Source organism: Heteronotia binoei, chromosome 1 (genome assembly GCF_032191835.1).
Source record: "Heteronotia binoei isolate CCM8104 ecotype False Entrance Well chromosome 1, APGP_CSIRO_Hbin_v1, whole genome shotgun sequence".
Classification (NCBI taxonomy): Eukaryota; Metazoa; Chordata; class Lepidosauria; order Squamata; family Gekkonidae; genus Heteronotia; species Heteronotia binoei.
The window spans coordinates 235594669-235666757 of NC_083223.1; positions in this window are offsets into that span (position 1 = coordinate 235594669).

Below are 72089 nucleotides of genomic sequence, written 5' to 3' on the forward strand. Positions count from 1 at the left end.
CCTGTTCTCCCCACCATTTAAATACCCTGGTGGGGTGTTCATTTTTTGTGACAGTCTACGTTGTTTGATGCCCATTCTGGCCTGTTCCAGCCCATTCTGGCTTTTACCCTGTCTCATTTAAATGGGGGGGAGAGGAAGATGACCCACATTTGCCGTCTCCGCGCCAGGCGGAGAGACAGCAAAGAGAGTTGCCGTGCTCCTCCCCATTTAAACACCATGGTGGGGTGTTTAAATGGGGGGGAGGAAGATGACCCACCTTTGCTGTCTTCCCACCAGGCAGAGAGACAGCAAAGAGAGTTGCCGTGCTCCCCCCCCCCATTTAAACAGCATGGCAGGGTGTTTAAATGGGGGTGGGGAGGAAGATCACCCACCTTTGCTGTCTCCCCACCAGGCGGAGAGACAGCAAAGAGAACTCCTGGGCTTCCCCTCCCTGGCTAGGTGTTTAAATTGGGGCAGATCGCCCACCTTTTCTGGCACCTTTAGAAAAAAAAAAGCCAAGCACGATATCCCACGGTACTGCGCTTGCGCGAGTGCAGAATGCCATCTCAAAAAATGAGGTCCGGTTGAGACCTCTGATCAACCAACGACAGGACCGACGCTGCTTAGAACTGAAGGATGGAGGTATGTCTGATCAGGAAATTCGTTGTAAAAAAGCTGCAGGGTATAATAGCAACGGGTTAGGGATGGATTTAATGGTGAGTGTGACCGCAGCCTTGGTCACTTCTAAGGGTGTGCATTCGGTATAAACTGAGACAAATAAATACCCCCCAAAATACCTTATCGGTATTTTTTTTTGGGGGGGGGGGTATTTTCTAAGCTAAATGCAGATTAGAGAACCTGATTTAGCTATGAATATAGATGATACCAAGAAAAGTCAAAATTATTCCCCTTTTATATGGCTTTATTCTGCTGCTGGAGAGGTATAAACTTTAAAGAGGTACAAAGTTACCTTTCACTTCTTTCCTCTAGGGCTCTTTCTCAACTTTTGTGCTGGTTTCCAGGGCAACAGGAGAGAGGGGGAAGAGGTGTCTCAACAGCCCAATGGCAAAAGCACCTTAGGGGGAGCTGCAGTGCCTTAGAGCCAGTCTACAATGCACTTGCAAATGGCATTGCATTATAGGGTTGCAGCTTTGCAGGGTTGCTGCTTCCTTCGAATGTGAAGTCCAGCTAACTATCTTGCTTTCCCCACCCATTTTTCAGGGAATTGGAGGGATGGGGAAAGGAGCAGTGGGAGTTTGGCAAATAGGATTTCAGGTTAGGGAGAACACTGCTCTTTAGCCAATCACAGAAGTTTGTTCTTTTTTGAAATTTGTTTTGTGCATGGGCAGAGAGCATAAAAGCAAGTGTCTTGCTGAGCTAGACTCCATTGCCAAGAGAGGTTTGGAGAGCATGTGCTGGCTTTGGCTTCAGCTGCTGCCAGAGAGACTCTGCTGTGGACTCTGGATCAGAGCCTGCCTGTCTGCCTGCCTGGAGAAGACTGAAGACAGCAACAGGTTTTACTGAATTTTTTTTAAAAGTTTTATTTATGTCCTTGCAGAAATGCCCCCCTCCCATAGTATTTACTTTAAAATATTTTCAGGTTTGACCTTAGTCCTCTTGGGGGTTTTGGTGGTTCCAGTCACAGCGGCACTTGTTCTGCTGGGCACATTGTACTGGTTCTGATGCTGGCCTTGCAAAAATGCCCCCCTCCACTTCACTTTCTACTGCATAGATTCTCTGGAACATTCTGCTAGGCACGTATTTCCTTGCTATTTCCCCCCTTTCAGAAACAATGGAGGATGGGGGCACCTTATTTGGGTGCCCATAGAATTGGACCCCCTGGCCCAATCATTTTGAAACTTGGGGGTACTTTTGAGGAGAGGCTCCAGCAGGTACATGGAAAATTTGGTGCCTCTACCTCAACCCCCCTCTGTCAGACCACTGAATATATCCAGGCTAGATTGCTACTGACTTTAATCGTTCTCGTTAGAATGGATCCAAATAAATTTGGATTTCCTGAATATTTCCTGAATCCAAATACCATGCCAGTATTAGGATTAAGGAATATTGGGAAATAACATTATTTTTCAGGTCAAATATACCTGATTTTTTTTTTTTTTTGCACACCCCTAGTGACCTCTGGACACATCCACTGACAGGGTAGCTGAGCCCCCTTTAAGAAAAAGCCCTCACTCACACAGAGCTATTGGGGCTGGGGCACAAATACTGTTCTAACCACTCACTGCCACCATTTATTCATATCCTATAATATAAATATAGACGGTGGAATTAAATTGTGTGCGTATCTGTTTTTCCTTTAGATAAGCAGATCATAGGGTTAAGCTTGGTATAGTTCTCTTTGGCTAGGTTTCTAATTTGGACTCTGATCTGGAGAACTGGGTTTGTTTCCCCACTCTTCCACATGAAGCCAGCTGGGTGACCTTGGGTCAGTCACAGTTCTCTCATAGCTCTCACAGTCTCACCTACCTCACAGGGTCTCTGTTGTGGCGGGGGGGAGGGAAAGGAGATTGTAAACTGCTCTGAGGCTACGAATGAAGAATAAGGTATAAATACAACTCCTCTTCTTCTAACAAGAAAACTTTCATTTATGATACAAACAAAACACTGAGGAGGTGGTGGTGGTGGAGGAGGAGGTTGGATTTATACCCCACCCTTCACTACCTGAAGAAGTCTCAGAGTGGCTTACAATCCCCTTTCCCTTTCCCTCACCACAACAGACACCCAGTGAGATAGGTGTAGCTGAGAGAGCTCTGACAGAAACTGCTCTTGAGAAGAACAGCTCAGTGAGAACTTGTGACTGATCCAAAGTCACATCAGCAGGTGCATGTGGGGGAATGTGGAATCAAACCCAGTTCTTCCAGATAAGAATCTGCGCACTTAACCACTACACCAAATTGGATCTGTATATATAAACAAACTGTATATACACAAACTGTATATAACAAAGTTTCATTTCCACTGAACTTTTGAACTGAGATCCTCTTCCTGCAACTTGAGATCCTTTGGTTAATCTATTTTCAACCTACTCCAAGCAGCTCTTCTGCTCTGTCAGACAAAACTTTCTTCAACACAGCTCCTAAACTGTCACCTTCTTGGCTGCTAACTCCTAACAGTCATTTTCCAACAGCCCTAATTCAAGTCAACCTCTCTCAACATTTCGTCAGCTCTCATCTGTTGCTCTTAGAAAAAGGCAGAACCAAGCCTGTCCATCACATGTGCATTTAAGGTGCCTGGTTCTAAGGTATCATCTCCATTTCATCCTAGACCTTCTTGCCATGACTAGCAGAGATGATGGGCTTAGAAAGGTGTAGCTTTGCTTCAGATTGCACTGTGTCAGATAAACTGCAAGGATGCAAAACTTGCCCACACCTTCCTGAAAGAAATAAATCTGTAGAAAGGAATGGAACCTCCATCCTCATTGCTTTCAAGGACCAGATCTGTCATCTTTATGCATCTGTGACAATTTTACTTTGCTTTATACTATACAATTATGTCTGCTCTGAATGTATCCTAATTATCAGAAAGATAGCGATGCTGTCTCTCAGACAGAGATCAGAAAGGACAAGAAGATAATACTGAAGATTTTCACAGTTGGGTTAAGATAAACTCTGTGGTTTTAGACTGTTCATTAATATTCAGCCTTGAACCAACATAGGGCTATTTTCATATTTATTAACTACATGGGCTCCAGTCTTAATTTTCTTCCCTTTCCCCTGAACTCATAATGTGAAGTGTTTTTATATAGCAGACGCTTGGCAGCAGGATAGGGTGACATATTTGAAAGTCTTTGCTTCCCACTGGAAAAGGAAATAAGCAAACCATGTCCTTCTTCCTTCCTTTGAAGCAAGCAGGTCATATCTTCTGCTAATGCTCTCACAGTGGTATGCCTCTATTCCAAAGTCCATCCACATACCCCAAGAAATCACATGATATTTATAGCTTGTGTAACTCCATGCCATGCCTGAGAGAATGGCTGGAGTAAAATCAACCCAGTTTATTTAACTGATAATCACAAATTATTAAATTTAATCATAAAAGATTATTCCTGAACTGTTGTGTCATTCTGGGTGTGGTTAGGGTTGCCAAGTCCAATTAAAGAAAAATCTGGGGACTTTGGGGGCGGAGCCAGGAGACTTTGGGGGTGGGGCCAGGAGACATTGGGGGTGGAGCCAGGAACAAGGATGTGACAAGCATAATTGAACTCCAAGGGAGTTCTGGCCATCACATTTAAAGGGACAGCTCACCTTTTTAAATGCCTTTCTTCCATAGGAAATAATTAAGGATAGGGGCACTGTCTTTTGGGGCTCATATAATTGGACCCTCTGGTCCAATCATTTTGAAACTTGGGGGGGGGGGTATTTTGGGGAGAGGCACTAGATGCTATACTAAAAATCTGGTGCCTCTACCTCAAAAAATTGCCCCCCCCAAAGCCCCCAATACCCACGGATCAATTCCCTATTATTCCCTATGGGAATTGTTCTCCATAGGGAATAATAGAGTGCCTAGTAGACATTTCCCTCCCCCCCCACACACTTTCTAAAGGGGGGGGAGGGCCTCCATACCAGGGAATCCCCCCTCCCTCTCTCACACACACAAGTACTTACCGGGTCTTTTTCCCTCTGCCTGCTGTGAAAACTAAAGCAAAGAAAGGGAGGGGCCGTTCTCCGAAGCGAAGCCCTTCCTGTTTCCTCCTTCCTGCCCAGCGTTAAAGGAGCAGGCATTTTACAAACTGCTCAGGAGCTAACAGCATGAAGCCTACAGGTATGTTCTCCCCCCCTCCACCCCCCACCCCCCGCTTCCCAATTTTTGGAGAGCGGGAGATGAAGCTGGGAACCCAGAAGTCTCCCGCCAGAGCGGGAGGTTTGGGAAGCCTAGGTGTGGTTCAGAACACACAATCCACAGAGAGGGAGGCCGAGGTTTCATATGCCATCTTATGCCTGAGACAGACATTATGGGGGACCCACTTAGAAACACATGTTCATTGATTCATATCTAGAGTTGGAGGGGCAGATGGCATGATTTTTTAAAATAACTTTTTAAACAAACCCAGAGCATATGGGCTAAGGAAACCATTGAGCCACTGGACAGCTTTTTCCAGCTTTTTTTTAACCCTCAGTCTCTGACATATTGCTGTGAACTACACTGATGTGTCAGTTACCAATTTTAAGCTTTAGTGGTATGTCAATTACCTTTATAAAAAGCCTGAAAAAGTAATTTAGGGGAAATAGCAGCCCCTGGGAGGTATGTGAAGCAAAGTGCAGAGAAAGCTGTCATGCGCACACTGCATTCCACAAAAAAACTATGTTCCACAATGTTTCATTGCCATGTTGTAATAACCTAAACTAGGGTACAGGGCAGGGCCTACATTCCACACACCCTGACTTTTAAAAAAAGAAAACAGACCCCCATGTTCTGGTTTAGAAGTGAATGAGTAAGCGCCTAAACAAATAAAAAGACCTTGATCCTGTCAGTGTATGTGCAGGCGACAGACCACTGCTGACAGCAAAGGATCTAATTGACATTAGATGATCTGGCTGACAGGGGCATCTGGAAGACAGCCAGATTGCATCAGCCAGAGTGATGTGACCATGACTCAGCACTAAACCTGATTGGTCACTTACCTAGAGGACATGTATAAATGTACAGTAGTACTCTGCTACTTGTTGGAGGTTGGATGGCGAATTGTGTGCGGAGCATTTTGCTAGTCTGTATTATGGTTGTAAATAAATGTATATAGCTAGTCTAATCGCAGCTGTGTACAAGACTGGATTCCTTTGCATCTTCAGGAACCTCTCTCACTAAGTGCGGAAGACCAACATATCCACGCTGTCAGATCTCATTTGACCCTTAGCACTGTGGGAACTATTAGTGGTATTATTTAAACTGAGATAACCTCTTCCTTCTACCAGTTGTCATTTTCTGAATCTTCCCCCTCCCCCTTCATGACTTGACCATCTCGTATAATTTTTGTTGATTAGGGAAGCTCCTAGCACACCCTAGTTCAAGCTAAATAGTAGTATCAATGATAAGGAACTAAAACTTCTTCATAGTGTTAAGCTTCTGCTGAGGCCAGTTCTCAGCTTTTCTCAATACTCTAAGCTGTTGCAAGGATTTCAGAATTTGTCCCCAAACAGTGTATTACATGAAGCTGCTTACTCCCATCAGTGTGCTCAGTAAATCACTGGCGGGGGGGGAGACCCTGGACTTAAAACAGAATATCTATGAGTAAAGAAAGGAGAATTGGTTAAGTACTTTGGGGGTTAATACTGGTGTCCTGAACGGTAAATTTTATGGCCAAATGCAAGTGATCCACGGTCTCATTTATTATTGCAAAAATGATTGGAACTGGAGCTCATGACACTATTACCCGTTAGGGCAGATTTATTGAAAATTAGCAATTCCATTTATAACTATGAGATTTCAGGGATTATTCTATTGTGGAGTAGGAAATGGACAGATTTACAACCTTAGCGACTGTAGTTGTACCAACTAATAGAGCAAGGGAGAAAATTTAGAGGTTTGTACTCCCAAAGGAGTTAACCTTTGGGTAAAGACACATTTTTCAAGTGGCTCATGAGAAATTATTGGGCCCATAAATCGTCACTGCCAGAGCTTGAAAAATAGCCACAGTGCAGCAGATTTTATTTTTGGTTTTTGTTTTTTGTTGTTGAAGAGGAAGGAAAAAACAAACAAAAAAAGAGTTAAAAGAAATCATTCTGCTTTTTCTTAACTTGAATTCCAATCAAACATGTTTTGCAATTGTAGTAAGCAGGGCTTTAACCTAGGGAAGGCAGAGTTAAGATTCTTTCCTCCAGTTTGTACCTGAGAAAACATCTTAGCCATATTCATCCCTGTCACTCTCTTGGCTAGTTTGGATGACATTCTGAGTCCACCTTGGATACAGACCTTCTGTATGCAAGGAGATTTACAGTGGTCGTGCTAAGGAGGGCTACTCAGAATCCTATTTCTAATCTGGAAAACAGCATGGTAGGGGGAGGCATAAACCCCTCATGCTTGCACACTGTGCTCTCAATCCAAATCATGTGCTGTGTCCCTGGGAATTAGGTTTCCTGCAGGGAACTTGCAAACTGGTAAAGGAAGAAGTGGGCCAGAACCTGCTAGATGGCTAGTGGCAGCTGAATAAGAAGTAGCTGAGTATATTTCTCCTCTGCTCACAGGTACACATAGCTCAGACATGCTGAGAAGCACAAGACCTTGAGAATCAACAGAAAGGCTCTTGTCCTGTGAGCTGGGTGGAAGATGTGTCAAGAGAAACAGCCCTACCCCCTCTCCTTTTTTTTGTTTCCAGGTGTTTTTTTTAATTGTATTATAGGCCATGTTGGGAGGAAAGCAGCATGCATATAAATGAACAAATTAATAAGCAAGTCAGCACATCTGACTGACACTCCTCCTAGGGTTGCCAGTCTCCCAGTGGAGCCTGGAGATCTCCCAAAATGACAACTGATCTCCAGGTTACAGAGGTCAGTTCCCCTGGAGAAAACTGTTGATTTGGAGGGTAAACTTTATGGCATTATATCCTGCTGAGGTCTCTCCCCAAACCGTGCCTTCCCCAGGCTCTATGATCCAATCTCCAGGAATTTCCCAACCCACAGTTGGCAACCCTAGGAACCACGCCCAACCCAAGAATTGTACATCATGCACTTAGACCCTTAAGAAGCACTCTAAGAAATGTTCAGTCAGGCCTTGGATTCAGCAGGAGCTCTCAGGAGCACAGCTCTTGAACCTTTCTGAGGGTTCCCTCTTCTCCCCACCTTGTCCATTGAATAGTAGCTGCAGCTGCATAACAATCCCTGGAGGAGCTCCACCATCTATTTTTCTACAAAGCGACCCCTGCTTTCAGCATCGTAGCCATGTTGGTCAGCAGTAGAAGAGTTAGATTTGAGCCCAGCAGCACCTTAGAGACCAACAAAATTTGGGGAGTATAAGATTTCAAAAGTTAAAGCTCCCAACTAGCTGACAAAGGGAGTTTTGACTCTCAAAAGATAAAGTGCTACTAAGGTGTTCCTGAGGTAGGAGGCTACTGGACTCAAATTTAGCCCAGTTTAAGATATGGAGATCCCAAATCATGTAGGACTACAGAACACATCTCAGCTTTGTAGATCCATTAGTTAGTCTCTGCTGGAGAGGGCCATTGTATGCTGTTAAACTAGGAATTCTATTAACTTGGGCCACTGCAAAGTATGTGGTTTAAGAAATGATTGCAAGATTATAGAAGGCAGGCCAGGGTTCTTGTGTAAATCAAACATCTGCATAAAAAAGGTTTGAAAGGCAAATGCACTTAATCTAGGAAGGTGAAATCTTAAGCTAAGAGTCAACTGAAAGTTAATGGGGCCACGGCCAAAGATCACAGACAAATATCTATTGCACTTAGTGAATATTTTATGCCTGTCACTTTTACGTTAACTAAATTTGAATAGGGAGGTAATTTAATTCAGAAAGCCAATTTTCCTGCAGTATTTCAGAACTCAGGACAAAGTGCACTTTTGTTTTCTATCAAGATTAAAATCTGTAAAATAATAAATCAGAATCACTGCAGTATTGCCTAAAAGGCAGACCCATATCAGAGTACACATGCTCATGCACAGTGGTGGACTCACGTCATGCCTCTGTGGAGCCAGAAAAGGGCTAGGTTTTGTGAAGGAATTGATAAGGGCATGCACAGAAATGTTTCGGTGGCATGAATTCAAATGTGTTTTGCTGTTTACAATTGTTTAATATGGCAACTGAACACTCTATCCTGTTTAACAAAGCAATTCTCAATAATTAGGAAAATCAATAAAGATAAATTATAGCTTTTACTATGAAATGGAACAAATAGATAAACTACTCTACAAAGCTCCCAAAAGAACAATTTCAACACAAGTCAGAATCCAAAATACATCAACAAAAACAGTGTGAAATATGGTCAACGCTTTGTCAAAAACTCCCCTAAGTATCCTCCGCTTTAGAAGGAAAACTGGGGAACCATCCGATACAGTGACACTGATAGATCTATCAGTATTCAATTCCCCTTTCCCTCTGCAGCATAAGGCACAAATGCCAATAACTCTAACAGTCCCCTAAATGCTGCAGGATCATTATTAAAGGGAACACAGCATCCCTGGTCATTAATTATAATCTTGTGCACATATGTGGTGTGATTGCAGGAAATAATCAGGTTTGTCTGCCAAATTGGCAACCCTTAGAAACTAATTTGTTATGACATGCTGTCGAAGATATTTAAACAACAAATCCTGAACCCCGTCACATTGTTAAAATATCAGATCACATCGTTAAAAAATAGTTAACATTTCCACAAGGGGTAGTATGATTTATCCTTGAAGATTCCCCCCCTACCACCAAGTACACTTACTTGCTTCTCATCTTAAAATCACAAGATGTCTCACCACAGAGGGTATTTAAAAAAAAAAATCAGAAGGAGAAGAGCAGCTCAGTACTCTGCCTGGCTGTCTAATTTTATACAATCCCAATGGCCATGCCACTTGGACTAAAAGCTGGAGGATAATTCACCAAGTGGCAGCACTGCCAAGAAACATTTAGGGGTTACAATAGATAACAAACTGCACAGAGACTTTGAAGCCACCATTTTAATTTGCCTTTCTATAGAACTCTTAGCCATGGTTCATTCAGGCAGAAGAATGATGTGGTCAAGTGCTGAGGTTGTAGAATGGATTATACTACTGCAAATGGACAATCCAGTTTTTAAAGATTTCCCTTTGTTTTAAACCCACTGAAAAAATGGGAAAACAGCATAGCTAGCAAACATTTCTCCTTGCTGTGCTAGTTTTCTATTTGAACTGAGCATTTCATTTGAAGGAACTTTCAGGAGGGGTATCCCTCATTACCACTCCCTGCTCATGTGTGCACCAGTTTAAATGGTATGATGTGTACACATGTGCACACAGGATGCTGCAGCTCCATCTGAAGAAGGGGGTCCTGTTCCTTCCTTTCATCCCATTGATTATGAGTCAGAGTACTGGAAGAAAGAGAAACAGAAAAAAAGCAAGCATGAAGTAGTGATTAGAATGCCATAGTAGGATCAGGGAGACCCAGGTCTGAATCTCCTCTCTGCTGTGGAAGCTCATTTTCAGCCTGACCAGCTTACATGCTTGTTGTGAGAATCAAAACAGGAGAGGAGAGGAGGATGTTGTAATCCACTCTAGATCTTCATGGGGAAGTAAAACAGGGCATAAATAAATAAATATAGGAGGCATGCATGGGCCATCAGATATTTGGCATGACCAGCTGAAGGGCAGTTAGAGTAAGGGAGATGCACATTTGTGACACTATATGTATGGCATGTGGCCACAGTATGCACAGCCTGAGTAAGATACCAAATTACAGCTATACTTCTATCTCAACGTTTATGAAGATAGCTTGATATAAAATAATTCATAGGTGAAACACTTCTGGTTAAACGGGACCTCACCCCAACCCATCTACTGAACTTCACTGGATATCCAATGAATAATCCAGTCTCCAAATGAGGCTCCAAGTGGATTGGGCCCATCTGTTGCACCAAAAATGTTGCCATTGTGCCACTTTGCCATAACTTGCCACCAGGGCTTTTTTTGTAGCAGGAACTCCTTTGTATATTAGGCCACACACCCCTGATGTAGCCAATTATCCTGGAACTTACAGTAGGCCCTGTACTAAGATCCCTGTAAGCTCTTGGAGGATCGGCTAGATCAGAGATGTGTGGCTTAATATGCAAAGGAGTTCCTACTACAAAAAGAAGCCCTGATTGCTATGGAACATATGAACATATGAAGCTGCCTTATACTGAATCAGACCTTTGGTCCATCAAAGTCAGTATTGTCTTCTCAGACTGGCAGCGGCTCTTCAGGGTCTCAAGCTGAGGCTTTTCACACCAATTTGCTTGGACCCTTTTTTGGAGATGCCAGGGATTGAACCTGGGACCTTCTGCTTCCCAAGCAGATGCTCTACCACTGAGCCACCGTCCCTCCCCTGGAAGAGCAGTGATGACTCAAGGCTTTGTCACAGGATCCCCCTAGGTCAAGATACTCCCAGATGAATGTATAGTGATGTCCTGGGAAGACAGGAATCATGGGGAATGCTGCTGGAATCTCTGAACATTGCCCTGAGAATGTCCAGCAACATTCAGACCCCAAATGAAAAGGAACCATTTTGGCTTATCCTCCTTCATGACCCAACATGAGCCTTTCCTTGCTACCTGTGGCCCATCTCAGTAGATTAGGGAAAGTGGGCAGGCCAAAGGTATCCATATATCACCAAGTATGGTGACCTTCTGCAATACATGGCCTTCAATTATCTCTCACCATCTTTCTTTTATACACCCATGTCACATCAAAAGATCCCCAGTAACTAGACACCTTACATCAAGAGATCCCCAGTAATTGAACTGAGACTTGTGAAAGAGAGCTCTTACACCAGAGGAATCACCCAACACATCCAACCAATGATGAACCCCAGAGACCTCTACCACAACTAACTTTCTGACATACACAGTCAGAAACCGACATAAGCAGTCCACCAACCACAGCACAAAAAGGCTCCAATCCATGAAAGGTAAGTATTTTACAATGCAGTCCTAAAGAAAGCACACCCTTCTAAGCCCATTGATTTGAATGGATTTATAAAAAGGTGAACTGTTCTTTGGATTGAAAATATACCAAGGAGTAAGTACCATTAAATATACCGAGGCCAGACTTCTGAGGAAACATGTCCAGGTTTGAAAGCAGTGAGGCTTAACTTCATGATGACTAATTTGGAGAGGAACAACGTATGAGTCCAATGGCACCTTTAAGACTAATGAAGTTTTATTAACTGTATGAGCTTTCATATACACACACACTTCCTCAGAGATGATGAAATGGACTTTGCCAGTTCATACATATAGTGAGAGGCTGAGCAGTAAATTAGCATGGAACATAATGAAGATATTTATCTGATTCAGAATAACAAGATTGGTTTATATGATTACCACTTAACATCATGAAGATGTTTTAACAGTTGTGAAAACCAAACAGAGATAACAAGTTACGTCCACATGGTCACCATTTGTTATCTCTGGTCACTTGTTATCTCTGTTTGGTCTTCACATCTGTTAAAACCTCTTCATGATGTTTCAAGAGGTTTTAGTCATTTCTAACACCAGCTGCTTTGGACTAAGATTTTTTTTTGTCAAGGTCCCATGAAGCTAAAGGGCTGGCTTACTCTTTGGTTGGCTGCAAACTCTAGTTCAGAAAATTCCTGGAGATCTGGGGATGGCGCCTGGGGACAGCTGAGCTGTTGGAGGGGATGCCATGTCCTCAAGGGCAACTGATCTCTGTAGTTGAGATCAGTTTTAATTCCATGCTCCACTCAAAGGTTGGCAGCCCTCCTTTGGCTGCATTAGTAAGTGCTGCTTTCTTTCTTCTGCAGGTTACTGACATTGTTTCGGTGTAAGCCCACCAAAATAATACATTTGTAGTATTCAATAAATATGTTTTTTAGGCTTGCCAACTCTAAGATGAGAGTTTCCTGGAGATTTGGGGGGGGAGTGCCTGGGGAGAGTGAAGTTTGGGGAGGGAAGGGACCTAGGTGAGGATATAATGGTATAGATTCCACCATCTAAAGCAGCCATTTGGCATAGATTCTACCCTTTAAAACAGCCAGCACGGTGCAAAAACCAGTGTAGTGTAATGGTTAGGAGTGGTGGGCTCTAATCTGGAGAACCAGGTGTGATTCCCCCACTCCTCCACATGAAGCCTGCTGGGGTGACCTTGGGCCAGTCACAGTTCTCTCAGAATTCTCTCAGGCCCACCTACCTCACAAGGTGCCTGTTGTGGGGAGAGGAAGAGAAGGTGATTGCAAAGTACTTTGAGATGCCATTAAACAGAGAAAAGTGGGGTATAGAAACCAACTCTTATTTTTCTTCATTTTCACCAGGGGAACTATCTCTCTAGTCCAAAGATTGGTTGTCATTCAGATCACCAGGCCCCACCGAGATGTTGGCAACTTTACCAGGTGCTGATCCAGTTCATGCTGTGTTTTTATTCTTACAATTGTACCAAAGAAGCAGAAATTATTTTGTAGCTTCAATCCATAATTGTTTGGAATTCTTTGCTTAAGGGAGGCGGGGGGGGGGAGGAATTACTAAGAATAAAAAAAGTGAATCATGCCACTGCTAGCTCAGAACCTGATAATAGCAATTGAGTTGTCTCTTAGGCAATGGATTTATACGTAACTGTAATTCCCTAAATGTAGTTTCAATAATATGGAACTGTACTTTTGCAAGAAATAAACATATGGAGAAAGTGAAGAAAATTGCAGCGTAAATGGCTCAGCTTAAAGCAAATGTTTTCAGTCAAGTAAAGTCTCTTCAGGTAAATAGTCATTTAATTGTAAGAATTCAAGGCCAGCAACTGTTCTGTAGAAATGCTCACGTTCCTGTGGTCTCTCAGGGAATGCTCACTTTTTCTGACAGTCAAGTAGCTCTTTATTTACTGTTTTCAGCTACTTGCAGATAAATCACACAAAGAATGTTACTGAAACCATTGAAATAATTTTGAAGCATTACATTTAAAAAAAGAAAAGAAATAAACTGCAAAATTAAAACTATACAAACACTAAAGGCGGCCAAACCTTCCTGAGAAATTTCACAAGTCTTATGGAAACTTTTTGGCATCACACTTAATTCCTCTCATGTTTAGCCCAAGAAGAAATCTCCAAATCTGTTTTAAATATCACTGTGGCTGAATTCCAAGGCAAACATAGGGATGTGTGGACATCACCCGCTGCCCCACAAATCAGTAGTGTTAGCAAACACGCTTTTGTGGCTTCTCCTTCTACCAGAAGAAAACTTAGGACTTTAATGAGTTGGGCCCAGTTTCAAGATTTTTTTTTTTTTTTTTAGCAGGAACACACAGGAATGCAGTTCCGGCTGGCTTAGTGTCAGGGGTGTGTGGCTTAATATGCAAATGAGTTCCTGCTAGGCTTTTTCTACAAAAAAGCACTGCGTGAAACAATGGTGAAACCAGGAGTGTGGCCTAATATGCAAATGAGTTCCTGTTGGTCTTTTTCTACCAAAAAAGCCCTGCTCAGTTCTATACAACAACTGTGGGGAATATCTTGTAAAAAAAAATAGATGAAAGCCTAAACAGGCTAAGAATGCTGCCACAGGGGGAAGAAGGCTTCTGTCTCCCTCCCAAGCCATTTCTCATGATGGAACAGCATTAGGGGATAATTATTTCTCTCTTTTTACTGCTCCACATGGACTATTCTGTGCACATGGTTTTAGTTTGCACATGGATCACTGGATTTCAGAAAAAAGAATGTAGACTTGCAGAATGGAAAAGAAGGCCAGCCTGTTTCTTTTGGATTGGCAATCGTCCCTGAGTGGCAGCTGTTATTTGTGGCTCTAAAATTTGTAGAAATGATAAACAAAATAATTTGGAAACACTATAGTTGTTGAAGTGAACTATGGCTGTGCTTGTTTGACAGGTCAATACAGAATGCAAACTCCTGCAGAGAGTACAGCTGCTAAGTCTGTTATTGCAAATCAAAATGTTAAATAAAATATACATCTAGGACAATTAGATGAGGGTTAACGATAGAAGGTGCTGACTTTGTGTTTTTCATTTTTGACCATGATAGTTTTCAGAGCACAGGTCACCATACCCCTGCAATGCTTCCAAATGGGAATTCAGAAAGAATATGATAGCGGCCTATGCTCATTGTGAAGCATCTGAGCTTTACCGTGAACAAAACAGCAATGCAGATAGCATCAACTTTACACACTAACTAGTCCTGTACTAAATGGATCTTGTGAACTAGCCATTGTATAAGGAACTCAGAGACTGAGCGAGAAATATCATTACTAAAGGCTGTGATTCGGCCGGCTATCTGGGAGCAAATGTGTGCAGGTCTCATACCTCTTTTCAGACACAGAAAGGAATTAAGGGTTAATTTACAGAAACAGAGATGCTTGTTCTACCACTGAGTGACAGGCTGCTTGCTGAGGAGACTGTCAGTCAGGTTTCTGCCTTGACTGAGTTGAGGCTGATTTCAGCCTTAGCTGAGAGCAATTTTACACAGACAGAGAAATGGGGGAAAAGTTGGCAAGAAAGTTTGGGAAGTTAAGTGAAGACTCCCATTCAGGCCAAAGGAAGGGGATAGATCTTCTAGTGAGAGGAGAATTTCCCTACCAAGTCAAACAGGGAGTTAGCTCTGATGAGTGAAGAGATCCCTGGTCTGATGTGATTAGAAACTGACTTTAAAGACCTTAAGAGTCAGTTAAAAACTCAAGATGAGTACTGGAGTTTCAAGATAAAGGGGTTTGGGTACTGGAAAGAGTGTACCAGCCTTCTGAAAACCAAAAGAGTCAGAGAATACTGGAGTGTTTGGGAAAATACTGCAACCAAAGCCTCTCAACATAAACATTTAAGGACTGTGAATAGCTTAAGAAATTTTAATTAGCCTGAAACATAAGAATTAAAGTCTGTGCATGTACTGATTTTACCTCAGAGTCATCTATATTATCTCAGAAATTTTCAACCCCTCATTTCACCTGACCGTTCCCCTCTATTAGGGTTGCCAGGTCAGACTCCGAATATATCTGGAGGCTTTGGAGTGGGGCCAGAAGAGTTAGGGGGTGGAAGCAAGGTTGTGTCTCCAATAAACAACTACACCACTCATATATGGTATATATAACTATACCACACATATATATTCACAAATTCTTAAGTATACCATTATACAGTGTTACAAGAACTATATCCAAATTACAACCAGTGGAAATGGAACACAAAAGTCAGAGTGTGCGATCCGATGAAGTCCAATAGGTAAAGGTTCATTAGATGAGAGCCAGTCTCAATTAAATGGATAGCTCCTGCTCCAACAATGTGCAGTTCTGTTCCTTTCCATATATTGCCAATTGCAACATACACAGCATAGCTGCTTATGCGTAGAACTGGTTTTCCACTATGTTTCACATCAAGGCTTTATCAAAGCTTTACATTCAAGAAAAATATTCTTTCAAAATGGACACTTAAATTGTTGCGATCTTCCACAAGGTTACAAACTTCCAATGGCTGCGTGAACAAAAATTCCACAGTATTGTCAACATCCCCATGAAGTTGGAGCAGGAGCTATCCATTTTATTGAGAGTGGCTCTCATTTAATGAACATTTACCTATTGGACTTCATCGGATCGCACACTCTGACTTTCGTATTCCATTTCCACTGGTTGTAATTTGGATATAGTTCTTGTAACATTGTGTAATGGTATATTTAAGAATTTGTGACACATATATATGAGTGGTATAGTTATTCACTGGAGACTCTGTCACACAGAAGCGTTTGCCTGTTATTTTTTCCCCAGCTAGATGCTGGCAACCCTAGACTCAGGCACAGTTGGTAGACTATCACTTCCTTGGTGCTGCCTTCACTTCCCCTTAGGGAACTACAAAAGGCAACCAAGTCCCAAAAAGGCACTGGAGTTGCATCTAAATTGATTTATGGTGTAATTGAGAGCCAGTATGGTATAGTGGTTAGAGTGCTGGAAGAACACCTGGGAGACCCAGGTTTGATTGTGCATTCTGTGTGCGCTTGTGCAGATCAGTCTCCCTGACCCAAACATACCTCACAGTGTTGTTGTGAGGATAAAAACAAAAGGAGGGAGGAAGGAAAGGAAGGAAGGAGGATGTCACAAGCCACTTTGTTTCTGAAAAAAGGATGTAAATATCTAAATAATACAATGTCAGATGCTGAAACTCAAATACTTTGGCCATCAAATGAGAAGGGAGCACTCACTGGAGAAAATCCTGATGCTGGGAAAGATAGAAGGCAAAAGAAGGGGAGGGCAAAAGATGAGATGGCTGGACAGCATTACTGATGTAACAAACACGGATTTGAGCAGACTTCGGAGGATGGTGGAAGACAGGAGGGCCTGGCGTGACTTTGTCCATGGGGTCACAGAGTCGAACTCGACTGTGTGACTGAACAACAACAGCACAGTTAAACTCTAAGCTCTTGGACCTCAGTGGACTTAGAATTGTGTGTTTCTGCTTGGGATCTCACCACTACCCCATGGGGGACAAAAAAACCAGCTCCTAGACATTGGCTGCAGTGGCCGGAGTGGCATATCCAATGGATCCAAGACACAATCTTAGGGAAACAAACTGAACCATCTTATAAAATCCAACAGAAATGATTTTGAAATGTATGATGAAAACATGCTAAGGAAAAATCCAATAACCTATTTCTGAAGGATAAAAATGTTTCAAAATGGCCATTTATTTGATGGATGCAAGCCCTCAGGCAGAAGTCAGCAACCTCTGGATAAAATTAGGAAGTACCAGAGCCCTCACATACAAAAAATATGCTGACGGCAGAAGAGAAGAAAACCTTCAGGGAGCTGGTTAAAATCTACTTCACTTGAGTGGCCATCCTCAGAGAACGAAGAGGTCAATATATCCATAATTATTATTACTATTTCCTGTTTAAAATATGCCAAATTACTTTAAGAAAGAAATGGAGGGCTAAAAAGGCATTTAAATGATGGTTTTAATGCACTGTCTTGTCTGGAGACTTCCTAATTTCCCCAAGGATCTTAGAGGCCTTAGAATTCCCAAAGCAAGGAAAAGAAACTTTAGAAATTCCAGATTTCTAACATCAGTCTAGAACACAAAGAGAGGGAAGGCTCCTTTTGCATGTTTCCTCTCCCTCACTCAAAGAGTATTCATATCCCTCCAAAAAGTCATGTTATGTATAGAAACGATTCTCTAATACCTCAAATGATGACTGCATTATGAAATCTAGAGATTGCTATATAAATGCAAAGCATGCATTTAAATAGCACTTACAGTTTACAAAATGCTTCATTCACTTTATTTTCTTATAAACCTTACTAATAGTCTTTTATGTAGGATTACAAACTTCCAGGTGATGCTTGGAGTTCTCTCACAGTTACAGCTAATGTGCAGGCTGAAGATATCTGCTACTTTAGAAATATGGCAGCTATGAAGGGCACCCTCTATGATACACCACCTGGCACTGCCCACAGGTCTCCAGGAATTTCCAGACTACAGCTGGCAACTCAACCGGTATGCTAGGCCAGCATGGGAACCTAAGGGAGGGTGGCTTGAAGAAGGCTATCAAGTACAATTAAGACAAAGAGGAGGAGGAAGGTTGGATTTATACCCCACCCTTCACTCAGAGTCTCAGATCAACTTACAGTCTCTTTCCCTTCCTCACCCTACAACAGACATCCGTGAGGTAGGTGAGGCTGAGAGAATTCTCAGAGAACTGCTCTGAGAGAACTGTGGCTTGCCCAAGATGCATGTGGATGAGTGAGGAATCAAACCTGATCCTCCCAGATTAAAGTCCACACTCTTAACCACTACACCAGACTGGCTCTCAAACTGATGCTACACCACTAGGGACCTTCTGAATCCCACCATCAAGACAAAATAAATGATGGAAAACTAATCCTTCTCCCTCACAGGTTGTCGGACATCTCCCTGGGTTATTCCCCTCCTTCCTTCAGGGAGGCAGGAAACACTTTTTTCCCCTTCCTTTTGGCGCCTTAGGAATAAGCTGGCTTCTCAGTTTAGTTTCTGCCTCTACAGGGAGCAGTAGCACACAGGATAGGCTAAGCCTTTTTCTTCACTTAAATTCTTCCATTCTACTCTCTTTTCTAAAATTTATACTAGATTCTGTGCTTCTTCCTTCCTTCCTCCTTTCTGTCTGATTTCAACACTCCTTGAGACTTACTGAGTGGATAGACTGATGGCTTTTAGGGCCAATGACGGATTTCTTTCTGAGGAGGAAGTAGAGAACAGCGCCGCATCATTAGCGGCGAGAAAAATCATCGGAGGTGCCAACTTGCCTTCGCGGCTTGATCGTGCCCTCACCAATGCTGCCGAGGACGACCAAGTAAGCACCGTTTAAAAAGCGCCGTTTATCAGAAGCCCCTGAAGGCATGCAGGGATCTGCGATGAATACGTGGAGTGCGGCTCCGTGATCTTCCAGCAGACTCTGGCAGGCACTTCAGCAGTCCGGTGCACCCTGCAGAATGCCTGTGGGTTCGCACATGACTTCAGGTGGACTTGGGGGTAATGTAGCACAAGTGAGCAACCCTCTAGACCCAGAGGCTATGCTCTTTTGGAGATGGGCTATGCAGGAGGAAATGACTACATTTTGCACTCGAATGGGACTTATTCCTCAGGTGTCATTTTCTTCTTGCCTTCATTCTTCTTTCACCTGGTCTACTAAGGCAGCTAGAAAGGCACCCCTTCGACTCCTCCCAGACCAACCCAATGAGCCTGAATCTGTAGCCTCAGGGTCAGATTATGAAGACAGGGAGGAGGGGGAGTGTTTCTCAGATGAGGAGAGGGAGGACGCCAGGGTACCTGAACAACTAGTTGTTTCTTCCACCAGGAAGATTATCTTTATTTGCTTAACAAAACCCTCTCAGCTTTAGAAATCCAGTAGTGCCCCCATGAGGAGGAGGTTAAGTCAGGCAGCTCTAAGAAATTCAGATCAAGAACAAGCAGAAATGCTGAGTTCCTTCCTCAAGGGGAAACCTGTGAACAGGTGTTTCCATTCCCAGAGTATTTTGAAAAGCAACTCAGGAGTGAATGGGAGAAACCAGCCTCTAGTAGACAGTTTCCTCATCTAGTCAAGAAGCTATATGCTCTACCTGCATATACCAATGAGCTGTTTCAAGCACCATCTGTGGACAGTCCCATAGCAGCTCTTCAATCTTCTGGCCTTGTATCAGAGGATGGTCAGGGTTCCCTCAGAGACCTTCTTGACAAGAAGGCCGAGGCAACCTTGAAAAGACTTCATGAGTCCTTATCCATGATGGTAAGGGCATCTTCTACGGCTTCCTTGATTTCCAGGGTATCCATAGTCTGGATGCATAAATTGATCCAAATGTTGCCTGAGGACAACTGCTGCCTCCTAGAGGGCACTTCCCGAGTCCTGAAGGCAGCATCATACACTGCTGATGCGACCTTGGACATAATATCCTTTGCTTCAAAGGCCATGGCCTCCACTACAGTCACCAGACGTTTATTATGGCTTCGTGCATGGCAGGCTGATTTTCTGTCTAAATCTACAGTGGCTGCTTATCCTTTCCAGGGAGACCGTCTCTTCAGGGATGCATTAGAAAACATCCTAGTGGAAACATGGGATAAAAAGAAGGCCATGCCTTCTTTGGAGCCAAAAGAACCTCTTTTATATGAGGTCTTGGTTGCCTCCCAATTGGATTTCTTTGTGTCTGACCGAAACTTGGGAAGAGAATACTGTGACCGAAATGTCTGAAAATCTCTATGGTCATTCTTTTGGATGGACTTGAATGAACTTTTTATTACGGTCATAAAAAGTTCATTCAAGTCCATTCAAAAGAATGACCATAGAGATTTTCAGACATTTCGGTCACAGTATTCTCTTCCCAAGTTTCGGTCAGACACAAAGAAATCCAATTGGGAGGCAATCAAGACCTCATATAAAAGAGGTTCCTTTGGCTCCAAATTTAACAGAAACAAGTTCTTCAAGTCTGATAACTCTGACAGGGAGAACAAATCCAAACAGGCATGACTCCGACCCCCTCCCAGTGGATGTGTGGATGCTCCATTTTTCTGCAGCCTGGGAGGCCTCTCAGGCAGATCAATGGGCATTAGAAGTAATAAGACAAGGTTACTCAATAGAATTTTGTCGTATCCCACTGGACAGGTTTGTCAAATCCCCTACTCCCAAACAAAGCAACAAGAGACACATCACTTTAAGAGTGCTGCAACATCTCATAGATATCAGGGCTATAGAACCGGTACCAATATCAGAGAGGGGGAGAGGTGCCTATTCCAGCCTTTTTACTGTCCCCAAAAAGAACGGCAACTGGAGGGCCATACTGGACCTCAAGTTTCTAAACCGTTATATCAGGCTACGCCATTTCAGGACGGAAACCTTGAGGTTCATTATGGACTCTCTATTACCAGGCAAATTCCTCACGTCAATAGATTTGACGGAGGCTTACCTTCATGTCCCCATACATCCAGCGTTTCCTGAGATTTGTAGTTCTGAATCAATATTACCAATACAGAGCAATGCCCTTTGGCTTGTCAATGGCTCCGTGAGTCTTTTCCAAACTTTTAATAAATTCGATGGTCCAGCTGAGGAGACAAGGGGTACATGTACACTCTTACCTGGACAATCTCCTAGTTCGGGCCTGCAGCAGGGAGAGATCGATCCGGGACACATAGCTCATGATTCAGTGTCTGAGGTCCCACAGCTTCATAGTAAACATCTCAAAGAGTTCATTGCAACCTGTGCAGAGATTGGAGCACTTGGGGGCAGAGATAGACTCTACTTGCAGCTCTCTATTTCTTCCACTTGCCAAGGCCAAGTCAATCAGGGAGTTAGCTTTCAAAGTCATCCAAAGCCACACCTCGCAGTTGATGCTACTTGCCAAACTGATGGGTCTCCTTGTCTCGACCATAGACATGATTCAGTGGGCCAGATTTCACTCTAGATCTCTCCAGATGTTCCTGCATCCCTTTCAACTGCACATCATAGAGAGAAAGAACATGAATCTCTCAGTTCCGCTTCTGGTCAAGACAAGTCTTCAGTGGTGGACAAGTCTGATTCACTTGCATCAGGGCAAGGTATTTCACCCTTCTGCTCTCCTGGAGCTGTTCATAGATGCCAGCTTGGGGGTGGGGGAGCAATTCTCCAAGACAGTCCGGTTCAGGGCAGGTGGGTGGCTTTCGAACGTCAACTTCCCATCAATCTTCTAGAAATCAGAGCAATTCGCTTAGCCCTGGTAGCTTTCAAGGCAAAGTTGTTACAGAAACATGTTGTCATCAGAATGGACAGCATTACAGCCAAGGTGTATCTGAACAATCAGAGAGGGTCCAGATCCTCTCAGCTCCACAAGGAAGCATCAAGGATCTTAACGTGGGCGGAGAAACATCTGGTCTCTCTTTGGGTGGAACACATTAGGAGCCAGGACAACATCCAGGCAGATTGGCTAAGCAGGCAAACCATTTGTGAGGGCGAGTGGGCTCTAAATTCAAACCTTTTCGACTGCATTTGTCAATGCTGGGGTCTAACAGTCGTGGATCTCTTTGCATCCAAAACATTCAGCTTCCAAGGTTCTTCACCAAATTCTTCCATCCAGAAGCTGAACAAACAGATGCCCTGATGGCTTCTTGGCCTACAGGCCTTCTGTATGCCTTTCCCCTGGTTCCCCTAATACCTCGAGTCATCCGGAGGGTGATAGCTCTTCAGGCAGAAATCATTCTGGTTGCTCCTTTCTGGCCACGTTTACCGTGGTTCTCGATGCTAACAAAGCTTTCCTCAGATCATCCACTGTCACTTCCAGTCCTACCCAACATGTTGCATCAAGGGCCAGTGTGGCATCCAGACCCAGAGTGACTTCACTTGACCTCGTGGAGATTGAGCGGAATATCTTCAGGGGATTAGGTTATTCTGAAGAGGTGACAGACACCATGCTAGCATCTAGAAGGTCTTCCACTATTCACATATATAATTCAACATGGAAGGCATTCGTCCGCTGGTGTCAGAGGAAGAAGATATCCGCTCTGTCTCCTTCAGCGGCTGAGGTGCTAACCTTTTTGCAGGATGGTCTTTGGTCCAGATTAAAACTGGCCACCTTACGTAGGCAATTAGCAGCATTGTCAACAGTATTACCGTCCATAGGAGGGTACAGATTGTCACAACACCCACACATTCAGTTGTTTCTGCAAGGCGCAACCGTTAAGTAACCACCTACGATTCATCGTTTTCCATCATGGCAGCTTCATACCATGCTAAATACACTCACTAAGAAGCCATTCGAAACCCTCCGGGACATTGATCTTAAATGGGTTCGAATGAAAACCTTATTTTAAGTGGCAATCACATCAGCTCGAAGAGTATCAGAGCTGGGAGCTTTATCAGTTAAATCAGGTCTGTGTGTGTTCCACAAGGAAAAGGTGGTGCTGCGCACCGATCCCACATTTGTACCCAAGGCAGCTTCCCGTTTCCATAGTACACAGGAAATTTACCTACCTACCTTTTCCCCACTACCAAAACATCCTAAGGCGTTTGTGTGGTACACGCTGGACGTACGCAGTGCTCTAAAGATTTTCATCATGAGGTCTGAATCTGTCAGGAAAACTGAATATATGTTCATCAACATTTCTCCTCCCAGAATAGGAGAAAAGATGTCCACTTCTTCTATCAGTGCAGTCCTGAAGGCATGCATCGGTGAAGCATACAAGGTAGCAGGGTTACAAGTGCCCAGGGGCATCACAGCTCATTCTCTTAGAAGTGCATCTACCAATGCAGCTTTACTAAACAGAGCCTCAGTAGAAGCAGCGACTTGATCCTCGCCATCAACGTTTGTAAGACACTACAAGCTGCATTCCAGAGCTTCAGCAGACACAGCGTTTGGCAGAAAGGTCTTGCAGCATGTTCTGAGCAAGGCCGACGATGAAGACCCACCCATCTAGAGGACTGCTCTGGGAGTTCCCTTGGAGATGTCCGACAACCTCTGAGGGAGAACGACCATTGGACTTACCATGAGGGGTCCTTCTCCTCAGAGGTTCGGAGGACATCTCGCCACTCCCAGTTTCTTTCATCGTCTGGCTATTATTCTCTGTTTTTTCTACTTGTTATGATTATGGTTTTCTCCTTCTCTTTTGTACTATTACTTCTCTAGTACCATAGGAGCTTAATGTTAAAGTTTTTTCCAGTTATGCGTTGTTAGTTTTGTCTATAGTCCTCCTAGATAGAGGGAAGACATTACTGCTTTTGGAGGTCCCAAACTGAGAGGCGAGGTTATTCCAAAGGTGCCAAAAGGAAGGGGGGGGATGTTTCCTGCCTCCCTGAAGGAATGAGGGGAATAACCCATGGAGATGTCCTCCGAACCTCTGAGGAGAAGGACCCCTCACGGTAAGTCCAATGGTCGTTTCCATCTGGTAATGCTTTGGGGCATTATCTTACCACTTTTTATTTGGAGCATTATCTTAGTGGCATTATATTACCATTAGATTTGTGCCCAAAGTGAAATTTGAAACAAACTAGGAACAAAAAAACCTCACCAGGAGAAAAAGGAGATTAGTTGAGGGAAACTGAAAGAACTTTGATTAATTCGTGAAATTTCCTGAGAAGTCCTGCACATCCCTAGGCTGTTGGTGGATTTTACCAAAAGTGAAATTTGTTATGGACTTTCAGAGTCTTTCTTAAGCAGAACATCTGAAGTCCTTGGATGAAAACAAAAATGCTTTGATAATATTAGTGGCATTTCTCAGGAGGTGCCTTACTTGGAGTGGGCATGGGAGAAGAGAAGAGAAGACAAGACAAGACAAGACAAGACAATGCCCCCTTCTTTCAGCAGGCCTGTTATGGCTGCCTCACCCATTACTTGCAGGAGGAGGAGGAGAAGCTGAGAGAGGAATTCCCGTATAGGCAAAACCTCAGAGGAACTTGGAAGGAAATGAAAAGGAATTCAGTAGGCCAGGGGAAATGTCTTAAGGATGGGGTGTTTTTAGTTTTGCTTAAAATCATCTTCAATTCCAATATTTACATTTATTTTACTTCTTAAAATATTCACTCCCCATCTTTCCCATTAAAGAAGAGCATAGGTGAGCATATTGGGGCAAGGGCACTACTTTGTAGGACTGTTGTAAAGATTACTAAGATCATTTTTGAAATACTTCAGAGGACCATATAAATTATATCGTTATAGTGGCAATGCCACTCTTCCTGGTAGGGAGGGTTATTGCCACTCCCCAACCAATAGATCCCCAATTACTGGTTCAGCCAATGAGTTCTCCCCCTTGCTCTGCCACAGAAGATAGGAACCAATGGAAGCCACTTTCCCCATCCTGCGAAGACCACCTCCTATGAGCCAGAAGCTTCTAGGACAGGACAGCAGGAGGTGTTAGTAGAGCCGGATTAATCTTTTAATAACTGTGTCTAAGGAAAAAACCAAAGGAGCTACCATAGACATGGCTCCTGGGAGGCCACACAAGCTGTTTGGACAGGGTGGAGATCAATATTCTCTGTAAACTGTGGAATCTTGTGAGCAAAAATCCTATTTCTTGAGCTACTAGCACTGAAGTTGTGAGCTGCTGCATAAATTAGATTGGAGCCATTTTCCCTGAGCTAAGACAAAAATGGGTGAGCAAGAGGCTAAAAAACTGTGAGCTAGCTCACATGAACTCAGCTTAGAGGGAACACTGGTGGAGATACTGGCAGGAGGCAAAGATAGGCTTGCTAACCTCCGCTTGGGACCTGGAGATCTCCAAGAATTACGGCTGATCTGCAGACTTTAGGGATCAGTTCCTCTGGAGAAAATGGCTGCTTTGGAGAGGGGACTCAATGGCATTATACCTTGCTGAGCTCTCTCCCCTCCCCCAATCACACCCTCTCCAGGCTTGACAGCCCCCAGGTTTGGACAAGGGATCCCCCAGTTTTGCAGGCTGCACCCCACCACCAGCCAGCTGGCCTGTGGGGGGAGGTTCTGCCCCAACAGCCAGGATATGCCTGTAGTAGGCTTCCCAACCCTCCCGCCCTGGCAGGGGACCCCAGAATTTCCAGCCTCTTCCCCCGCTCCCCAAAAAAACGGAAGCAGGGGGAGGGGGGAAACGGTGCCAAGGAGTGGGCGACACCGCTGCACTGCTGCCACCTCTTCTCCATAGCTGCTCCTCCGAGATGGGCTCAGCCTGAGCCCATCTCGGAGGAGCAGCTACGGAGAAGCGTGGCGAGCCCCGAATCTGGGTCCTTCTAGGACCCCGAGCAGCAACGCTGGAGGAGCAAAAACAGGCCGGACTTGCCCCCTGCCCCTCCACTCCCTGCAGGGGCGAAGGCGGCCTGCGTGGGCAAGGGGGGCGCGCTTCACTTCTCCGCCCGGCCCCTCTGCTGGGCCTATGGCTGCGTGGGCGGCAAGGGGCATGCTGGGGTTGAGGGCCTCAAATTGACTCAAACAGTGAGATTTCTTGCTGTGCAAACAATCTGAGGCAAGCTAGATTCAAGGCCCGTAGTTCTGCCTTCTGCTGCAGACCAGCGCAGTTGCTCAGAGCAAGGAGGCGGCGGCGGTGCTGAGCTGAGCCGTGGCGGGAGGAGGAGGAGGCAGCATGGCTGCAGCGGAGGCGTGCTGGCCTTCCGAGCCAAGGACTTGGTAAGGCCGGGGGCGATGCGGAAGGCGGGAGGGGAGCTGCGCTGGTAGCCGGAGGGAGAGGCCCTCCTCGCTTTCCCTGCCAATCCCCAGGTGGGGGCAGGGGATCCCCCGGTTTGGAGGCCCTCCCGCCTTCAGGGTCATCACAGCCTTGATCTTGGCTCCACCCCTAATGTCTCCTGGCTCCACCCCCAAAGTCTCCTGGCTCCACCCCAAAGTCCCCAGATATTTCTTGAATTGGACTTGGCAACCCTAGCCTGTAGATCTCCACATGTTTTGAAGAAGCCTGCAAACTCTTTGTGTTTTGGAATGTGTGTGTACTTTTAAATCTCAGCAGGATGCAAAAGCTGCATTTGGAGGGGTGAGCAGGCAAACCCATGTGGCTCTTTCCGGTGTGTGAAAGAAGACAGCATAGTCCCTGCATTTGTTTCAGAAGTGGTTTGTATAGTCTCGGCTTGACTTTGCGAACGAACATTTAAGAAGGGTGCAGTAGTCCACGTCTGCTGCAGGCTCGCTGGTGGCTGACAAGACCAACGCGGGACAGGCAGATCTGGCCACAGTGGCTGCAGGGAAAAGTCTGATTTGGGGTTGGTGCTGTAGCAGTGTGATTCTTCCTCAATCTCCTTTTGTCCTCAAGACCAGCTATGTGTGCGTTCTCAAAGGAAGAGACAGCCTGGTGGATGGTATGCCTCCATGCTTTGCGATCTGAGGCTAGGTCAGACCACTGGTGATGGTTTATGCGACAGGTGCCAAGGGATTTCTTCAAGGAGTCCTTGTACCTCTTCTTTGGTGCCCCTCTATTTTGGTGGCCGGTGGAAAGTTCGCCATACAGAGCAATCTTGGGAAGGCGGTGGTTTTCCATCCTAGAAATATGCCCTGCCCAGCGCAGCTGCGTCTTCAACAGCAGTGCCTCGATGCTTGTAACCTCCGCCCTCTTGAGGACTTCAGTGTTGGTCACAAAGTCACTCCAGTGGATGTTGAGGATGGTGCGAAGGCAGCGCTGATGAAAGCGCTCAAGGAGTCGCAGGTGATGACAGTATAAAACCCACGATTCGGAGCCGTAGATGAGGGTTGTCATCACAACCGCTTTGTAAACATTGATCTTTGTGCCTTTTTTTCAGATGCTTGTTGCTCCACACTCTTTTGTGCAGTGGGCCAAATGCACGGTTTGCCTTTGCCAGCCTGTTGTCAATCTCCTTGTCGATCTTGGCATCTGAGGAGATAATGCACCCCAGGAAGCTGAACTGCTGGACTGTCTTCAGAACTGATTCACCCACAGTGATGCAGGGAGGGTGATAATCTTCCTGGGGTGCAGGCTGGTGGAGAACTTCTGTCTTCTTCAGACTAACTTCTAGGCCGAATAGCTTGGCAGCCTCTGCAAAGCAGGACATCATATGCTGCAGAGCTGATACCGAGTGGGAGATGAGAGCAGCATCATCAGCAAACAGTAGCTCTTGGATAAGTTTTTCCATTGTCTTGGAGTGAGCCTTTAGTAGCCTCAGGTTGAACAGGCTGCCATCAGTGCGATAGCAGATGCAGACACCATCGTCATCATCTAGATCTACTGCGGCTCTTTGAAGCATCATGCTAAAGAAGATCGTAAAGAGAGTTGGCGCGAGAACGCAGCCTTGCTTTACACCTGTGCCTATTGGGAAGGGCTCCGAGAGGTTGTTGCAGTGTCTGACTTGGCCTCGCTGGTCTTCATGTAGCTGGATGATCATGCTGAGGAACCTTGGGGGACATCCTAAACGTTCCAAGATTTGCCACAGGCCTTTCCTGCTAACGGTATCGAAAGCTTTGGTAAGGTCGACAAAAGTCACATATAGACCCTTGTTCTGTTCTCTGCATTTCTCTTGGAGCTGCCTGAGAACAAATACCATGTCGGTGGTGCTCCTGTTAGCTCTGAAGCTGCACTGGCTCTCTGGGAGGAGTTCTTCTGCAATGGTGGGCACCAGTCTGTTCAGGAGTATTCTGGCAAGGATTTTGCCTGCGATGGAGAGCAGGGTTATCCCCCGGTAGCTGGAGCAGTCTGACTTTTCCCCTTTGTTCTTGTGTACAGTGATGATGATTGCATCGCGAAAGTCCTGTGGTAGTTTGCCTTGTTCCCAGCAGGTGACAAGTACTTTGTGAAGTGTGCTATGTAGTACTGTGCCCCCATGCTTCCAGATCTCTGGTGGGATTCCATCAACTCCCGCTGCCTTGCCACTTTTCAGTTGCTTGATGGCTTTAACAGTCTCTTCTAGGGTGGGGATCTCATCCAACTCTGTTTTCACTGGTTGAAGTGGGGTGAGGTGGATTGCTGAATCTTGAACTACACGGTTGGCACTGAAGAGAACCTGAAAATACTCCGACCACCGGTTCAGTATGGATGCCTTGTCTGTGAGGAGCACTTGGCCGTCTGCACTACGCAAGGATAGTATAGTGGATAGTAAAAAATTAACTGGAACCTGATTATGGGATGGAGGAAAACCCCACCCCCTAGAGTAGACCTCTCTCTCCTTTTGTTTTCATGTGTTAGTCTGAAGAAGTTGGTGGAAATACTGCAGGTTGTTACATTCATCAAGTCCTGTGAGTAAAGCCCCAGTGAGATCACAAAAGTGTGGGCTTGCAAACCGTTTATTTTGGCTGCTTTGTGAGTGTGTGTTCATTAACATTTAGTGGAAGTGCAGCTGTTGTGGAATGAGGAAATGAAGACTGTATTCAGAGGAACTGCACTGCTGTATTTTTTAAATTTATTTTAGGGAATGGGAAAGTCTCCTGGCTCCACCCCCAAAGTTCCTAGGCTCCACTCCCAAAGTCCCCAGATATTTTCTGTGTTGGATCTGGCTACCCTACCCATACTCCACCCTAAAACCTCCAGGATTTTCCCAAGCCAGAATTGGCAACCCTGATTCAGATCTTGTTGGTCTGCCATTTCTTTTGGAGTGCATGAACCCATATGGGTTGGAAATAGGAGGAAGAAAACTCAAGCCCCGGCTTTAATGTTTGAACCCAGAGGTGTTTCCTTTGTCTTCTGTCTTTTTCTGCCTTTAGAAGAAGTCCCTTCTTTAGCTCCAAGGCCCATTTGGGGGCTGGACTAGTGGTGTGCATACCTTGGGTCCTTAGCAGGCCAAATCATTTGCATAACCCTCTGCCCAATCTCAGTGTGTACTTTTTAAATACGGCCTGCCTCCATTTTTCCTCATCTAAATCTCTCTTCCTTCCAATACCCTTAAACCATTTTATGGCCTTTTCATTGAAATCAATGGGGCTTTGCAAATTATCACTGTACAACAGAGTCTATTATGTCCATTACCAATTTAAAACACACACACATACATCAAGAGGTGAAATCTAATCTCAGTCTCAATTTCCTTATGTAAATAAGCCAGACATATTTTAATGCCAGTAACTATTTCCTTATCCAGCTGTCAGTGCGTTAGAGAACCAAAGTAAAGGATCAAAGGCACTTTACCTCACCTGCCACTTCTTCCCTCACTCTTGCAACACCTTTTATTAAAATTCTAAAGGGAAGCTGAATGCCCCCATTTCCTACAATGCCTGTGCCAGAGAGACTGATGTAGAATATTTCTGCATGTGGCTTATCTGTATGAATCAGGGTGGGGGAAGCCCTCTACTGATTAGGGTTGCCAAGTCTGTATTGGGAAATACTTGGAGACTTGGTGCTGGGGGGGGTGGCAAAGTGGAAGGGCTTCTAGCCCCACCTGTGAACCTCCTAATGGCACTTGGGTGGGGGTTTTTTTGGCCACTGTTTGACTCAGAGTGTTGGACTGGATGGGCCATTGGCCTGATCCAACATGGCTTCTCTTATGTTCTTTGGGTGTGGATCCAGGAGAGGGTGGAGTTTGGGGAGTGGAGGGGCCTCAACATGGTAAACTGCCATCCATCCATTATGGATAGTACCAGCGGAAGTAATAAAAATAACAGCTGAGATAGGGGAAGAAAAGTGGTTGTCATATAGTCAACTGTTAAAAATACAAAGTGGCAAAATAGAACTGAAAACTGCTGAAGAGTTGAATAATAAATATGATTGGTTTCAAATGTAACAAATAAAGAGCTTGGTGGAGAATGATATTAAAACTGAAGGAGCAAACAGAAATGGAAAAAGTTCTGCTTGGAGACAATGATAAATTGATTTCAAAAGTATATAAATTACTTTTACAATGGTCTACAGAAGATGAAGTAGTAAAATCTCAAATGATTAAATGGGCAATTAATGTAAATAAAGAAATACAGATGGAAACTTGGGAATATTTGTGGAAGAACTCTATGAAACTCTCAACATGCCAGAATATCAAAGAAAATTGTTTTAAGATTATGTACAGATGGTATATAACTCCTAAAAAATTGGCAAAGATGAATAACAAGATGCCAGACAGATGTTGGAAATGTAAAAAGCATGAAGGTTCTTTCTACCATATGTGGTGGACTTGTGAAAGAGCTAAAATGTTTTGGCAGATGATTCAGCAAGAGATTTCTAAAATCTTGGGATATGAATTTAACAAAGTTGCAGAGACTTTTCTGTTAGGATTACAAATGGAAAAATTTCCAAAAGAAGACAAAACTTTAATCTGGTACTTGCTCTCAGCTGCTAGAACATTGTATGCGCAGTTGTGGAAGCAAGAAAAAATACCAGAGAAATGGGATTGGATTGTTAAAGTTATGACATGGAGTGACATGGACAAATTAACAAGAATGTTAAGAGACTATGATTTAGAAATATTTATGATGGAGTGGAAGAAGTTCAGAAGATACGTAGAAAAAGAATGGGGGAAAAAAGGACATTGGACAATCTTTGATAATGATTAAGTATAAGTGGGGGGAAGATATGAACTAGGGTTGCCAAGTCCAATTCAAGAAATATCTGGGGACTTTGGGGGTGGAGCCAGGAGACATTAGGGGTGGAGCCAAGATCAAGGCTGTGACAAGCATCATTGAACTCCAAAGGGAGTTCCGGCCATCACATTGAAAGGGACGGCACGGCCTTCCTTCCATAGGAAATCATGAAGGATAGGGGCACCTTCTTTTGGGGCTCGTAGAATTGGACCCCCTGGTCCAGTCTTTTTGAAACTTGGGGGATATTTTGGGGAGAGGCACTAGATGCTATACTGAAAATTTGGTGCCTCTACCCCAAAAAACAGCCCCCCCAGAGCCCTAGAAACCCGTGGATCAATTCTCCATGATTTTCTATGGGAATAAATCCCCATAGGGAATAACAGAGTTCCCAGCAGACATTTCCCTCCCCTCCCCCCGCTTTCTGACGACCCTGAAGCGGGGGGAGGGCCTCCAAACCGGGGGATCCCCTGCCCCCACCTGGGGATTGGCAACCCTAATATGAACTTTGGTTCTTATTAATTAGGGGTACCTTTTAAAATGATGTTTTGAATTTAGTACACCAGAGAGGGTCAAGTAAAGGGGGGAGGGGTAGGTAGAAAATAATATATGGGATTAAAAAAAAGTAAAGAATTCAGGTTTTCACGCTGGTAACATCATTAGGGTTTGTAGAATCTTTCGGGATCAAGTGCCGTGCTCTACTGGAGAAAGTTTTCCTTCCAGCCACTCAATGCACAGCAGCCAAGAAGGTCTGAGCGCCTGCTCCGGCTGCAACGCCACTGAGGATGTTCTCCGCAGCTGAGAACGAAACGTCTGGAAGGAAAACTTTCTCCAGTAGAACACGGCACTTGATCCCGAAAGATTCTACAAACCCTAATAAAAAAAAGTAGTTATTAATGATATAAGAAATTGAATATATTGCCATATGTTACTAATAAAAATTGTTTGAAACACCTAAAAAACCATGGTAAACTGCCATAGAGGGGCCTCAACATGGTAAACTGCCACCCTTCAAAGCAGCCATTTTCTCCAAGGGAACTGATCTCCCAGCTGGAGATCAGTTGTACAAGCGGGGGATCTCCAGGCCCCACCTGAAGGCTGGCAACCCTACTATAGATTGGAGGTTGTTTATTACAGTTTTCATCACTAAAGTGTTCCTTGACTGGCTAATTAGAGAGATGTGAAATTATAAAAAAAATAAAATGTATAATTGGCAGGTAATCAACAAGAGAAGAAATAAATTATTTGTTTGCTTGTGGGCCTGTTTACCCTCTGTGATATTTCCTTGAAACATAGAATTGTTCTAAGTCCCAGCCTTATTTATTTATTACATTTTTATCACATCTTTCTTCCAAGAAACTCATGGTGGCCTACATAGTTTTCCCTCCCTTCATTTTGTCCCCACAACAGACTTGAGAAGTTGAGAGAGTTAAATTGAGAGACAGAAGAGGCCCAGAATGCACCCGGTAAGCTTCATAGCTGAGTAAGGCTTTGAATTCAGGTTTTCTCAACTATTTTCTGCTGCACCATAGCAATTCTGTTTAAAGGAATGAACAAATCATCTGGGTCTACCTGGAACCTTTGGACTTGAACTCTTGTGGAAAATCACTCAGGGCTGAAGACTAAGGAGCTCTCAGGGCTGCAGAGTTGTTCACCCATAAAAGCAGCAAGTTGGTTTCTTCTGATCAGGTGGAGCTCTAAAGCGTCCGTATTAGGCTTCCCAATCCCCAGGTCCCAGCAGAGAGTCCCCCGATTTTACAGGCTTCCCCCAACCCCCAGCCAGCTGGCTGCCGGGGGAAGCCCTGCCCCCACAGCCACCATGCAGCTCTAGATCTTGGGCAGGTTTAGAAACCTGCAAAGAGGTCCGTTTCAAAATGTGTGTGTGTGTGTATGCCTTTAAAGATGAGCAGGAAGTACTTCATGGGAAAGGTCAGCAACACAGTCCCTCGGTTAGTTTTGCTTTCGTTTCAGAGCAACTAAGAGAGTGTGTGTGTGTGTGAGAGAGAGAGAGAGAGAGCAGCGTAGCTCCTGTTCTTTTTAGATGTCATTGTGGAGGAACCAGACCCAGTAAGTGTGTGTGTGTGTGTGTGTGTGAGAGAGAGAGAGAGGGTTGCCAATCCTCAGGTTTGGAGGCCCTCCCCTCCGCTTTAGGGTCATCAGAAAGCGGCTGGGGGGTAGGGAGGGAAATGTTATTCCCTATGGAGAACGATTCCCATAGGGAATAATGGGGAATTGATCTGCGGGTATTGGGGGCTCTGGGGGGGGGCTGTTTTTTGAGGTAGAGGCACCAATGTTTCAGTATAGCATCTAGTACCTCTCCCCAAGTACCCCCCAAGTTCAAAATGATTGGACCAGGGGTCCATTTCTATGAGCCCCAAAAGAAGGTGCCCTTATCCTTCATTTATTTCCTATGGAAGGAAGGCATTTAAAAAAGGTGTGCTGTCCCTTTAAATGTGATGGCCAGAACTCCCTTGGAGTTCAATTATGCTTGTCACACCCTTGCTCCTGGCTGTGGCCCCAATGTCTCCAGGCTCCACCCCCAAAGTGTCCAGATATGTCTTGAATTGGACTTGGCAACCGTAGTCCGTATCAGCCTTGGGTTTTGCCTGGGCAATTGTCATATTGGGCTTGTCTGGGTTGGTATCCTTTGTTTTTATTTCTCTGCCCACTGGATTCCCCTGGAGTCCCAGATCCAAGGAATTCTGCCCACTGTTTCCTATCCTGGTTGTTCCTGTTTGATCCCTACTGGCCTTCATGAAAACACAGATATATATAAAGTGCCATCAAAGCACAGCCATGTGACCCCATAATGGTTTTCAAGGCAAGAGATGAATGGCAGTGGTTTGGTTTGCCATTGCCTTCCTCTGTAGTGAGATCCTGGGCTTCCTTGTTGATCTCCTATCCAAGTACCAATCAGGACTGACTCTTCATACTTTTCAAGATCTAATGAGATCGGACAAGCTCAGACCATTCACATCAAGGTATGACAATATGGATACTCTTAATCAAATACAAACCAACTGCCAAAAACTGAGCAGCAAATCACTGACTAGTAAGAACAGAGGTAAAATCTATGGGTTTGGAGTGGAATCTTTGGGTATCAGTTTGTTTATTCATTTGTTTGCTTTTTACTGGATGTTTTAGTAAAAACAGAATGAGGTGGAGCTTTCCTAGTTCAGATGCCAGATGTTGCCAATCAAGGAGGGACTTGCCATCAGGGTACAATGCCATTGAATCCAATACCATAGAGCCCAGCTTGCAGAACTAGACAGTTCATATTCATGGTACATTTTGATTGGGATGTTAGCATGATAAGACAATTTGGTGCAATCAATCATGTGTTGGTTTGTGTATTGGAAATCTGCAGTGCTTTTTTTGTAGCATATTAAGCTACACCCCCCTGATGTAGTCAGTCCTCCAAGAGCTTACATTAGGCCCTGTAAGAAGAGCCTTGTAAGCTCTGGAGAATTGGCTACATCAGGGAAGTGTAGCCTAATATGCAAAGGAGTTCCTGCTACAAAGAAAGCCCTGGAAATCAGGATTCAACTATTCTTCTCCATCTAAGTAGCACTGACAAACAAATTCTTCTAAGGGCCAAATACACAATACATGTAACATGAGTCAGGGCATGGTGCAAGACCCAACTCATCGTCACATGTAGGAGCAGTGTAACTCACCTTGAAAATAAACTATGCATGGGTCAAAACACTATGAGGGTGAAGGAGGAGGGACTCCACCCTCCTCATTTCATCCCAGGACATGTGTAGCCCATGGAAGGGGCAAAAATCTCCCCCCCCCCCATAACTATTTCTGCTGGCAAAAACAAGGCAAGAGGAAAGCCAGAAGTCTCTCCTTATCCCTAACAGCTTTGAAGTCTCACAGAACAACAAAACATTTTCAAGGTGAGTTACACTGCTCCTACATATAATAATAAATTGGGTTGGGCACTATTGCCCTGGCTCCTTTCACATGTATTATATATTTTGCTCCTAAGCCGCTTCTACCCACCCCCCACGACCTTAAATATTAGGCATGAGCTGCAATTCTTAATAAATCCCATTGTCTTTTCTAAATCTAAGCAATTAGTGCCTGTTAGCTATAACAGATGTCACTCAAGAAACGATTTTTCCATTGTTGATTATCAATATTTTTTTGTACCAGAGCTCATAAAAATGTACAAAGACAAGGGGAGAAAAAGTCACATAGTTAATATCTATGGGCAAGTTAAGGAAGGCAAATTAGAATCATTACTGTTCTCCGGCTAAACAGTGAGTGGGGCTTCTTTGGATGTTGCTAATTTGCATACTTTGATCTGATGGGTGTAGGTACCTAATTATACAGCAACCAGCAATCAGTTTTTGATGTGCTTAGTTAATTAATATTCAGCATAATAATTAATTGTGCAGATTGCTCCCAAGCAAATCAAACTTGGTTTCTAAAGCAAACACGATATTTAGAAATATGATAGAAAAGTACATGGCTGGTGATAGAACTATTCACAAAGCATTCTAAAGTTTTCACATCTAATAAAGAATGGGGGTTGTGGTTTTGCTCAATGGTCTGTTGTTTCCAAAGTTTAATTCCTTAGAGTTTTGCCAGATTCTTCTTAATTTGAGGTGCATTCTTTACAGAGCCAGATTAAGACATATGGAGACGCAAAACTACATGAAGTTCAATAGGCCTCAGAGCATTATCTCCCACCAGGGCTCTTTTCTGCCAGAACCCACAGGACCACAGCTCTGCCTGGGCTGACCAGGGCTAGGGCTGGCTTGACCCACCATGCAGCAGCCACGTGTTCCCAGGCCAGGTGGTGTGGCCTAATATGCAAACAAGCTCTTGCTGAGCTTTTTCAACAAAAAAAGCACTGCCTCCTACTAGGCTTCCCAACCCTACCGCCCTGGCAGGGGACCCCAGGATTTCCACCCTCTTCCCCCGCTCCCCAAAAAAATGGAGCGGGTGAGGCCGCCGCGCCGCTGCCGCCCCCTCCCCGACCCCCGCAGCTGCTCCTCCGAGATGGGCCCAGGCTGAGCCCATCTCGGAGGAGCGGCCAAGAGGCGGCAGCAGCGCAGGCAAAACCAGAGAAGGGAAGGGCGGAGGCAGTCCAGGAGCATGGCGAGCCGCGAATCCGGGCCCTTCTAGGACCTGGACTCGTGGCTCGCCATGCCCCCGGCCCGCCTCCACCCCCCCTCCGATTCCACCCCAGAGGCGGAGCGAGCGAGGCCGCCGCGTCACTGCCGCCCCCCCCCCCCACCGCAGCTGCTCCTCCGAGATGGGCTCAGCCTGAGCCCATCTCGGAGGAGCAGCCACGGCGAGCGGAGAAGAGGCGGCAGCTGCGCAGCGGCGTCGCCCGCTCCGAGATGGGGCTGCTCGCCACGCTCCCCAGCGCCGTTTCCCCCCCCTCACCCTAGCTCCACCCCAGTGTCTCCTGGCTCCACCCCCAAAGTCCCCAGATATTTCTGGGATTGGACTTGGCAACCCTACCTCCTACACAATGCAAAACTTGAAATTTAGTAACTTTTTTTTGTTTTGAGACCTTTGTAATCCGAGGCACTAAATTGTTGTTTATTTAGCCTGTGCATAAATCCAGCTCTGATTCAGTATTCATTTCTTACCCTTGTGCCACACATATTCTCAATGGAATTCCTATGGTCATATGAGAAAAGGGAAAAGCCACCATGTAGTACGTTTTACCTAATACAAATGACTGAACTAACTCTCCTTTAGATTAGGAATGACCAGTTCTCTATTTAATTTCCTTTCACATCTGTTACATGTTGTTAACATTTTGGGTTCTTGGTTTTTTGCTATGAGTTTTGTGGATAGAGAAAACAGAATCAAGCAAGTAGAATACTGCTGAGAACAATACGTATGCTTAAATCCTTATATATAATTTTTCTATATATACAATTTTAAATCAGTGTATACAAAGTCAGCATTACTTCACAATTTCTTCTCTCCAGAAAATTACAATTCATTACAAAGAATTGCTTCCAAAATTTCCAATAGAGGGATTAGCAGTCTTCAGAAATCCTTCCTCCAATAAATAAAGTTCATAGCACAGTCCATGACATGTTCTTTCAAGTGGAAGGACCAGGAAATCCTTACACACCTTCATAAGATGTCCCCTCTAGATTTCAAGACATTTTAATAATGGTCTTCTTCAGTTATCAGGCTGTCAAAATGGAACCCAATTTCAATGACTTCTTACACAGACTCAAGGTTCATAGTTTACAGTAGATTTGAGGGTAAGCCAAGAAGAGAAAATGTAAAATTCAGTAGGCTGCATTATTGCCTTAAACCTCTCAATAAGATCTAAGATTTAAATGTGAAATTCTAAAAGGAAAATTGAAATTCTAAAATTATAGAAAATGTGTTTAATACATCTTCTGTATGCTGCACAAAAATGCCAAAAAACAAACAGTAGCTTTTTTGAGAACTGAACATAAATTGGGCTTCCTGAGTTTAAATTCCTGCTCAGGCATGAAACTGGTAGTGTGGCCTTGAACCTGCTACTGTGGCCAAAAGGACTTGGCATGTTGGAATTCTATAACTGCAGATGAAATTGCATTATTTGGCCCTGAAAAGCTGCTGGGGGTGCCTGAGGATATAGCACTGGGGAAATGGTTCTCACAGAAGCCACACCACTGACATCACCTAATATGCAAATGAGTTCCTGCTGGGCTTTTTCTACAAAAAAAGCCCTGACTGCTCTTAACCACTACAAGAAACAGACTCTCACACTTTGAAGCATGGGCTTTATGGCAGGGGTGGCTAATGGTAGCTCTCCAGATGTTTTTTGCCTACAACTCCCATCATCCCCAGCCAGCATGGCCAATGGCTGAGGCTGATGGGAGTTGTAGGCAAAAAAACATCTGGAGAGCTACCGTTGGCCACCCCTGCTCTATGGCATTGTACCCCACTGAGGTTCCTGTCTTCTGCAGGCTCTACCCCCAAATCTTGAGGTGTTTCCCAACCTGGAGCTGGCACTCTTACCTCCCCTATCCCCTGCCAGTGGCCAGGGGTGGAGTTGGGAACCCAAGTGAGAAGAGAAGGTTTAACTCTTCCCATATGATTCCCTGATTAAAAATGCTTCCCTCTAGCATCTTTAAGCTTTAGTCAGAGGGTAAGATATTTATTGGTATATGTCTGTTTCTGTGCCTGGGTGTGTTTTATTTTCTCAAATAACAGTAGCAAGCTTCTGTGAGAACCATTTCCCCAGTGCTATATCCTCAGGCACCCCCAGCAGCTTTTCAGGGGCAATGTCTTATAAAGTGCAGTACATGTGCTATTTGGCATAGCTTTCAGATACATCTTTCCCCACTCCGTAAGGAGGAGGAGGAGAAGGAGATTGGATTTATGCCTTTGTGCTTCACTACCTGAAGGAGTTCCAGAGCTGCTTACAATCTCTTTTCCCTTCCGCTCCCTGCAACTGACACTCTGGAGGATTTGTTGTAAAACTTTTCTAAGTGTGGATATCAAGCTGATGGGTCTGTGGTTGCCTGGCTGGTAGTTATCTGGGTCCTCCGATTTTCCCCTTCTTCAAGATAGGGATATTTGCCCACCTCCAGTCTTCTGGCACCTCAGCTGTTTGATATGAATTTTCAAAAATGAATGTTGAAATTCTCTTTGTTAAATTGGAATTAACTAGGATTGAAGAGAGGAATTTTGGAATAACAAAGGAATGGGAAGGGAAAATCTATGTTGCAGAATTCTGGAGCACCTTCATGGATGAACACTCATGGTACATCAACCAAGATATTTGGGCTTTACCATGATCCCACATGAGCAGATAGTATGTCTCTGAAACATAACCCAAAGGGCCCTGTGACTCTCCAGTAAATGTGAAGACAAGCTTGCCCACCATCTTACCCACACACAGTTACTAATGGGTCAGTTCACACATGCATGCAAATAATACATTTGCTGAACTTCATATTGAGGTTCATAATAAGCTCTCCAAGAACACTAGGGTGCCTAGGAACATGGTTTGAAAGCTAGCATGACAAATATAGATATATATATTTAAAACAGCATTATACTTCTTAACTATAATTGGGATTAATGTCATAGTGCTAAATCATTAGCAGGTACATTTACAGTTATGCTCAGAGCCTTGGAATACCCCCTGTCATTTACTTGTAGGGCTCTCCATCTGCAGCTAGCTCCTAGAAGCGATTTTTCTGCAGGACACCATGATAGACCCATTAAAATTGCCTCCAGCACCTGATCATAATGATATTATTATTCCCTCCCAATCAATTTGGTGACGGTTATTTGAACTTTATTATTATTAATAGTGAAAATAAAAAGGTATTAATGTTTGAAAGCTCTCTGCATTGTGTTTAGTGTCACGTTATTGCCATATTTTTACGACAAGTACCTTGGCATTTGAACAAATTTCCATTTACAGTATTACCCAGCTATAATCGACTCGTTTTATAATTGCTTCCGAGATACTTAAGGAGGCTTAATTTCTGGAGGTTTCCTCTTTGCTAAAAGGGCCCCCTATATTAAAATTTATATGGAATCATTCTTGGGATTTTACTCTGTTAGTCTAAAAGTTCCAAGGGCTGTGCTCTACCAAGCCCATTCTTTGCAGCTGCTTGTTGAAATGAAACTTCATTGCCCTCCTGGGCTCCATGTTCATGAGGACTAATTAAAATACCAAAGGAGAGCAATCTCTTCTCCAGCTACTGCTTTGTACAAGAATCACAAGTCCTTCAGGGTTATCTAGCTTCTATCCATGACAGAGCTCTACATAGAATTATTAAAGGTCACTTCAATATATATGATGAAATATACGTTCATTATTAGTATGTTAGGCTCAGATTCTGTACAGGACAAAAGTGGAGCAAGATAGATATGAAGACGGTTCATATGCAGCAAAGGCAATTCTCCTAGTAGATTGGACTACAGAATGAGCCTCACCTGGAAGTCAGGTGAATAGCTCTGGTATGGAAGTACAAGGTAGTTCCTAGATTGATGTAGATGGTTTCCTTGTAGGTGAAAAGATTTAAATTCATATCCAGATAGGAGTAATTTGAATAAGCTAAATTATAAAGCTATATATTTCCCTCCATTCCTATGGAGGCATGCCATAGACAAGGATTCCAGGCCATTGGTTGTGCTTTCCCTTCTCAGAAGGTTCATGAAGAAATGAATTCAATTCTTGAATATCATTCTCGAACAATTAACAGTTTTAAAACCTTTGTTTACTAGTGTTTTTGGAAACAGAAAGGCTTCTGTGAATAGACTTTGGGCTAAGAAAAAATACATTATAATAATATACAATGGTTTCTCCATGATTCTCCTTAACAGAGTAGTACATTAGAACAGGGGCGAAAACCTGTACACCATTTTGAATGAAATGACTTGATGAGCACTGTAGGAGTAATGGTAGCCTCTATCCAGCTTGAACATTTTCAGGGGAAAGGATTTTAAATAAACTAAATAAGTAAAAGTTGTTTAAACTCTTCAACTGGGTTGAACAAAACATAATTCACAGCCCACTCATCCCCTTCCAAAACTTCTTGTCAGGTTTTTTAAAAAGGTCAAGATAACCTACATGCTTGAGAATCTGTGGACAAAGATCTTTAATGGTTCAGCCATGACACTTTCATGTCATGGCTGAACCATTTCAGAGTTTGAAAACTCTGAGTTGGGAAATTCCTGGAAATTTGTGGGCATATCCTGAGGAGGGTGGGGTTTGGGAAGGGGAGTAGGGTTGCCAAGTCCAATTCAAAAAATATCTGGGGACTTTAGGGGTGGAGTCAGGAGGCATTAGGGGTGGAGCCAGGAGCAAGGATGTGACAAGCATAATTGAACTCCAAGGGAGTTCTGGCTCTCACTTTTAAAAGGACCGCACACCTTTTTAAATGCCTCCCTTCCATAGGAAATAATGAAGGATAGGGACACCATCTTTTGGGGCTCATAGAATTGGGCCCCCAGATCCAATCTTTTAGAAATTTGGGAGGTATTTTGGGGAGAAGCACTGGATGCCCTACGGAAAGTTTGGTGCCTCTACCTAAAAAAAACAGGCCCCCCCAGAGCCCCAGATACCCACGGATCAATTCTCCATTATGCCATCATCAAAGGTTGAATAAGTCTCCATAGGGAATAATGAAGTGCAGAGCAGACGTTTCCTCCCCCCCCCCCCCCGCCGCCATTTCTGATGACCCTGAAGTGAGGGGAGGGCTCCAAACCGGGGATCCCGTGCCCCCACCTGAGGATTGGCAACCCTAACGCACACTTACTTGCTCTGAGATGAAAGCAAAACAAATGGAGGGACTCTGTTTTGAGGAAAGGAACTGTTTCTGACCCTTCCCAATGATGTATTTTCTGCTTCCTGCTCTTATTTAAAGGCACATGCACACATTTTAAAACAACCTGTTTGCAGGTTTCTAAAGTTGCTGGAGATCTACAGGTAGGTGTTGGCTGTGGGGGGCGGGGCTTTCCCCCGCCGGCCGGCTGGCTGGGGGCAAGGGGAGGGAGGGATCTTTGTTGGATATAAAGCACACACACCAAGGGGGGAGGGATCTTTGTGGGATATATGCCATAAAGCACACACACCAAGGCAGCCATTTTCCTCAGGGAAACCAGTATCTGTACTCTGGAGGTTAGCTGTAATTCTGAGAGTGTTCCAGGCCCCACTTGGAGACTGGAACCTTTTGTCCTGTTCTACCCTTTGCCTGCTCTTCTTCCTGCTTTCACTGCACTTCATTTTTCTCATTGTTCACTGTCATACTTACCCTGCATCAATTATATATTCTTGGTAGCTGAAATTATTAAAACATCAATTTCTGGTCTGTCTATAATATGAAAACAAATGATTTGAATCGAATGTTTTTGTAAGGATGGAAAACTTGCAGTCATATGATTGATTTTGATGTGTGCCCAATATTTAATTGATTGCCACACAAGATAGTGCTTTTTGAATAGTGGCACCAACATTATGAAATTCCTTTCCAAGAGAAGCTGCTTCACCCTAGTTGACTTTCACGTGCTAAGTTAAAACAGTGCTTTTCCAGCCTTATTTGGGTGCTGATTGTGCAGCTTTAGGCAGAGTTTTTGTTGGATGGCTGCTTCTTACTAGCTGTAGTTATTCTATTATGGGGGCATTATCCTGTGATGTTGCTTATTACGGGTTGTAATTTAAACATGTTTTGTGAACCATCTTGAGGGCTCACATGGATCAAAAGGCACAGTGTGAATGCAGTAAATAAAGTAGGTTTTGTATGTTTAGAGTATATCACACACATTTTCTCATTAATTCTTACAAAAACTTTGCTAGGAAGGTCAGTATTTTTATCCCCACCATACAGACATTAGTAGTTAAAGGACTCTTATTATGTTTTTTTTTAAATATGTAATAAATGTTAAAATATATTTTAAACTAAACTACCCAGCACTAAATCCTACACTTTTAGAGAGTTGAAATACTATGGAGTATCTGCTAAATGGCTTTCTTTTATCCAGAGAGGTCACCATGAAGATTCACACAGTTGCTAGATGATACAATGCAAGGGATGACACAGTTCATACAGTGTATAATTAACTTGTGGAAGTCACTAGCTTTGATGGCTTTAAAAGGGAAAATGACAAATTCATGGATGAAAGATCTTTGCCCCCCAAGTCGGAATAAAGAGACGGACACAATTAGATTGGTGAAATTATGGGCCACTTTTATTAAAATAACCAGCAACGGCAAGGGCAACCGAACTGCGGCCAGGGGTCTCCTCAGACTGCTCCCCTGCCTTTTCCAGCGGGCGAGAGACCCGGCCCCCCCAGCCGGAGCTGTGAGCCACAGCTCCCGTTAGGCAGGCCCAGCAGGGAGGCTCGCACCGGAGGGCCCAAACACCAGACGCGAGTCTCAGCGAAAGGCACCCATCCAATCAAGTCTCCAGGACAGTCTGCATTCACATACCTCGGGCCACACCCAAGGTTAATCCTGCCAGACCCCTAACTCCCCAAAAGGGGGAGGCTAACCGGTCCTCCCCAGGCCGCATGGTGCCATAAACCCTGTAAAACCTGCCCTAAAAAGTGACCAAACTCTACCAAGGCACCAATCCCAAGCCAATTCCTCAATCCACTGAAATGCTATGCAGGGTAGGCAAAAAACACCCCCCAGTCACGTGCCAAATAGCCGGGGAGTAAAAAAATTCCTACCCGGCCCCTCCAAACGGAAGCGACCAGCAATTGCCTGTATAACAAACAGGGCGGGCGGGTGGGCCAAAAATGCCGGGAAGACTGCCGCGGCGTCAAACGGGGCTTCAGCAACAGCGCTGAAGCCCCGCCCCCTCAGGATGCGCTTAGAAGCGCGCCGAAGATTCCGCTCTCCCTCCAGGGGGGGGCAAAACTTCCCCCTCAGCCACGCTGCGATGCAGCGGGCTTCAGGAGGCTTCGATTCACCAAGAAGGCTGAAAGGGACCTCTGTGTTCAGAGGCAGTATGCCCTGAGTGCTGGAGGGCAGCATCAGAAGAAGTTTGTGTTCTCAGTACATCTGGAAAAATCTGGCCAGGCACTGTAGAATGCTGGACTAGATGGCCTGTGGGTCTGATTCTGCTACAGTTGCCATCCTGGCAACTTGTGGGAGACCAGGGGTATGGACACAAGGGACAGCCTTTGATGATGGCATGATGTCTTTCCTTAGGAAAACTCAGAAATGAACTCAGTCCTCTCTAGGAATCACCAGAAAAATCTGTGGTTTTACCGTAGAGTTTCCAGTGATTCCTAGATATACACGAAGTCTTTCAGTATATAAATTCCAGATATTTTTCTTCAGGGCTCTTTCCTCTGTTGATATTTTACTGTTTCATTATTCATTCCTTGGCCTGTCTTCCTAGTTTTAATTATCCAGTTTGGTTCTATAGCATTTTTTGCTTATCTGCTACCATTTTAATGGAGAACTCTGTTACCTGCTATTGTTAATTGATCACCAATGCTGGTTTTATCTTTTATTACTGGTAGATGTTTTAAAGATGTTTTAATAAAGAAGGTGGCCCATACATGTTTTGAAATTAATGACTAAATGGAGCTTTTGAAAAAAGGGGGGGGGGGATGATATTTGTGTATTATTCCAAATATGTGCAATGTATATAGAAACAGCAGAGGGTGCTCATACACTATGGAAGGCAGCTCAAGCAAACCGATCTACAGCACTTTGCATTTTCAGTTGCTCTGTCGAAAACTGTCAAACCTTGATCATGCAGGAAGCGTCTCCTTTCTTTCACACATGTACCTTGAAAATATTATTTATTTCTCCCTATCTTATGGATTCTTCTGTATCATTCTGCTCTCACCAAAATGTAATTGCATGTAAGTTCCCTAATGAAATGGCAGGATTCCATTTGGAACAGCGTGCAGTGCAGTATTTAGAATGTTATATTCAGACTTGAGAGTCTCAGGTCCCAGTCCTAGGAGTATGGTGGTGGTGGAAAATGCCATCAAATCGCAACTGACTTATGGCAATCCGTTTTCAAGGCAGAGGTAGTTTGCTATTGCCGGCCTCTGCTTAGTAACCCTGAACTCCTTGATGGTCTCACATCCAAATACTGACCAGAGCTGACCTTGCTTAGATTTGAGGAGATTGGGCCAGCCCATCTAGAGCTCTAGGGGCTTCTGAATTCCTAAGGCACTATTTTGAGTTATTACCATGGTCCATTTTGCTTGAAACATGAGTGGTCTTTAATGGACAGGCAACAGCCGCCCTGAGCCACTCGTGGGAAGGGCGGGATATAAATCTTAAATAAATAAAATAAAAAAATAAAAACTAGTTCCCCTGCAAGTTTGGTGTCATTTGTTGAAAAGCAGCCATTCCAGCCCCCACATCTCTCATAGGCAATAATAGTAGAACTGCCATTCTCCTTCACTCACTTACTCCTCACTTTGTGAAAGGAAACAAATTACAGACTACAAGAAGGGAGGGTAACAAATATAGAATTTTAGGCAAAATATAAACTTTTTATTATCAGTCAGTCACACTAACAGTGGGAAAACGAAATGAATGCAGATAAGTTTTTGTTTGCTTTTTTAAACATCAGTGACCAGCTTTCCCTTCAATAGGCAGAGTGAAGTGTGCCTGCATGAAGAGGCACCTATTTGGGGGATCTGTAAAACTGAACCCCTTTGTTCAATCTGCTTGAAACTTGTGGGGGGTGGGTTAGATTAGAGTCAGTACTATGTTCTGTGCAAATTTGGTGCTGTTATCTTTTAGAACGGCTATCCTAGATTCTCAGATTGGTTCTCCACTGAAAATAATGTTCCTGAAATGCAAGATCCGCCCCCCCAAACCACATGGATTTGAATTCCAAACCACTAATGAGTGCTACCTAAAAATCAGTAATTACAATAAAAATCCCCCCTCCCAGATGTGAAAGTATAAAGATTTTTTTTTCCTCTGAGAACACGGCTACGCAATTCCTGCTCAGCCATGAAGCTCATTAAGTGACATTTGGTTAGTCACTCTTTCTCATTCTAACCTACCTGTTGTAAGGATTAAATGGAGCAGAGGAAAACAGTGTACACAGCCTTGAGTTCCTTGGAAGAAGAATTAGACAAGTCTGTCTGTCTGTTTGTCTGTATATCAAGGCTAGGCTATAAATGAAAGAGGTAGGGGAAAATGAGTATACAAGATATTGTGAATTTTAGCCAGCTGCACAAAAGGGGAGTTGTACCCAGCATAACTGCAAGCCAATTAGCATTTTGATTGAGAACAATAATAAGCAACTTCCCAGCCTCGTGTGCATTAGCTAGCTGCTCAGATTTGCAGAAACATCTAACCTGTCCCAGAGTGGGTCCATTGTATGGATTTTTTTTATCAGCATGTTGGGGCCATCCATGGAGATTAGATATATTTTATTTAAGACTTTGGGTATATCCTTCTGACACAAAATATTATTTTATTTATTATGCTACTTTCTAACATGGTAATTCATACAGCATTGCTCTCTGGATGTATTACAGACTGAAATGAAAGCATTCAAAATTACGAGCAGTTTTACAGGAAACGTCACAGGAGGTGGCTGTCTTCTCCTTGATATTCCCTATTCAGTCAGTTATTGGAACAGGACTAAATTAATAGAAGAGCTCAAAGAAAACAGTTATTGTCAGATTCTTCAAATCCTGAGGAATTCAAGCAGGCCTCGGATTCAACAGGAGCTCACAGGAGCACAGCTCCTGTATCTTTCTGAGAGTTCCATCTCCTTCTTCCCACCTTGTCCATTGAATAGTAGGTGCAGCTGCATAACAATCCCTGGATGAGCTCCACCATCTATTTTTCTACAAAATGACCCCTGAATTCAAGCATGTCTTCTCACAAAGGAACGCATCTCCAGAACTCCCACTGAGTTCCTTTCTGCCAAATCAGTCACAATGGGCAGAAAAGAGAGTCACATTTAATTGAAAAATTATCAAAGATTTCAGGTTTTCACGGCTGGTAACATCATTAGGGTTTGTAGAGTCTTTCGGAATCAAGTGCTGTGTTCTACTGGAGAAAGTTTTCCTTCCAGACGTTTCGTTCTCAGCTGCAGAGAACATCCTCAGTGGCATTGCAGCCGGAGCAGGCGCTCGGACCTTCTTGATGCACAGCAGCCAAGAAGGTCTGAGCGCCTGCTCCGGCTGCAACGCCACTGAGGATGTTCTCCGCAGCTGAGAACGAAACGTCTGTAAGGAAAACTTTCTCCAGTAGAACACGGCACTTGATCCCGAAAGACTCTACAAACCCTAATTGAAAGATTGTTATTACTTTTTAAAAGATGACCCTAACCAGGGCTTTTGTTTTGTAGAAAAAGCCCAGCAGGAACTCATTTGCATATTAAGCCACACCCTCTGGTGTCAAGCCAGCCAGAACTGTGTTCCTGCTCAAAAAGATATCTGATAGATAATGTCCATAGTTTGGTGAGTCTCCAGAGGAATTAATCTCCATACTGGTGGAATAGCCATAGAGAATGTTCAGAGTATATCACACCAGCCCAAGTATTGACTCTTTAAAAAAAAAATCTGGTGATGTGGTAGAGGTCTTGAGCCATTGTCCAACTGCTGTGCTTAAATGACTAAGAGCAAATAAATTGAAACTGAACCCCAACAAGACAGAAATAATGCTGGCTGGGATGGCTGAAGACTTGGAAGATATTGTGCTCCTCCCTTTTGATGGGGTTCATCTGATCCTTGCTGTCTCAGATAAGAGCTTAGGGATCCAGCATTTGTGTTAAAGAAGCAACTTCCAGGAAAGCTGTGAAAGAATAGCTTTGCCAGCCTTCCTCCTGGTTGGCTCCTGGGGAATTGGAAAAAGTCTGCAGCCATCCCAAAGTCTCCACTTGGTTGCCTCTTCCTCTCAGTCTCCAGGGGTTCTAAAAACACACCATGTAGCACCCACTCCCACCAACAATCTTGAGTGTATCTCTTTCTAAACAAAGTCATATGTCCAGCAGGCTGTTCCGGTGTTCCCAGGAGGTAAGTAGAAGCTATACTACATTTCTACAGGCAAGGGCGGGGGCTGTTTACCACATCTCTGCACATTCCAGCCTCTGCAAAGCGGCTCAAAAAAGCTACTACTTTGGAAGTGGTAGCAGATTTTTAAGCCGTACATCAGTCACCTCCTTGCCATCTGGAAGCGGAAGGGTGTAAGTGAGGTGCCTTGGCATGTGAAACCACCAAGCTGCCTCAAGGCACTTCTGGCTTTTTTCCTCTTAAAAACTGCCCAGAGTGCTTCAGCGCTAACTTGTTGGGAGGAGGGGAAGAGCGAGCGGTCCAGCTTCTGAGGTGCTGCCCCATCTGATTGCACCAAGCCACCTCGCCAACAGGATAGAGCTACCTCACCAGGGATGTGGCCGAGAGGCGTTGCCTGTTCATACAGGAGCACCCCAGTAACTAGAGAGAGAAAGTGTGGCTTCTATTCCTGAAAATAAATGGAGCCTGATCAGAAACAGGCCAAGAAAATATTCCATTCAAAATGGAGTAGACCCAACAGAGAGCTTGTTCTGGTCATCACTAAAGGCACCCTCAACATGGTTCCTCCTTCCCCCCCACCACCCAAAACAGATTACATAAAGACAAAGGGGACTGCTGGTAGGTATTATTCCTGACCTAATCCTCTGCCACTGATTAGGTGGCTATCTCCTTGCCTCCTTACTGCAACTCAGCTTCTCTTTTGTATAATGCTATGGTAATGTCTGGTACCTAGACAAATTCTTTGTCCTCTATGCTTGCCTCTTCTCGGGAATCTTTGCTAAACAACCCAAACAATTAACACATATCCTGACCTTTTGTAACCTATTGAGTGGACATTACTAAATCAGCCCCACTATTGTTCTACCTGGAAATCCATTCATGTGACCAGAGTCAGCTCTACTCATTGGCTTGAGGTGAGCAACCAGTCAGACACCCAGGAAAGACACATCACTGCCCATTGCAAGCCAGCCCCTTTCATGGGAGGGCCTCTTCCCCTACAAAGACTATATACATGAGAGCAAGGTACATTCTCTCTCTCTCAGTCTGAGCACATGTAACCAGATTGGTGCCCCCCCATTACTCTAAGTAAGGGGGGCCCTCAGACATGGCACATAGTAGTGCATGTCTACATCTTCAAGTTGTAATTGAGTCTCACCACATCTGGACGAGGTAATATTGCCTTCCTCAAGACCCCTTCAATTCCTCTATTGTTAACCTCTGCCCTTCCTAGCTTCTTGATTGCCTGTGTTGTGTGTTTGTGTGTGTGAATGTATTCTTTTTACATATTTTAAGTAAACATTATAAAATATATTTGCCTGGAGAATTCTTGCTTGAAAACCCGACTTCCGTATTATTGAAGAAAAGATCCTTTGCTCCTAATTCGCTCTACCTAGTCTCCATATTGCTAAATTCCCCATTCTAAAAAGGAGACATAAGCATTTTCCGTAACAGGGAGTGTGTGGGGGCTTTGGGGTGACTCTTTTTGAGCCACCCCAATTTGGAACACCTCCAATCCACCCCACAATGTCCATCTGTTATCAGACAAAATTACCTTAAATCTTCTGGTTTGGACTTTTCAGCATTGCCTCTTCTTGCATGGAAAAGATGGAGTCCCTGAGTAAAAGCCTAGTCCTTCATGTTTTGTGCCTATCCAAAGAGCTACCCCAAAACAGAACATAACAGAACATCCTCATGTCCTGAAAATTTATAATCTACCTTCGGGAGTTTGTCCTACCTTGGGATCATGTGGATCTCTCTGACCCCAAAAGAATTCACTTTCTAGCCATTTGGCTTTAAGCAGCCTGTCCCTTTTCAGTCTAATTTTGCATCATGATAACACAGTAGTAAATAATTGTCTTGCTCTAGCCAAACTCATTAGCACAGGGGTCTCAACCTTTTTGAGCCTGCAGGCATCTTCAGAATTCTGAGACAGGGTAGTGGTGGGCAAAACCACAAAATGTTTGCCACAGGAGGAGGAGCTAACCAGAAAATGTCATGGAGGAACATTATATGTAATTCTAATAGTACCTCCTCAAAATTTAAGGCAAGTATTCTACAATTTTCACTAAAATTTATAGAAATGAAGTTAAATAAAGTTTGGATGATGCAGAACAGCCATTAATAAAGCCTTTCTTTGTGATTGTTTACTGTACTGATTGGCTCTGAATGATATAAAAAAAATTTTGGCAATTAACTCGAGAGTGGTTGGGAGGGATTTATAGTCAATTATTGCCACTGATTTAACCTATGTGTCTTACCAATTAATGTACAAGGAGAGATTTGGGTTGGGCTTGAACGGGTTGATTTGAAACTGGGAGCTAGTGGATGGAGTAGATCGGAGGGAGATTTGGGGGTAGTGCTAGCCGGCATTAGAGGCGGTGGCTATGACAACGGTCCCACCAGCGGAGATGATTGGCCCAGGGATTCCAGTGCTCCTGGGGAGGGGGAGGTATGGCGGTGGGAACAGGCGACGATATAGGGGAAGGGGGCTGAGACCAGTCAGTGCTCGACCACCTTCCTGTCTGTATCCCATCCCAACGGTGACAGGTAGTGGGGCCAGTTTGGATGACCTGCCTCCATCATTGGTGTTATGCAATGCCAGGTCCATTAACAATAAGACCTCTGTCCTCCGAGAGTTTCTACTCGAGCAGGACGTGGACCTGGCTTGCGTGACTGAGACCTGGGTTCGGGAGGGAGATACGGTGGCCCTCTCACAAACAGCTCCCCCGGGTTACTCAGTCTTTCACCAATCACGGACTAGCGGGCGGGGGGGAGGAGTGGCATGTTCATACGAGAGGCTTACTCCTTTAGGGCGCTCCCGGCCCCAAAGATCGAAGGTATTGAATGTGCCGGTCTGGCGTGGGAAGTTGGAGGGGGGTTGGCAATCTGGCTGGTGTACCGTTCGCCTAGCGCACCAGCTGGCGCCTTACCGTCCCTGCTTGAGGCTGTGGCAGGGTGGGCGTTGGAGCACCCAAGGCTGGTGATCCTGGGTGACATCAACGTCCATGCGGATGACCCGGCCTCCAGTTTGGCGACGGACCTAGTGTCATCCATGGCGACGCTAGGGCTCTCTCAATTTGTTACATCTCCCACGCATCAGGCCGGGCACACGTTAGACCTGATCTTTGCGGCCGGGGTCATGGTGGACGATATAATCGCAAAAGCGGTGCCATGGTCAGACCACCTCGCCCTTAGGGCTCGTGTGAACGCTCCACGCCAAACCTGTCTAGGCAACGAGCGCATTATGGCTCGCCCGCGAAGCCAGATGGACCCGGAACGGTTCCAAATGGCCCTGCGGGATCCCTGGCCCTCTGGCGATTCCCTCAATGACCTGGTTGAGACCTGGCATAACTGGCTTTCCAGAGCCATTGACGAGATCGCACCCCGACGCCCTCTGCGACCCCGGACTAGGCTGGCGCCGTGGTATACCTCGGAACTATGCCAGCTGAAACAAGGCCTCAGACGGCTAGAGAGGCAATGGCGGCATACTCATGACGAAGCGGCTAGAGCATCTTATAGAGAGTTTATGAGGTCCTATGAGATGGCAGTCAAAGCCACAAAGAAAACATACTTTGCGGCTAAGATTGCGTCTGCAAATTCGCGCCCGGCACAATTATTTAAGATAATTCGGAACCTTATTACATTGCCACAAGGCAAACCAAATGTTAAGGAATTAGAGATAGGCTATGAGGCATTCGCAAAATTCTTTGCAGACAAAGTCCAGTCGCTCCGCTGTGACTGCCCCGCCATATTAGATACAGTATGTGAACTTGAGGCTCCGTGCCTGTCTTCTGATTTGATCCTGGACCGTTTCGACCCGCTCGACCTAGAGGAAGTTGACAGGATCCTCTCTACTGCACGCCCAACAACTTGCGATCTGGACCCGTGCCCCTCCTAGCTAATTAAAGCTTGCCAGGAGGAGCTGAGATGTCCTATACGGGACATCATAAATAGATCTCTTTCAGAGGGTTCTTTTCCAACCCCTCTGAAAGAGGCAGTGGTCCGCCCCCTCCTGAAAAAAGCTACATCAGACCCGGCCGAATTGGCTCACTACCGGCCAGTCTCAAACTTGCCCTTTTTGGGCAAGGTTATAGAGAGGGCTGTGGCGTTGCAGTTACAGAGCTTCCTGGATGACGCTTCCACTTTGGATCCATTCCAGTCCGGCTTCCGCCCGGGCCATGGGACAGAGACAGTTCTGGTCGCCCTCATGGATGATCTCCGGCGACACCTGGACCGAGGCGGTGTGGCAGTATTGCTGTTGTTAGACCTTTCGGCCGCGTTCAATATGGTCGACCACCGGCTGCTGGCCCGCCGCCTCGCTGACGCAGGGATTCAGGGGCTAGCCTTGCAATGGCTTTCCTCTTTCCTGGAGGGTCGGGGACAAAGGGTGGCAATTGGGGGGGAGCTGTCCCAGAGACACTCACTCAACTGTGGGGTGCCTCAGGGAGCAGTTCTCTCCCCGATGTTATTTAACATCTACATGCGCCCCCTTGCCCAGATTGCCCGGAGATATGGGCTGGGTTGTCACCAGTACGCGGATGACACCCAGCTCTATCTATTGATGGATGGCCGGGCTGCTGATGTTCCTATAAATCTGGACCGGGCGTTGCAAGCCGTGGCAGACTGGATCAGGTCGAGTGGGCTGAAACTGAATCCAGCGAAGACAGAGGTCCTTTGTCTAGGGCGTGGTGGTCCGGAGGGAGGGATCTCCCTTCCAGCTTTTGACGGTGCGTCACAGATACCAGTGCACAGGGTCAGGAGCTTGGGAGTGCTACTGGAGTCTTCCTTGACAATGGAGGCCCAGATAGCAGCCACTGCCAAATCCGCCTTTTTCCACCTTAGGCGGGCGAGGCAGTTGGCTCCCTTGCTAGAGCGCAATGACCTGGCAACAGTGACCCATGCAACGGTCACCTCGAGGCTAGACTACTGTAATGCCCTCTACATGGGGCTGCCCCTGTGCCGAACCTGGAAACTGCAGCTAGTGCAGAATGCAGCAGCCAGACTGCTATTGGGCCTACCTCGGTGGGAACATGTGCGGGCTGGGCTGCGGGAGCTGCATTGGCTGCCAGTTATTTACCGAGTTCGTTATAAGGTGCTGGTTATTACCTTTAAAGCCCTATATGGCCGAGGACCTGTTTACCTTAGGGACCGCCTCTCTCCATATGTTCCCCAGAGAGCACTGCGATCCAGCTCACAAAACCTTCTGGAAGTACCTGGGCCAAAGGAGGCCAAACTAAAAATAACCAGAGAACAGGCCTTCTCTATAAAAGCACCCCAATGGTGGAACCAGCTGCCGGAAGAGGTGCGGGCCCTACGGGACATTAGCCAATTCCGTAGGGCGTGCAAAACCGCCCTCTTCCGGCTAGCCTTCCAAGATGGAACCTGAAATGAACACCATGCCATCACTAACATCAACAATCGAGATAGCAATAAGATGAGATTATTTTAGATTGATTTTAGACTTTTATATTATGTAAATTTAATAGTAAATTTTAAATGGTATAGAAATGTATAATTGTTTTATTGCTTAACATGGCTTTTGCCACACTCTGTAAGCTGCCCTGAGCCTGCCTCGGCGGGGAGGGCGGGGTATAAATAAAATTTTATTATTATTATTATTATTATTATTATTATTATTATTATTATTATTACTTTGTGTAACCCACATTTATTGGTGTCTTGTGGCTTCAGTTGGGGGAGTGGGTACAATAAATGCATCACTAAACATAATTTTTTAAAAAGAAGGTCCTTGCCCCATGGAGGTTACAACCTAATTTTGATAGGCCAACAAAGGGAGGGGAGGAATGGAGAATGATACCTTTTGACTTCTCCAGTAAATTCAGCCTGGATGTTCAGTGCCTATTTATTAATATATATATTTTTATGTCAGATATGTGGATTTTTGGATTATTGCACAGAACACATATCTTAAATGTCTAATGGCATACTTTTCGGTCAATGCACATACTTTAAAAAATCCGTTCGAATGGCTGTTTAGTCAATGAGCTGGAATAGCTCCAAGGTGTAGGAAATCTAAGAAGCCTTACTTTTTTTTCTTTCTCTCTCTCTTTTTTGAACTGCCTAATTATGTCTTTAACCATGAGAGGAGGACAGTTCCTCCAGCAGTACCCTGCCCTATCAAGTAAATAATATACATTTTGTGAAATTAACTAATTATGGACTTGCCCATGGGAGTGTAAAAGAGCTAGTCTCTCAGGTAAGTAATATGCACTTTACAAGCTTTCACTAAGGGCAAATGATATTAATTTTTAATTAAAAATGTAAAGGAAAATGCACACACTTTAAAAAGATTGGTAAATAAATAATAGTACCAATAAGCCATTCTGTAGAGCCAGGAAACTGAGTTACTGTTAATTCAGCTCACATCAAGGGTGCAATGATAAGACCATAGAGGGCTGTATAATCCCACCCATCTCTTTTCATTAGCTCTGTTCACATGTTGCAGTGAATGCATATACATACTGCATCTATATCTGTTTATAAGAAAGAGCCAATGCACATTCTCTTTGGAACTGAAACCAGGGGCCACTGTCTGGGCAAAAGTGTGTTTTCCATCACATATCCAGTTTACATGCATTTAATGAAACATGAGAATTAATCATTGCATCTATAATGATAAGGCAAGTGTACACTATATGCTTCGAGAATGTGCATTCACTGTAATTTTTGAACTGGGCTACAAATTACAGTGAAGTTACAGTACAGTTTGTTTACAACATACACCTGAGTACTGTTTATGTATTACAGTGAACACACATACATCCTACATGTACATGAATATGTCTGTTCTTAAGAAAGAGCCAACGTACTTTTGCTTCACAAGTGATACCACAGACCGCTACCTAGATAAACGTGGGGAATAGGTAACATATCCAGCTGTACATGTAATACTGTGTTCAGTGTAACTTGTGAACAGTGTTACTTAATACAGTGCAGTGAAAGTGGTTTGAACAAGGGGTGAGCCAATATAATATGGGCATTCTTGTTCATCTTTTGTTGTTGACTTTTATGTGTATTATTATTTATTTTGGTTTGCTTCATTTTTGTCACCATTCCTTTTGAACCACCATTTTGTTCCTTTTATGCGACAGATTTCTTTTATAGCACTGATTTCAAGTTTCTCATTTTGGCTATTTCAGTTTCTTCCTTGTGTGAATTAAACCAATGATTCTTTATTTTCATACTGCTTCCTCGCATTTAACTTTCTGCATAAAATGTATGGAACTTTTTTGTATGTCTGTTAATCAGCTCTAACTTAATCATACTTTTATTATTATAAATGTATATTATGGATATAATATGTCCCACAAATGACATATATAAACCATGCAACAAGTGTAGGAAATACAAACAACTCTACAGCAACAATGAAAAAGCAACAATGAAACAGCGGGGAATCAAAACCATTAACAAAACCATAAAAAATCAGGTCTTTTCTTGATCACTAGACAAGGAGGAGATAACAGCTTTCCTAAAAGAACATTATGCATGTTGAAAGGGAGAGGGAACATATGAACATATGAAGCTGCCTTATACTGAATCAGACCCTTGGTCCATCAAAGTCAGTATTGTCTTCTCAGACTGGCAGCGGCTCTCCAGGGTCTCAAGCTGAGGTTTTTCACACCTATTTGCCTGGACCCTTTTTTGGAGATGCCAGGGATTGAACCTGGGACCTTCTGCTTCCCAAGCAGATGCTCTACCACTGAGCCACCATCCCTCCCCTAACAGGTGGGAACATACTGCCCCCATCCCCTGCCAGTTTGTGGACACAGAATCTATGCAAGTTGAACTCTTCTAGGCCTATTTCTAAGCCCACTGCTGGGTTCTCTCCCCATTATCTGGAATCTATAGTTATAATTCTCTTGTGAACATTCCATGCACTCCAGAAACCATTGGTCCATCACAGTTCAGTCGGAGTCTCTGGCCTCCTATTGGCTGATTCAGGTAGGGTTGCCAAATCCAACCCCAGAAATATCTGGGGACTTTGGGGGTGGAGCCAGGAGACTTTGGGGGTGGAGCCAGGAGACACTGGGGTGGAGCTAGGGGGAGGGGGGAAACGGCGCCGGGGAGCATGGCGAGCCGCCCCGCAGCTGCCGCCTCTTCTCCGCTCGCCATGGCTGCTGAGATGGGCTCAGCCTGAGCCCATCTTGGAGGAGCAGCCATGGCGAGCAGAGTAGAGGCGGCAGCGGCGCGGCGGCCTCTTCTCCACTCGCCATGGCTGCTCCTCCGAGACGGGCTCAGCCTGAGCCCATCTCGGAGGAGCAGCCACGGCGAGCAGAGAAGAGGCCGCAGCGCCACTGCCGCCTCGCCTTCTCCGCCTCTGGGGTGGAAGCAGAGGGGGGGGGTGGAGGCGGGCCGGGAGCGTGGCGAGCCGCAAGTCCGGGTCCTAGAAGGGCCTGGATTCGCAGCTTGCCATGCTCCTGGCCTGCCTTGCCCTCCCCTGCACTGCTGCCGCCTCTTGGCTGCTCCTCCGAGATGGGCTCAGCCTGGGCCCATCTCGGAGGAGAAACTGCAGTGGGCGGGGAGGGGGCGGCAGCGGCGGCCTCGCCGGCTCCAGGATCCGGCGGCTCGGCCCCGTTTCCCCCCTCTCCCCCCGCTTCCATTTTTGGGGGGAGCGGGGGAAGAGGGTGGAAATCCTGGGGTCCCCCGCCAGGGTGGGAGGGTTGGGAAGCCTATATTCAGGCTCTGAATGCTGAACAAACTGCCAGAAGCAATCTTATCTCAGAGAGAGACACATTTCTTAGCTCTTCTCTGTCAACTGGCTTCAGAAAGGGCTGCAGATCTCCTGTGGCCTCACAAAAGGCCCTATCAACAGCCCACACAGACGTCCTCCCAGCACACACAGCCTCCGAAGGACACTGCAATAGCCAGGGAGCCTGACTCCACCTCAAAGGGCATGGCTGTCCCACCTTTACTGTCTTTCACTCCCTCTCTCCCTCCTCCCCTCAGCCTCACCCCAAGATGGCTGCCTGAGAAGGAGATAGGGAAACTTCACAGGGTGGGTGTTCCAATCAAAGGAGGGAGAGAAATGAGGAGAATGATGTCAGCTCCCTTTGAGATGTGTGTGTGTGGGATTAATGCCTTCACTTGGGTGGGTGGGAAGATAGCACGTCTGGGGGGGGGGGGCACATGCCCAGAAGCCTTTAGTGGTGCCTTTCCAAGTTAGTGGGAAATTCCTATAGCATCACTACATGCCTCTGAGGGAAAGGCCTTTCCTCAGGGGGAACCACTGTTGCCAGTCTCCATGTGAGGGCTGGAGATCTCTCAGAATTACAACTGCTCTCCAGATAGATGGCAGAGATCAGCTCCCCTTGTGGTGGTGGGGAGGAATGAATGCCTTCACTTGGGTGGGTGGGAAGACAGCCAGGCCGGGGGGGTGGGGCGGCACTTGCCCAGAGGCCTTTAGCGGTACCTTTCCAGGTTGCTGGGAAATTTCTAAGGGATCACTATAGGCCTCTGAGGGAAAGGCCTTTCCTCCCGGGGAACCGCTGTTGCCAATCCCAAGGTGAGGGCTGGAGATCACTCAGAATTACAACTGCTATCCAAAGAGATGGCAGAGTTCAATTCCCCTTGAGGTGGGGGGGAATGAATGCATACTTTCCCTGGGGTGGGTGGGAAGACACAAGGTTGGGGGGGCACTTGCTCAGAGGCCTTTAGTGGTACCTTTCGAAGTTGGTGGGAAATTCCTGGAGATTCTGTGGCAGAATTTGAGGAGGACATACAAGTTAGGGCTTCAGAGTGGGATCTGCCACACCCAGGTTCTTCTGTAGAAGCTGACTGGGTGATTTTGAACCAGGCATAGACTTCCAGCCTAAGCTGCTTCTCAGGGTTGTTGTTCAGATCACATGGGGGGAGAGGAGAATGATGTAAACTGCTTTGGCCCACCCACTGTAGAAGCTGCAGAGAGGGGGAAGGCAATGGAAAGCTGAAGTCAGAGGGGCTGATAAAGGAAAGGAGATAGGGTTGCCAACTCCAGGTTAGGGGTGGGGCATGGAGAGGATGGGGTTTGAGAAGGGATAGGACCTCATACAGGTACAATGCCATTTCCTTCTGGGGAGGCACTGGAGATCACTCAGATTTACAACTGTTCTCTAGATGGCAGACATTAGCTCCCCTTGAGGTGGTGGTGGTGGGGGTCAATGCCTTCACTTGGGTGAGCGGGAATACAGCAAGGGTGGCAGGCACTCGCCCAGAGCCTCTTTCTAGAGACCGTTTTATTTTTCTTCACAACAGGCCTTATTCCTAGTGTTCAATAAAGCAGTGCTCTGGTCATGGGGGCAAACCCTGAGCACATACACTTTGTGTGTGCATAGATTCTGCTCACTTACCTGTAATATCAACTGCAGAAGGCTATCTTAGTGGTAAGTGATGTGCTTATCCTTAGGTGTGACGTTGGACTACACTAAATGGGACTAAATCACCCCCCCCCAAAAAAAAATCAAGTTCACGGTTGTTCGTAAGTTGGAATCCTGCTAGATCCTATTTTTCTTAGCAATGCATAAGCAGATCCATTAGCTCAGCATGTCTTTTAACCTGCCCTTCCCCAAATGATGATGGTTACATCACCAAAAATGACATAATTTGGCCTTGGTAATCTTGCACTCAGGATTTAAACCTTTGCTCAGAAGCAGTCATACGTGTAAATTCAGCTTCAAAAATGGGGTCTATTTATGTGAAGGAATATAGTTTATAGTAGGATTAAACACTGACAAAAAGCTTTTGTTGTTGTTCCAGAAATGGTGGCCTCTAACAACAATATATACATTGAAAATGTTGTGGGACTGATACATGAAAAGTTTGAATATCTACAGGGGGATTGAAATGAGTTTATAAACAAGAGTCTTACTGACTACTGACAATCAACAGTTGATATAATTGTTATGGAGCATCGTGTGGTGTGGAATTTGCTATATATGCATTGTAGCAGTATTTTGGTTGCTGTATTTGTGTGTTTTTATATATCATGATGCCTTTTCTGAACTGGTCCCTATTTTTATATGGCCATCAGTGGCCCTGGTGAGGGCAGAAAAATAGGGTATAAATTCTGTAACTAATATATGTAAATAAATAAATTCACCTATCTAGCCAAGTCAGGGGTCATTTTGTAGAAAAATAGGTGGTGGGGCTCATCCGGGAATTGTTATGCAGCTGCACCTACTATTCAATGGACAAGGAGGTGGAGCTCTCAGAAGGAGGAGGTGGAACTCTCAGAAAGGTTCAGGAGCTGCGCTCCTGTGAGCTCCCACTGCATCCGAGGCCTGAGCCTAGTACTGTCCAAGATTGCATGTGATGGGCTTTCCCAGCCATCTTTAAATAGAGATACTGGGGATTTAACATGTGCTCTAACTCAAACATCTTCCCTCAGGCTTGAAAACATGAAGCTGCCTTATACAGAGTCAGGGTGTGTTTACACTACACTAAATAATGTATTTTGCAACTGGATTTTTGGTATTCTTACACAGTAAAAATCCAGTTGCAAATGCTTTATTGAATGTAGTGTGAACACATCCTCAGACTGCTGGTCCATCCAGATCAGCAGCAGCTCTCCCAGATCTATAAGCAGAAGTTTTTCATATTGCCTCCTACCTGCTGGTTTGAACTAGAGATGCTGGGGATTGTGGCAGAGATTGTACATGGGATTTGCTTCATGTGAAATGGGTGTTCTTACACTGAACATGGTCACAGGTAGATAGTGATGTCAGTCAGGAGACCGTGATGGCCTGTGCTTCAAGCTGTGGAGAGAAAGGTGGGGAGAATCCAGCTCAGGGACTGTAATTTTTATGGTATAACTGTTCTTTAGAATGTGTCATTCAGTCCCAGCTAGTTTTCTGGGAAGACTTTAGACCAGATTCAACGCCAACAAATAGGGATGCTATAGCATACTGTAGCTCTAGGCTATAGTTAACTTCTTGCCCATTCTTTATACCAGGTCTTGTGTAAAGCTGTAGGTTGGCCTTGTCAATCACTCTGATAATGAAAACTTCTTCAGAGAACTGCTTTGTTAAAAGACACAACAGGAAGTCACTAAAACAAAATCTTCAATTAATCCCATCTTGATCGTGATCGCCAGTTGCATTTACAGTAAATCGAGTAGGATTTTTTTCTCTCTTTTTAAAAATCAATTTAAAAACAAGAACACTTTTCCTGCAGTAGGCTGGAGGTTTCCAGAAATAACACATGAGTGGTGGCTATTTTACACAGCAGGTTCTTTTGTCACTACAGAACAGAAAAGTTGATGGGCTTTCTATCTGAAATGTAATTAGCTTGTGGGAGTACAATCATAATGAAAGTAAATTTTTTCCTTATTATAGGCATGTGTTTGTTTGTTCATTCAAGGAGGTGTAAAAAGCAAAATCCAATGTGTATGTCTGATGGTCTTGGTCTGTCAATAATCTCAAACTTAACTGTGTATTGTATTTAGCAACAGAAGGAAAGAAGGAGGAGGGGATAGCCATATAAACTGCTCTCAGTTCCTTCGAAGAAGGGTGGCATAAAAATGTGTATGTGTGAGAGAAAAACGAGGAATAATTATCCCAGCCCAAGTCACCATTCTGCAGTAGAAGAACTTCAACAGAGACTTGCTGAACTGGAAATTGTTAAAATAAATTAAGACATTTCACTGTATCCCCCTCCCTACCCCTGGATTAAATAAATAAATAAACAAGTTTAGGATTTTTTGTTTCCATCCCATTCCATTTGATCTTAAAACCAATAGGCTGTTCAACCAGAAAACGACAGCAATATAACAAAAGAGTTATTGCTGTTCAAAGTTCATTAAAAACAAAACCATGGATGTGTGAACTGCTGCAGTTCCAGACAGATCAGCAACTGTTAGTGTTTATCAGACATACACAACTTGTCTGGGAATGGGATACAATGAGCAGACCTACATATAGCTGGTGGGCAGTGCTTAAGAATGCAGTGATACAAGATTGGGATCCAATGGCTAAATAGTGAAGTAAACAAATGGAAAGAACATTTGGTCTGGATAGCATTTAATTGCATAATTAAATAATTAAATAGACAAAATGTTCTTTCCATTTGTTTATTTCACTATTTTGCCATTGGACCCCAACCTTTGCATTTTTAACCACTGCCCACCAGCTATATGTAGCACTGCTCACTGTACCCCATTTCATTGTCTAATGAAGTATGCATGCATACGAAAGCTAACATTCCGAATAAAACTTCATTGGTCTTAAAGGTGGTACTTGACTCCTACTTTGTTCTCCTGCTTCAGACCAACAGGGATACCCACCTGGTTTTATCTACAAATTGTCTTGGACTGCAAAGGGTCCTGGGCTTCCCCAGCACTCGAAAGCCTCCCTATTACAAACCAGAAAGTAGTGGGGCAGCAGGCTGCTGAGAACAAGGGATCACCTCACCTCACTGCCTTGAGAGAAGGACTGAGCAGTGACAAAGGACACTTGGCCATGGTTGCAAGAGAGATTGCTCTCACAGATGAAACTAAATTGTGAGGCTTTTCAAAATCTGCAGTGTTTATATAAGACCAACTGTTTATCTTATTTATTTAAAGAACAGACAGAAGAACATAAGATGGTAATTATGAGTGAAGGAGTTAAAGTGCACTGTCCCCGGGAAGTAATCCAGCAAATAGGCATGAGGTGCTTGTGACCAACAGAACTGCATGCCTAACTGAATCCCTGCTCACAACGTGTGATCAGGCATAAGCATAACTAGTGAATGATTTCTGTATTTTTCCTGAGTCAATTTGAACTTTATGTAATTATGTTTTATGCAATTATAATTACATATATTTTATGTACTTATATTTTACTCTGTACTTCCTACATGTGGTGACCCCCTTGACCAAATAAGTGGGTCTAGTTTAGAGATCAAACTAGTCCAATAACCTGTTTTTAACATTAGCTAGCCAAATACCATTGAGAAGAAGATATTGGATTTATACCCCACCTTTTTCTTTGAATCTCAGAGTGGCTTACAATCTCCTTTACCTTCCTCCCCCATAACAGACACTCTGTGAGGTAGATGGTGCTGAGAGAACTCTCACAGAAGCTGCCTTTTCAAGAACAGTTCTGCAAGAGCTATGACTAAACCAAGGCCATTCCAGTAGCTGCAAGTGGAGGAGTGGGAAATCAAATGGGATTCTCCCAGATAAGAGTCCATGCACTTCACCACTACACCAAACTGGCTCTCAAACAATTGTTCCACACCTGAGAAGCTCACAAGTATGGCATAAAGATGACAGCATCCTAAAGGTAGGGGTTGCCAGGAGATCCAAGACTGGAACTGCTGCTTCCAATGTCCTGCTTGTGGGCTTCCCAAAGGCATCTGGCTGCCTGATATTAAAAGCAGGCTATTGAACAGGATGGATTTGTAGGCTGAAATGAAGAAACAGAGTGTGCAGGTATAGAGAACAGTGTAAACATGACACATAGTAATGTACTGCTTTGTGAAAATCACTCATCTATTTGCAGGTAAATGTCCCAAACATGCAGTCTCAACCCTATTACATTGCTTATTAGATATCTTATCCTACTGATTGCATTGACTTACATTGTGTAATCCAGTTTGTGTAATCCATGGCAGAGAGAGAACTGGACCAGAGCATTCCTATCCACTATTCTAGTTTTGTACTTGCAAGGAGATTGTTGTACTTGGAGGATTATTTTAAAATGAATCCTCCAACTCCAAAGAAAGTGCTACAGTCTGCCTCTGCTCTTTTACCTCTGTCATTCTATGGTTTCACTCAACTGCATGTATAGCCCACACATTAGATACAGAAGATTAGCAAGACTCAGATTCTGTGGGAGAACCTGAGGAATCCGGATCAGGGTCTGTTTCCATTGCTGCCATTTTTCCACACCTGAGAGCCTTTTTAAAAAGCTGTCCCAAATCTGTCTGGGCATTGTCCTGATCTCCTTTTGTTTCCCCTCAATCAGCAAATTTGCTCCATAGCCTCTGGTTGATTTTTGAGGCAGATGCTTCTGAATCCAGCAGTGTATGAATGATGATAGCAACTGGCTTTGAAAGCTAAAATATGGAAATCACCATTTGCTTCCTCTGAGAGGAAAGGACAAGCAACCATTACTTTTCAGATGCAGAGAACCATGTCTGTCCTAAAAAGCATGCCTTTATAGGTGCATAATTGTCTTTTCCTCTTTTTAAAAAAATGTGTGGCATATTAAAGCAGCAAAACCCTCCACTCCATTGAAGGACAGGCTGCAGTGTTTGGTCAAGAAGAGCACTCATCTACATATTCACTCAGTCATAAATCTTCGGTAGTTGGGCAATGCGTCAATGGCACATGACCCTCATTTCTCCCTTGTGATTTTGCTCCGAGCGACAATACAGACCCCCCCCCCCCCAAAAGCAGACTAATTCCCTCAGAGCTAATATTTCACATCTGCCTTGGTGTAGCTACCAACCTGACAAGGTAAACCTGGCTGCAGTCTAGAAAAGGGGTTTAATTCTAACAGTCTAGTTTGGTGACTGCAATCAAAAGATGATTTTTTTTCTCTTTGTCTGATCACACACACACAGGCACACATGTAATCTATAGATTCCTTTCTTCCTACTGTTTTGGGTTGGTTTTGTAAGAAAGAAGAACCAGAGTTGGAATCCTTTGTATATTTGGTCTGATCTGTCTGTCAGATATTAATTAGGTTCATGGCAATCTCTCACACAACTGTCTTCCAAAAAAGTGGCAAGAGTGAAAAATAAACTGCAATGACAAAGGACAAGCTTGATTTGCCTTAGACCAAAGTAATCTGTTATTAAGGAAAGGTACAGTTCCTTGACAGGACAAGGAAACAAACACAAAGGGAGAGCCCATCCCAATGAATAGAACAGGTTCCAGATAATGTACTAAATGATAGCATATGATTTTGTCATAGGAAAAGGCACCAGATTGTTAAAAATGTCAGTAAACAATTTCTGAATAGATAAATGGATAAAGTCATTGTATCATAAGTGCAGTGGATCCACAGTACAAAATACTGGGGTAAGATCATGCAAGGTATGGAATGCCTCTCGCCTGTGAATTGCTCCACCTATATGTTCTGAAAGCCAGCATTATCTGAACTTCAAGGCCTGATCAGAGAGGGCCCCCACATTGTTGCTGCTTCCATATAAAAGGTTATCTCTGATTTGGCTTCCAACTGGAGGGGGTAGTGTTCCACATGACATCATGCTGTAATCATTCTGTTTGCAGGTTTCCGTCATTCTTTTTTTTTTAAGTATTTGTGTCTGTCTGTGTGTGTGTGTGTGCACATGCTTATATACCTGGAAGTCAAGGTGAAGACAGGTTGCTTACCTGTAACTGTAGATCTTCGAGTGGTCATCTGTGCATTCACACTCATGGGATAGAGCGCCTGCGCCGATCCCCGAATCGGTATCTGAAAAGCCCGGGATTTTTCTGAGCTTGGCGCCAATGGGCATGCACAGGCATCCCAGTACGCATGCTCACCGGCGCCAGAGTGGGGATCCCGCCAGTTCCTTCCTGACTGCTGGAAGCCCCTACTGGAGGGAGACCGTCAGCAGTGGGGAAGGAGGACGGGTAGTGTGAATGCACAGATGACCACTCGAAGATCTACAGTTACAGGTAAGCAACCTGTCTATCTTCTTCGTGGTCTCTGTGCTTCACACTCATCGGAGATTAGCAAGCAAGACATACCTGGAGGCGGGAAGATGGTCAACCGGAAGAAATAGCTTGCAACACCGCAGTTCCCAACCGAGTCCTCTGCTGAGCATGCATGTCCAGCGCGTAGTGCTTCATGAAGGCATGCGGAGAAGACCAGGTGGCAGCCTTGCAGACATCAGTTAGGGACATGCCTCTCAGGAATGCCACTGATGTGGCCATCGCTCTTGTGGAGTGTCCAGGAATAGGTCCAGGTAGCGGCTTCTTTGCCAACAAATAACAGAGTTTAATCGTCTCAGTGAGCCATTTTGAGAGCCTCTGAGACGAAATCCTGGAACCTAGCTTAGGAGCAGCATACAAAACAAAAAGCTTCTTGTCCTTACGAAAAATCTTTGAACGGTCCAAATAAAACAGCAAAGCACGCTTAACGTCCAAAGCATGCAACCTACGTTCCTCGTCCAAGGAAGGGGTAGGGTAAAAAGTGGGCAACCAAACTTCTAAATTGAGGTGGAACTGAGAGACCACCTTAGGAAGAAAACTAATGTCCGGAGCCAAGGAAACTCCAGCCTCCCGAAAAACAAGATAAGGATAATTACAACGCATCGCCATGAGCTTCCCAACACGACGTGCTGATGTGATGGCAACCAAAAATGCAGTCTTCCATGACAGGAGCTGCAAAGAGCACGTGGCCATCGGCTCAAAGTGGCGATGAGTTAGTTTGTCCAGCACTAAAGTCAAGTCCCACAACTGTGGGGGCGATCTTGATGGTGGATACAGCCTAAACAAACCCCTCAAAAACTTCTTGGACTGAGGGTGTGCGAAAACAAAGTATCCCTCCACAGGATCATGAAAGGCAGATATTGCCGCCAAATATACCTTGATGGAGGAGAAAACAAGGCCAGCATCCACCAGGGATAGCAAAAAATCAAAAATTACCAACAATCCCACCCTGCTAGATGAGACTGAAGGGTCAACTAAGAACTCAGTGAACTTCCGCCACTTCCTGTCATAGGAAGCGCGGGTAGACGGTTTTCATAAGGACTTGCTGGACTCTGTCAGAGAACCCTACGGGTCGATGAGCCATGCTGTCAGCTTCAGATGGGGCACGTTGTGATGGAATACGTGCCCGCCCTGAGCTGACAGAAAATCCGGCTCTGCTGAGAACTGGTAGAAGACCCCTCTTGACAGTTGGAGCAGGATCGAAAACCAGTTCTGGCGAGGCCACCAGGGAGTCCCCAGGATGCAGCATGGTCTCTCTCTTGCTATCTTGTTGACCACATTCGTCAACAATGGCAGAGGCGGGAACATCTAGAGGAACCGGTCCTCCCAAGGAAGCAGGAGCCCATCTCCCAGAGACTCTGGATTCGCTCCCCCTCTGGAACAGAACATGGGACATTTCTTGTTCTCGGCCATGGCAAAGACATCCAGCTGCGGGTATCCCCAAAGCTGGAATACAGGCTTCAGAAAACGCCACTGCAGTTCCCATTCGTGTGGGGAAGCCGCACCCCTGCTGAGGGAGTCTGCCTGCATGTTGAGGACCCCTGGAAGATGTGCAGCCTTCACAAAGATGTCGTATTGTAGACACTCCAACCAGAGATCTATCGCCAGTGCGCAGAGCTGGTGAGAAACTGTCCCTCCCTGCCTGTTGATGTAGCACAGGGCAGTGGTATTGTCCGTAAGTAATGCTACAATCTTCCCTGCAACCAAGGGGCGGAAAGAGCATAGGGCAAAATGAACCGCCAGCAGTTCTAGGTAATTTATGTGGCATTGAGTCAGTTTTGGCGGCCATGGCCCCCCTACACACAGACCTTCCTTGTGGGCCCCCCAACCCCACAAGGAAGCATCTGTTGTGATAGTCACAGTGGGAGTCGGGAGATGAAAGGGAGCTCCCTGACAGATGTTGTTCTCTGACTCCCACCACTGTAGCGTCTGAAGAGTCATGGATGGGATGACGAACCTCTTTCGAGGTGAGTCTCTGAGTGGGCGAAACTGGCGAAGGAACCACAACTACAGGCCTCTCATCCGCAGTTTCGCAAAAAGTAGCACGCTTGTCGTCGCCGTCATCAGCCCCAGCATCCGCTGCAGCTGCTGCACTGTGCCCCACTTTTGCCTCTGTAGAAGTCGTACCAGACAGATAATGTCCCTCGCTCTGCAGAGGCAGGTATGCGTGATGCCGGTTCGTATCCAGCAAAGCCCCTATGAACTGCACTGTCCTTGACGGAGTAAGGTGAGATTTCTCCAAATTGACCTGCAACCCCAAGGTGTCGAGAAGACGTAGAGTGATGGCAATGTGCATTGACAAACTTTCCCTCGACTTCGCCACAAGGAGCCAGTCGTCGATGTATGGAAAAACAACAACTCCCTGGAGACGGAGATGGGCAGCCACAATACTCATCATCGTAAACACCCGAGGTGCAGTGGACAGGCCGAACGGAAGGGCTTTGAACTGGAAGTGTTGAGAACCCACTGCAAACCGAAGGAAACGCCTGAATGCCGGGTGGATGCTGACATGAAAGTAGGCATCCTTGAGGTCCAGGGTCACCTTTGATTGATGAGGGGTAGAATTGTTTGCAGAGTGGACATTCTGAACTTCTGGTACAGAATAAATTTGTTCAGATTCCGAAGATCCATAATTGGTCTTAAGCCCCCATCCCGCTTGGGGACCAGGAAGTAACGAGAGTAAAAACCTCCCGTCCTGGCCTCCATTAGAACTCTCTCTATGGCTTGTTTTTGTAGGAGGTTGTTCACCTCTGCCAGCAGAGGTGGAGAAGGGGGAGTGGTGATTACCACGGATTGGTTCGGAATCTGAACAAACTCTGTTTTGTAGCCCTCTTCTATGATGGACAGAGCCCACCTGTCTGTAGAGATCAACTCCCCGGCAGGTAGGAAAGGGCGGAGGCGGATAGATGTTGAACCAGTGGGGATGATGACGTGTGACACAAAAAAGTCAAAGGCCGTGCTTTTGAGGGCGAGCGCCCTTGGATTTGCCAGTGGCCTGAGAGCCATAACGGTTCCTGTTGTTGCCGGAGTATGATAGCCTGCTGTCAGGCTGGGTCGAGTGAGCTCGCCATTATTGTTCGGGTGAGAACTTTTGATAAGGCTTCTTGGCCCATGGTTTGTGCCACTGCTTCGCCTTGGGAGCTCTGGAGGTTACCTGCACACCCAAGTTCCTGGAGGTCTTCAGGCTCTTGTCTATCTCCTGCAGTGCACTGTCTGTGGTGGTGCTGAACAGGCCATCCCCTTCAAAGGGCAAGTCCTCAACAAAGGCCCTCGTGTCTTGCTGCAGGGCTGTTGACCTTAGCCATGAGTGACGGCGAATGCACACGGCAGACGTGATGGTCTTTGTGGACACATCCACCATGTGCTTTGCTGCAGCCAATTGTTGCTTGGCCACAGCAAAGCCTTCTTTCTGCAGCTTCCTGGCAGCAGTCTTTTTGTCTTCGCTCAGGGAAGAGAGGAGAGGGGTGAGTTGTTCCCATACAGAGTATTGGTATCTAGCCATGCAAGCAGCATAGTTAGATACCTTTAACTCCTAGGGCCCCTGCAGAATAGACCTTTCTTCCCATATTGTCCAGCTTCTTCCCTTCCTTGTCAGGTGGGGATGAGTGGACCTTACGCACCTTGGAGGAAGAAGAGACGACCACTGAGTTCGGTTTCGGGTGGGCGAAAAGAAACTCGGCACCCGCCTCCTGGACCCTATACATGTGGTCCAGCCTTCTAGATGACACCGGCATCGAAGATGGTTTCTTCCAGGTCTCCTTGACTGCCTGCAGAATCACTTTGGTGACCGGCAAAGCGATTGCTGTGGATGTGTCCCTTTGCATAATGCTGAAGACATTATCATCCATGACAGGTTGTGGTTGCATCACAGGCAGGGAGAGGGAGGTTGCCATCCTCTTCACCAGTTCACCATAGGACTTCAGATCTTCCGAAGGTGATATAGGAAGATCCTCGGCCGTATGGGACACTGGCGAAGGCTCCAAGACTCTTTCCTGGTTGTCGGTACCGCTCTCAGAGTCCGACGAGGAAGACTCCCTTTGGATGGAGTGCTCGGAGAGGATCAGCGTCGATTCCCGGATGGGTGAACGGTCGATGCCGATGGTCGCCGACGAGTCTCAGCCGCAGGGGCGATGCGCCTCTCCGGAGGGGTCGATGCCGATGCTGCGGACCTTCTAGAGTGGTGTAAAAGCCTCGACATGTAGGTTGCCTCCGACTGCTGATCCCACTCCGCAAACTCCTTCGGTGGAAACCACTGATATGGTGGGTAAGAGTACGGATAGGTGGGCGGCCACTGTCGCTGCTCCCATGGTGGTAGGTTCCATCGGGGTCAATGAGTCCATCGGCGCCAATGCCTCCACTTCAGGGATTGAACCACTCCCACTATGACGCCTCGATCCGGAAGAAGAGGATCGCTGAGTAAGGTCGATCTCCTGTTCGGACATCGAGAGACGAGATTGATGAACGCTGCCTCTCGATGCTGATGGGCTGCGGCACGGGGACGCCAGGATCTTCCTCGGCGGAGCATAAGTCATCGGTGCCGAAACGTCGCAGGAAGGCGATGGAGTGCGGGACCTCTTCCGCTTCTCCTTCGACTTCGCCTTCTTCAGAATGGATGCTCGGGTCCCCAAGTCATCCCGGCGCTTCTTGGCGGGCGTATCCACTAATCCTTCATGGGATCATTTTGTGGAGGGGCCTCGCTCAATCGGCATTTCGTCAAGACCGGTGCCACATCGGCCGATGTGACCGTCGGGGCTGGAGTGTCTGCCATGGTCGATGCCGATTTCTGAGGGCGGAGTGCCGACTCAGTTAAAGCAGCCGAAAGCCACGCCGCCCAGTTCTTCCTTGTTTGCTTGGAGAAGCGGGGACAGTGTGGGCAGGACTCCATGCAGTGCGCTTCACCCAAGCAGAGACGACACAGAGAATGGTCGTCTGGGGGGGCAATCTTCCCACAAGAGCAGCAGCGTTTGAAAAACCCCCAACGTCTTTCCATAGATGCCAATCGCAAAAAAACCCACTCAGAGTCCTCTGAGGGGAAAAATTGGGGGGAAACAAACAGGGAAAATGGCCCCAAAGGGCAAGTCCAACAATCACAAACTTTTTTTTAAACTAATTATCTAATAACTAACTATCTATCTACACTAAGAAAAACAACAAACGGGCTATATACAGCAATAAAGGCAAAAACCAACTATCTCACCGACCGGGGACATGAAAGGTAGATCCTCTCCACGCAGCGGTCAGAAAGGAACTGGCAGGATCCCCACGCTGGCGCCAGTGAGCATGCGTACTGGGACGCCTGCGCATGCCCATTGGCGCCGAGCGCAGAAAAATCCCGGGCTTTTCAGATACCGATTCGGGGATCAGCGCAGGCGCTCTATCCCATGAGTGTGAAGCACAGAGACCACGAAGAAGATCTTCTGGCAACCCCTAGTGGGGCCAGGACTTTTTCAGAGAGGTGGCTTGATATTGCCTGCCTCTGCATCCCTGCTCTGGCATTCCTTGGAGGTTTCCCTTCCAAGTATTTGCCATCTTAGCATCTGAGATCTGACAAGATCAAGCTTGCCTGGGCTATCCAAGTCAAGACTAGGTTTTCCCCATTCTTAACACACTCTTACCCAGACTTGGTTTGTTCTGATATTTTCAGAAAGAACACAGCCCAGATGTCATTAGCATGCCAATTGAAAGGAATGGAGCTCATTGTCTCGCTCTGCAAAGGTCCTGTGCAGATCGGTGCCATTTTCCTATGACCAATCTTCCAGAGGCATCATTTTCACCTGCATTTCTTTTCTGTTATACCATTAGAGGGTTTTCTTTAGAACATCAGTAATTGCTATAATACTATAGTGTTATGGTGAATTAGTGTTATAGTACTATAGCACATATGTGAAGAACTCCACACAAAAGCTGACAAGTTGCTACAGCAGCAGTGATGTCCACACTCATGAGATAACAATACCTATGACCCTGAGAAAATGGCAGACAATAAAAACCAATTATAGGAAATTCTCATTGTGGAATAAAAATGAATCTCAGTTCTCAGAAGAGGGAATTTTACACCTTAGGGATAGCTACAGAAAAAGCTCTCTAGCAGGTCCTGTCTTCAAATAGGGCAGGTTCCTACAAGTAGTCCTCCTTCGCCCATCCATTGACCTCAATGTAGGGAAAGGTTGCTATGAGTACAGCAGAAGTTATGGAGATGGGTCTTCTCTGACAGGCTAGTTTTCAACACGTTTTGTTTGAAGGAAGTTTCCATCACACAAAAATCTCCTGCTGTGTGAAGTAGTGCAACTTAGACCTAAGTTTATCACCCAAGCGCAAGCTATGTCAGTGGAACTCCCTTTATCACTTTGCATTGTGTTGTTACATACTGTATCTATTTGTCAGGATTTTTTGGGGGGGGGAGGGGGGAGGCTTTTTGTGTGTGTGTACATGCACGTATCTGGAAGTCCTGATTGACTTCTAGCAACCCCTAGTGGGGCTTGGACGTTTCAGAGAGGTGGCTTGCTTGCCTGCCTCTGCATCCTGGCCTTGGTATTACTTGGAGGTATCCCATCCAAGTACTTACTAGTGTTGGCCCTGCTTAACTTCCAAGATCTGACAAGAGAAGGCTTGCATGGGCTATCCAGGTCAGAGCAGGGTGGTTTTTGTTCTTTGGGGTTTTTTGGAAAAAAAATAGGATTCCTTTGAGCCACTTGGCAAGAATCTCAATTTCAGAAATAAATATATGACACATATGTATGTGGGGATTTCTGGATAAAGACCCTTATCAGGCAAATGATACATTTAGAATTACCTATAAATTATTTCAAAATCTCGATCCCAAGCTTCATAATTAATTGTCTCCAAAGCCAAATGTTCTTCTTGCATACAAATTCTTGGCTCGTGCCCTATGGAGGATCCACTTGCCATTTCAGAGAAGACATCTTAGGGTAGCACAGTATATCAGACCTGGCTGATCATTTCTGCTGATGAAAAGGAGGCAATTTTCACTGATTCCCTCTAGCAGACTTTTAACTTCCAGACATACTGTTCAAGGGCAGGGGGAGCTGTCTCCAGGATCAGAATTTTGAGGGGGATTTGGGGATGTAGCAGGTGAGGCAGGTGGAGCAGTTGTGCTCAGCTGATGAAAATCTTTTTGTCAACAGAGACTTTTGATGGGATGTTGAGGATCCCTAATCAGATCCTTTAATGTGTTGAGCTGGATCAGTGCCTTGATGCTGGGGGAGGAGGGGTTAATAATTTACTTGCTCGTGCCATGTCCCTAGTTGAAACAAACTCCTTGTTGATTCTCTCCCCACCCCACACTAATTCTTTTTTTTTTCACTTGATGTAATAGCAGCCTAGAGGTGACAGTTTGGATTAAAGCAACAGCATGGAAGGAAGAGTTAATTTTCCCACTTTCTCCAGTGCATGGCCCATATTCCCTTCTCCCTTCACCTTCCTCCCACCTCTGCAGCTGCTTTTCAAGACTCGACTACATGCAGGGTGATCAGATCACCTATTTCCCATTGTAATGTTCAGTCATTAAGTCATGATTTCCAGCCATTTCAACAACTAAATAACAGCAATGCAACTCTAGGGTGGTCTTTCATTGTATTGCTGCCTTATTGCATACACTTTTGAACCCTTTTGTGTGTGTACTGAAAATACTCCATCCATTACTGGCTCTGAAAATAAACTTTCACTGTATAAGTCGACACACAAGGGGACCATTGTCAGGTGAAACGCTAGGAAGAGATGGCAAAGCCAGCACATAGAGAGCAGCTCTCCAAATTAACCTCATTTTTTATTTGAGTCAACTCTGCTTAATTTCTAAATAGAGAAGCGCCAGGATTGAAGTCAGGCTGGAAATCACACCTGCTAACTTGGAAGCAGCAATCCCACATGCTAGATGAATGGCAACTCTTTGCAGTTGTGAGTGTGTGTGTGTAAAGTGCCATCAAGTCACAGCGGATTTATGGCAACCCCAGCAAGAGACTTTCAAGGCAAGCAAGA